This window comes from Vanellus vanellus, assembly GCF_965231255.1.
Source record: "Vanellus vanellus genome assembly, chromosome: 2".
NCBI classification, from domain to species: domain Eukaryota; kingdom Metazoa; phylum Chordata; class Aves; order Charadriiformes; family Charadriidae; genus Vanellus; species Vanellus vanellus.
Window position 1 is genome coordinate 35,294,026 of NC_138906.1, and position 72,089 is coordinate 35,366,114.

General features: G+C 40.9%; 1 protein-coding gene across 1 annotated transcript; it reads right to left on the reverse strand.

The window, feature by feature from the left end:
• Positions 1 to 22,957: 22,957 nt before the first annotated feature.
• On the reverse strand, positions 22,958 to 40,956 carry MACC1 (MET transcriptional regulator MACC1; the record flags this gene model as incomplete). The annotated part of the gene is made up of 5 exons (XM_082499151.1): positions 22,958 to 23,173; positions 30,448 to 30,636; positions 32,954 to 34,992; positions 37,826 to 37,940; positions 40,888 to 40,956. 5 exons carry the CDS (start codon positions 40,954 to 40,956, stop codon positions 22,958 to 22,960), a joined length of 2,628 nt encoding a protein of 875 aa, XP_082355277.1.
• Positions 40,957 to 72,089: the final 31,133 nt, after the last annotated feature.

The following is a 72,089-nucleotide window of genomic DNA, read 5'->3' on the forward strand; positions in this document are numbered from 1 at the left end:
ACCTGGTTCCCATGACTCCTATTTGGGAACAATAACAATGATCAATCACTCCTGACAATGTATGGAATGTGGCCCAAAGAGGAGGCCGATACCAGAACTTCAAGATCTAGCAAGTTCTGGGCTCGCACAGCTGGTGGAAAGTACCAGAATATCCCATTGTCCAAGTTGGGTTGGAGTGGAAAAATACCTGACGAAAGTCAGTTATCTCAGACCCTATAAGTGGTGATTTTAGCGAGATCCTTTGAGCTCTTCTGGATCATAGCAGGCTGTGAGCAGCATCTCCCCTGAGTTGGGACGCCACTCAGGCAGACACCTCAAGGATTAAAAGGCCAGAGTGAGCCAACCCTCTCGAGTCTCAGTTAGCACCCGCTGAGGAATGCCGGTGCATTGCAAGTATTTACTCCAAACTTGAGAAGAGGGAAATTTTAAATATAGGGTAGTCTCTCTTTCATTCACCTATCTATCCACGTGTCTCTTAATATACACATTAGCTCTTACAAGTGTGGGTGTTCTTATATTTTACTGGATCCTAATACTTTCTGTCCATTTGTCTGTGCACACGTAAGGAGTTAAAAGGAGCACCCGTTGGCTCACTGGAGTTATCCGCTGCGAAGGGACCTTTGGTCCTACCAGTTAACAACTCAGGTGCGGGTGTGACTCCTCGAGTGGTGTGTGTTTGTATGTATGTGCTCATAAACATATGTATTGACTGGGGAGACCTTATAGTAAATTAGTGTGAATCTTGTCATTTTTGAATCTGTAATTAAGCTGCTGTTCAATTATTTAGTTTAATCATCTTGTAAATCCTTAAATTGGTTAATGATTAAGTGCTGCTAAAATTCAACCTCTTGATCTGCCTCAAATCATTCATAAATTTTGAACTGCCGCTGAATCATAACTGTGTCACATGTTTCCATCTGTGACACTAAGCAAGTGTCACCCATGTTGCTTCACCAATTCTAAAATGTATCTGAAAGTTTACCAAAGTTACTTAACAATTATGTGGATTCTTCATTCTTTCTCAGCGTGCAGCAGAAACATGAGATATTTAAGAGGATATCAGAAGCATCAAGTGTTGTTTATACTAACACTTGTCTATCGCAAGAGTTTCATAATTGTAAGACAAATCTCAGAAAAAAAAGATGAGATTATCTGGAAAAAAAACAGGTTGTAAAATACATTTGAAATGCTTTATATTTACCTGCTGTCTTCTGAGCTTTTAGATATCCAGTTCAGATATATTTTGTATCCTTTCCTTTGCAACCACTTGAACGGAAATTCCTAAAAGAAAAAGTAAACTGAGATTCTCTTTATCATAAACTTCTAGAAACTGGAGGTTTAAAGAAGATTCAGGTTGTGAGAGTTGATAACTGGGCCTTAAGCTCTCCCCAGTTAGTATGCAAAGCAATTGTTACTGCCAAGATCTGACTATAACTTTTTAGACTGGAGACTGAAGAGGTAACAGATTGTCCTGGTTTAAATGGTTATGATGCTTATTAATTAAGTAACACACTACTAATTCCTTAATTCTTTAAAAAATGCAGCTGTATTACTAGGAATATTAAGTCACAGTTGCACTGCTACGGAGAACCCTTGCAACCCTTACCCTTTGGGGCATACACTTGATGGGGAGCCCAGTCTGGGGGGTTGTCTCCAGCACTACATGGGATTTGGGTGTGCAAGTCATCTTCACCACCACCATGAGTCACCTGCTCTACCACTGTCAGAAGATACCGCCCCTTTCTATTCTCTACTCAAGTCTACAACTTACTCTTTTTTATTATCTTTTTTTCACCACCCTACCTGCTTCTATGTTTTCCCCATTGGTCCCAGTTCTGTTGCCTGCATATCTAAATACAGTGTTTCCAACACCTTTACTTGGACAAACTCAGCCCATTCTGGTATTACTGATGCAATTACCCGGGTACAAGTGGCCTTGCATCCCAAAACTACCTCCCAATTACTCAGTTCATGCTGGTTAGACTTAATTGACCTGTTCTGCTCTCTAGACGTTGTAATTCTACTTTAGCCGTGAGTCCCATATATCACTCTAATGAAGCACATACACTTAGACTTTGTATACTAGAACAACCGAATAATATATTTTTGTGCTTACAGAGTATCTTCACCATTGAATAGTCTGCATGGGCCTCCTGGTTCCCATCAGACCCCTTAGCTGATTGTGGGACCTACTGTTCCAGCAGGATTATTACATTACTTAACACACAATACAATGAGTCGCATTAGTCACCTCTTCGTTTTCCTTCAGCACAAAGAGCAGGTTTGAGAGTAAGGGTACTCAGATGGTAGTCAGTGCTGTTCTCCAGCAGATGACATGAAGATGGCATCACGCGTGTGCAATGCCTTCTTTGACTCTCTGCCCTTTGCTAACTGTTAGCCAAAAAAAAGAATGATACTGCTCAAAGTCAGTGTGGGACAAAAAAAAGAACAGTCATGTTTGCAGCATACAGTTGTGAAAATAAAGATTAATGGCCGTGGTTCCTCGCTGGCACATGTAATTCCTGCCATGCATGCATGGTGTCAGGCAAATCACATACAGTACAGGGGGATCACCTGTGTCCCTCTCCTCCTGCCTCTTCTTGGGACTGAACTCTCATGCTCCCAGTGCCTCTCTTCAGAGATGGTACCACACCTGATGGAGGAGGCAGCAAAATTCATTGCACTGGTTGGCGTGTTCAAGAGCCCCTGTTAGTCTGAGCTTACTTGCACTGTAAAGCAAAGCAAGACCTTCTGGCTTTGCATTTCCATAGTAGTCTGGGGGAAGGATGCTCCAAAGCCATGGCCTCCTTGTTGAGAATTATTAAAAAATCTTTGGGGTTTCCTAAAGAAGGAAAGAAAAGAAAAAAATCCTATGAGATTTGCTCCTCATAGACTCTTTGAAATCAGAGGGTTAATCCATAGTTTGTAGCAGCTTTATGACTACCTCAAATTCTGACTTTTGCTAAGCACTTAGGCCACCTATGTCTTATACACTGGGAATGTCTCATTCATTTGATTTTGTACTTTTCCATGCCTTAAGAAGCAGATTGTTGTTGTGGAAACATATAAGATGCTTTTCTGGTGATGATCCCAATGGGTCGGATCCAAACCGTAAGTGCTATTTCAATGCCTGTTTTGGGATTATTTGTTCAGTAACATTCAACACGTGTGTACACACATACACATATATATGCAAACATTGAATATGAGGCATTGATTAGCCCTCTAAGAATCACATTTGTCATCCAGACTTCTCAATCATAATCAAATGCCCCAATCTGTATTGCAGTAGATACATAGAAAGCTTTCAAAGTAGTTTCCTTTGAAGTATCTGATTTGAAATTATACATTTTTCACATCAAAAGCCAAAGATTCTGAAGTTAATTTAATCATGTAGAATTGTATGCAAGAAATAAGTGTTAAATATATCTAACTCATTGAAGAAGTTGCATTTATTACTTTCTAATTTATTTCCTCTGAAATAAGAAGCTGATGAGGAGAGCTGCACAAAGTGGGCACTGAGCAGTAGGACTCGGCTTTTTGTCTTTGATGGTGCCAGAAGTGTATGCTTTCATTTCGGCATGAATAGATAAAAGATATTATCCACTGTCTCAGTTTTGAGAGGTCCGATAAAACATCTGTGGCTCAGGGCACTTATGAGGATATGACTGTAGTCTGAATGTATTTCATACCACAAAAAGAAGTCAAGGCTCCTTGCACTTGGGGAATTGACTGCACAGTAACGGGCTAGGCTTTGCTTTCAGATGCAGCCAAATATCATGGCGAGTACCAAATTTGTGTTGTTACTTAACATACTAATACTGAGTCTTCAGTTCAGTAAGTCTGACAAAGTGCCATACAACTACAAATCATGTGTAGCTTGTAACCTGTACTTGCAGCTCAGCAGCCAGATAAAAACTCCGTGACAACACAATGCAAAAATCCTAAAAGAATAAGCAAGCTACTGAATGAACGATCATCGAAAAACATGACATTTGAGTCCATCAGTTCTGAAATGCATTTCAGTCACCTCTGTTGCTGTCATTTCTTCTCCCCAGAGACTACCAGCCTTATTTTTAAATCATTGTACATGTATCTGAGAAGTAGCTCTGAGGAGAAGGATCTGGGGGTCGTGGTAGACAGTAAATTATCCATGGCCCAGCAATGTGCCCTTGTTGCCAAAAAGGCCAATGGAATCCTGGGCTGCATAGGGAAGAGCGTGGCCAGTAGGTCGAGGGAGATCATTCTCCCCCTCTACTCTGCACTGGTGAGGCCACAACTGGAATATGTGTCCAGTTTGGGGCTCCCCAGTTCAAGAGGGGCAGAGAACTGCTGGAGCGAGTCCAGCAAAGAGCAACTAAGATGATTAAGGGATTGGAGCATCTCCCTTATGAGGAAAGGCTGAGAGAGCTGGGACTCTTTAGCCTGGAGAAGAGAAGGCTGAGGGGAGACCTTATTAATACATACAAGAATCTAAAGGGTGGCTTGAAGGAGGATGGAGCCAGGCTCTTTTCAATGGTTCCAAGTAACAGGACGAGGGGTAATGGGCACAAGTTAGAACATAGGAAGTTCCATTCAAATACATGGAAAAACTTCTTCACGGTGAGGGTGACAGAGCACTGGCAGAGGCTGCCCAGGGAGGTTGTGGAGTCCCCTTCTCTGGAGATTTTCAAGACCCGCCTGGCTGCAGTCCTGAGTAATGTGCTCTGGGCAATCCTGCTTTAGCAGGGGAGTTGGACTAGATGATCTCTAGAGGTCCCTTCCAACTCTGAAAACTCCATGATTCCGTATTCGGGCGCTTTGAGTCACTCTGCTAAGACAAAGTTTGGTTCAAACTTTGTGATGTTTCTCAGCTATGCTACAGCATTTTTCAAATGAGAAAGTGCAGAAAGACACTTACTTTTCTATCTATGTTTAATGACTACCAGTTAGATTTAAAAGCTATTTGACTAAAATAGCGAGAACCAATAAAGGAACAAATAATCCTTAATTTTAGTTACACTGTAGCTGCAATGACTCTTAGCTAGTATTATTTTATTGACACCTTTCACGTTATTTTATTTGATGTGACATGTTTCATTCTCTAGAGTAATGAAAAATAACCAGTTGTATATTATTGTTGATAAGAATCCTTGTAGTCACCTTATTAAACTGGACTAACAGAGAATAGATGACAGAAAATTTTCAATCATAATTCCATCATCCCTTAATTACCTTGAGCTTCAGTTTCTTTACTTTATTCCCCATAAGTAATGTGTAAAAGTTGATCTTAAAAAGTGTAGTTGTCATTACTAAAACTCTCTGTATTTCTTAAAAATAATGCACGTTCAACCAGTTAATCATTTTTTTTTTCAAATTCTGTTTGTACTGAAGTATCATTTACACTTAACCATGTAAATAAACAGGTATTTATCACCTTGGTTTGTGTAATAAATGTGTCAATATAAATGAAAGATAATATAATGAAACCCTTGTTAAAATTAAGAAAAAATTGTAAAAGTTATTAAAAAATGGTAAAATGGGAGTAAATGGATCTTTATGTGAAGAAATATGTGGTCAAACAGTAACATGACAAGGAGATCAGTATTTGACCTAAGCAGTCTAAAATAAAGAGCTTAAGAGAGTTAACAGCAGTATTCTAAAGACATTTGGCTATTTTAAAATGTTAGATAGTTTTTTACTTCTCCCCCTCTAAACAAGTTCATGATAGTTTAGTCAGGATAATCTTCTTTGCATGAAAGAAAGAAAGAAAAGTAAAACAAACTTGTCCATAAGAAAATGTATGGCCCATGGTTCTTTTGGAAAAAGTCAACGTCACCCTGAACTGAGTAGTTGTTACTGGAATTCCAAATTATTTTACCTGAATCTGGATCTCCTGTCATGATTCATCTTCTTAATTAGGCATTTCTCATCGTGTGTTTTGAAGGTGGGTGTGAAGATCTTCATACTACGAGGGACGTTTCCTGCCCTACTTTGCTTATAGAGCAAATCAGAATTCTTTTTAGAAGCAGAGGAACGATGGAGACACACTTAACATGGCAAAGCTAAAGGGCTGAGGTTGGACTGAGCTGCTACTGAGAACTTAAGAGGAGGTAGCTGGAAGGTTTAACCACCACAGGTGATGCAGGTGTAGTTTTAGGTGTCTTAAAATTTGCATAGTGGTCTCTGAGCATAAAATGCTTATATTATGAACTTGTAGCATTTTCTATCTACGTTGCTCCATTAGCACTAGTAAATGGTAAGTCAGCACTCTTAAGAGGTGGAATCTGCCTCCTTCATTTGACTTAGGTTACTGGTGGTTTTCATTAAAAGAAGGAAAAAGATATTTGCCCGAGAGAGTCAAATTCATTGCAGATATGAACAGTGAAAACTCTAGTGAGGTCATTTGGCTTAGTTACAACGTAAAATAACATAGCCTCCAGTGCTTAGAAAATTTCTGATCTGTGTCTAAACAACTTTACATACCTATTTAGAATAAAGAATATACAAACAATATGTTCTCTCTTACTTTCCATTTTAATTAGGCTGGAAAGTCTTACCAGGGCCATATGGTACGTGCACAGTTAGGAATCCCTCAGTTGACTTGAGAATGAACAACTGTTAACTTTTATGGTCTGTTATGGTGTAAAACCAAATTATGATTCAGAGTCCATAAAGGGGTAGGTGAGAGCCCTTCCTAAACCAGGATGTTAAAATGATGCCAAACTGGACATCTCTGAAAACTGTTCTGTATTTCTTAGGGGTTTTCCTCTCTGCAAAGGCTCCTGTTTGAAGGGAGAGAGAAGCATTTCTTCCTTTTATTCAGTGCCTGGCAAATACCATCACAAAGAGTGAATTAAACATCTAAAGATGGTGAGCATCCAAGGTATAATCCAGCTGTGTGCAAAAGGCTCACTCTGAGGCTCAGGTTTCAGGAGCACAACAAGTGGTGCCAATATTTTCTGCTCACACTTCCACGTTGGATTTTGGTTTATCCTTCATGAGAACCATACTGTGTACACTTCAGGCAGTTAAGTAAACACCAATGTGTTTTCATTACCTTTTAAACCATATTTTCATCTTATTTTACAATATAAAAGTAAAAGGAGTGAAAAAGATCCCAGCGCTTTAAGTTTATGATCAGTGAATGTTTTGGAAAGAAAAGAGCTCACAGTCGAGCAAACAGAGTGTTACTGAAAAATAATTAGTGTGCTTTGCCCTCAGGGACATTGCTTTTAAATCTTATCCAGTTTACCCTGCTCTTGGCATTCTACTGCTGACATCAAATGGACATTTTGCAGTTAGTTACCTCAGCTGTGTCATAGAGGTATGTGTCCCAGAAGAAGCTAACCGTAAAAAGGAGCTTAGCAAAACCAGCAAGCCATTTATAATGCGTCTCCAAATACCTGCTGGCTTTTGCAATAAAATTCCAGCAGCAATCACCACAGCTCCCAGAGCGCTGCAGAGGCTGTTTCTGGTTTGGATGGCAAAGAGGGAAGCTAGCTCTTTTTTGTCACTGATGTAAAATTGAAGTTCACTTAGAATCACAGAATCATAGAATTGTCTAGGTTTGAAGGGACCTTTCCGATCATCAAGTCTAAGCATTAACCTAACGCTGCCAAATCCACCGCTAAACTATGTCCCTAAGTGCCACATCTACATGCCTTTTAAATACCTCCCGGGATGGTGATTCCACCACTTCCCCAGGCAGCCTGTTCCAATGTTTGATAACAGTTTCGGTGAAGAAAATTTTCATAATATCAATCCTAAACCTCCCCTGGTGCAACTTGAGGCCATCTCCTCTTGTCTTATTACTCATTAATTGGGAGAAGAGACCAACTCCCACCTCGCTACAGCCTCCTTTCAGGCAGCTGTAGAGATCGATAAGGTCTCCCCTCAGCCTCCTTTTCTCCAGGCTAAACAACCCCAGTTCCCTCAGCCGCTCCTCATAAGACTGGTACTCCAGACCCCTCACCAGCTTCATTGCCCTTCTCTGGACACGCTCCAACACCTCAGTGTCTTTCTTGTAGTGAGGGGCCCAAAACTGAACACATTATTCAACGTGGCGCCTCACCAGTGCCGAGTACAGGGGGACAATCACTTCCCTAGTCCTGCTGGCCACACTATTCCTGATGCAGGCCAGGATGCTATTAACCTTCTTGGCCACCTGGGCACACTGCTGGCTCATATTCAGCTGATCGTCTACCAATATCCCCAGGTCCTTTTCTCCCAGGCAGCTTTCCAGACACTCTTCCCCACGCCTGTACCACTGCATAGTGCTGCACTTGCAACTAGACCTTTGAAATTATTTTAAAAGCAGGGTTTTTTTTATACCATTTGCATATATTTATTACCATTTAAAAAACTTTGGATCCAAGCCTCATTTAGTGTATGTTGAGATCGGTGACGCTGGGCTGATATACACAGATACTGTACGTCTGACCTATAGTTACTAGTTATGCGAGTTTGATAAGCAAACTTTTATATTTTGAACGTAGCCTCCGGTATTGAAGGAACCAGCCTCAGATTTATGGCGCTGCCCTAGGAGGACTGTAGCTCCTTCCTTAACCTTCCCAACTCAGTGTGCTCACTTCATGTCCCGTGATGCCGAGATGCCTGGTGTAGCATTGCTTCTCCTGTTTTGGCTGCGCAGCTGCTGCTTCAAACCCTGCAACGGTGGCGGGGTGCTCAGCTGTAGGCAGCCAAGCCGAAGTTTTCCAGTTGCATGCTTATGGTTACGTGCCACAATACCTATACTAGCATGTGTTGTGCCGCCCGTACAAGAAAGAGATTGTTGAGCACCCAACCCCCTTTTCTTTTCCTCTTTTCCCTTGTCATTTTTCTCCAAGAAAATGATACCGTGCTTATTTCAATTCAGAATGACCACAGACATCTCCTGGACAAGAAAGGGATTCAAGGGGGGATTTCACAAGACAGCTGAGCTGTGCTCTGACACTGAAGGCGGCCAGTTCAATTCAGTGAATCAGTAGAAAAATAATTTAGGAAAACAAGGGATTGGTTCTCTTTCAGCTTAGTAAATTTCAGATATTTGTCAGAGAATTGCAAAGGAGAGAGAAGGGCCGTACACCTGTGACTACTGACCCTTTAAGGAGCTCATTTAGCTGACTCATTTAGCCGGTCAGCTGCAAGTGTCCTCCTTGAGTTTTTGTTGTGGTTTAACTGCAGCCAGGAACTAGGACCATGCAGCCGCTCACTCACACCCCCAGTTGCGATGGGGGAAAGAATTGAGAGTAAATGTGAGAAAAAACTCATGGGTTGAGATAAAGACAGTTTAATAGGTAAAGCAAAAGCCTCACACGCAAGCAAAGCAAAACAAGAAATTCATTCACTTCTTCCCATCGGCAGGCAGGTGTTCAGCCATCTCCAGGAAAGCATTACATGTAATGGTTATTTGGGAAAACAAGCACCATCACTCTGAATGTCTCCCCCTTCCTTCTTCCTGCCACAGATTCATATGCTGAGCATGATGTCACACAGTATGGAATAGCCCTTTGGTCAGTTGGGGTCAGCTGTCCCAGCTATGTCCCCTCCCAACTTTTTATGCACCCCCAGACTGCTCGCTGGTGGGGTGGTGTGAGGAGCAGAAAAGGCTTTGGGAGCTCAGCAGCAACCAAAATCACCTGTGTGCTATCAACACCATTCTCACCCCAAATCCAAAACATAGCACTATACCAGCTGCTAGTGTGAAAGTCATCTCTATCCCAGCTGAAACCATGACAGTTTTAAAGAGTAAAGTTAAATGTATCCAAATCCTTTGAAAGGCATTGAAGAGAAGCCTGGCTATAAAAGTCAACGTGCCCCACTGATGAGGGTGTGCTTTCTGATGAGATCTGTCTAATCATCAACTCTCTAACAGTAGGAAGTTGGGGCATACATCATCTTGGTAAGATATGACAGCAGACCAGTTATATAAGGGTTATAGAAAGAGACATTTCTGATTTATTAAGTCTGTTAAGCCCCACTGGGGTTCTTTTCAAATTTGCAGCTGTCTTGTATAAATAAGTGCAAGTGTGTTGACCACTTTGGAGTTACATGAATGTGTGCTTTCATTTGAATTTTACCTTGACTTGCCTTGAATGAAGTGGAACTTCATGGTAAGTAAATAGCAGGAGGGCATTCCTTATATAACAGCGTGACAAACCTCTGTGCTGGAGCACCCTGGGTCACTCCAGAGGATCTGTAAAGTTAAAGTACCGTTTTGTATGTGTGGCCCAGTTAAAGATCTGATACCACACTTGTCTGAAAGAAGTTTCTTCTAATAGGAGGTGGTGACCATGGAAACAATTCAACTCGTGGCAAGATAGAGAGATGCGTGTTTGGACTCCAAGTCTCCTCCAGAAGTAGTTCACAGCCCTAGCAAAGCACACAGTTCTGGGAAGAGTTTGCATTTGTTATGCCCCATAATTTATACTGACATTTATGTGCGCTCTGACAAGTGAGTAGTGGGAGCAGACAAACTGATAGTGCTCGAAACAAGGTAATTGGGTCAGTCTGAGCCCTCAGCTTAGGAAAATATTGACCATCGAGTGTTCAACATCACAGGAGGAGCCAATGTAAGAAATGGCTGGGACAATGACTGGGGCTAGAACACATGAGTTTCTGTTCCTTACTTCACGTCAATCGCCTTGACTTGTCCTGTGCAGTGGCTCGTGAGTATTCATGTGTGTACAGTCCTTGTTTGAGGGAGAACTGGGTCTGTGGTACTCAAACTGTTGTTGCAGAATCAGATGATTAATGGTATTAAAATAACAGTCATGATCAAAGGGACTATGACAGTCATAAATTAGTGGATGTCTGTGACCTTTCTGCATAAACGAAAAGCATCTCTCTATCCTTTAGAGTTGAATTCTCTAGTTGCTTCAAAGAGATCTTGACAACTGCTTTTTGCTCTGACTTTATGCAACGCCTAGCATAACAGTACGGATGCTGCCTGTTTCTGGATCAGTTACTACAAATAGCACGGTAATAAAGGCCTTTAAATATATTGGCCTAAATTATCTCCTGACCTTCAGCTGCATCCTATCAGCATCAGGCTACAAATCTCCACAGTATGGCTTTTTCACTGGTTACATCAATATCCAAGATGTGCAAAGAGGCAGAAGGAGGTGCAGATGTAATAGAAGAGTAATGAAAGACAAAGACAGAGTTATAGTATTACGTGTTGCTTTTAAAGTAATCTTAATGAGTCTTGATGTCAATGTGACAGTGAAGGGTGAAACAGTAAACCAGTCTCAAAAAAAAAAAAAAAAAAGCCAAAAACCACAAACAACCCCAAAACCAACCCCCACAACAATAGAATAGAAAAAAAGAAGAGAATTTTGAAGACTGACATTTTGGATGCAATCACTTTAATGTCTGTAGGTATTTCGTAGGTACTTATACCTTTTAAACTTCCCTATAATCCTCTTCTTCATTAATTAAGGTAATTACAAATAGGAGCACAGACAAGATTATGCAAGCTAGACTGATTACTGTACTGCGCTCAGTTGATTTTCTTGAAGGGAGTATGAGCCACAGTGGAATATTTTCCAGAATTGTATAGGAACCAAACAAGGCTAGAAAAAAGAATCCATATTTTTTTATTATTGCATTCATGCATGGAAACTTTGAGGCATCTTCAACTAAATGAAACACAGAAAAAAGAAATAACTCCAGGATGATGAAAAGTCACTCTGTTTTTCGTTAGTCTGCGACTTGAGACAATAGCTGACATTAGTGTTTATTTCCTTTTAAGTCAAGTTGTTTTGCAAAATTTTGGTGGGCCATAACTAATAACATCGTACAGGAACTCTGTAACTAACCTCAGCAATTACTTCTCTGCCTGTTACACTGTACTATGCGGCTTCCTCTTAGCATTTGTGTAAGCACTTTTGTGCTCATTATAATCTTAGTCATGTGCTGCCAGTATTTCAATAAGTACCTCCCGCAAAAACGTTCCTGTGTACTGTATACCAAATGCTGCATCCTTCTGGCGCACAGAAAAGGAGGGGGAATGGGAGGAGAGGAAATTTGGATTTTTAAGTTCCTTTTCTTAAAAAGACAAAAATAATTGATGTTTTGTGGTATAAGCCATTTAGTATTGGGAAGTATAGGGAAATAGTGTGGGTTTGGGGCAGGTATTTTGTCTGCATTTGCAAGACTGCAGTCTTAAGTGTTAACACTCAGTAACATAAAACCAGCAGAATACAGACTAATGTGGCTATATAACGAAGATATTTTAATAGATACAGTGCAAAGTATTATTGTTGCACATAATGATGGGTCAGAGTATCCTTGGCTTACACACATGTTTTAATGAGTCCCTTCTGCCTTAATGAGAAAAAGAGAGAGCTAGCAGCACTATTCTAAGTTAATGGGTATCTCTGAGGACAAAAATAATTGGACTTGAGGGACAAAAATATATGCAAAGCCAGTACCTTATTTGGAGGCTTGTAGGTGGGCCCAGGTTCAAGATTTCTCATTTAGATTAACTAGCCTGGGATGCTATTATCCTATACTTGGTGATATCCATTTTGAAAGAACCAGTCTACTAGAGAGAGCTCATCCGAAATTATACAGTTACAAGAAAGCTGTTCACTTTGGGAATGACCCAATTATATAGTGAAATATGAATTAATATTTCAATTAATAAGAAGTGGTCAAAATTCTCATTGCTGCCCATTCTGGAGGCGCACCTGACATTATCTAGAAAAGACTCTTGGTTTATTTAAGTGTTGTCTTTTCTCAAGGCAGACTTGCGGATTGGGTGTTACACAGTCTTGGGTCTTACTTGCAGTTGGGTATTACACAGAGAGACCGAGGGACTCCTCTATCAATGTCTCTGTCTGCTAAAGTTATTTCCCAGCTTTTGTTTTTATTGGCCATATGTACATTGCCAAGGCTGAAATAAAAGAATTACAGCAGTCAGGATTTCTACAAAAACATCCTGTCTCAGAGGTCCACTGGTAAGTGAATCAAAACATCTCTTACATAGCTAATCTTATAGCTCAGCACACTTTATGGCCTACAGTTGCAATCCAGGCCAGCTCCTCTCTCCTAAAGGTCCATCCCACATCTGCACATAGTGGGATGGTATCACTGACCCCTCACATGATTGCACCACTGGTCAGGTGGAGCGTACTTTCTCCATGTGCAGTGAGATACGTAGATAACACATGGAAGAGGGCGCCTCCTGCCATGTTTTTGTTTAGGTGGTGGATATGTGTCTGGTTACATGACAGAAAAATTGCTCGCTGTATACAGCCTGCAAATGCTTCCTGTGAAGAACCTGTGGACCTTGCTGCAGCCAAAAGACCAGTATTTCTTCATCTACTGCTTCATGACAAGCTAGATAACTATAAAGGCAGCGCTGCCCAATGGTTAAGGCCTGAACTAGACTTTGGAGGAACCCTGGAGTGACACCCTTTGGGTGACCTTGAAAAAAAGTTTTTCTAGCTTCACTTTGCTGCTTCTGCTTTTTCTCATTTCCATTATTGGAGATCACTGCACAACAGAACTTCAGTGTCAAACAAGCCATTGATGTAGTACAAGAAAATAAAAATAATCATCATCCAAGTAATAATAAACACTCTCCTTCCTCCTGTCGCCTCTTTTACCTTGCCCTCCTCTCCAGACATACTTTAGAGTAGACAAAAATAAACTGTGGAGAGGGCTTGAAATGTGTTGATCGGCTGTTAATATCTTGTAGTGGTTTTAATTACTGCATCGTCCACGTCCTATATTTTGGTATATTTTCCTTCTCTGGTGAAGTAACGTGATTCGAATTTCAGTAGGAGTGCAATAGTCCCACATAAGCTCCATCAACAGTGTTCCTAGACTCTAACATACTGAGTTTCTTTGCCGGCAATGCTTACCTTTATGCAACCCAATCTCCAAAGCATAATCCTACTTGTAAAAAGTCTTTCGAAAGGACAAAAGCCATGTGAGGTTAAAGGCACTGTTAAAAGCCAGACTGGCCTCAACTTCTGTGCTGCTGTGAAATTTCTTGGCTTAATTCATTAAAAAAAATGTATAAAATAGCAAGAAACCAGGAACCTGTGAGAAGGTGTCTTTTGTCTAGGGTCAAAAAACCCTCCTGCGTCTTTGGCTTCTATTAACAGACAGGACTATCACGTTTCTGTGTTTTCTTTTGGTTTTTTGTGTGGATATCTTCTTCTCTCCTGCCTTCAAAGTTATGCATGGGAAGTTTTTTTGGCTAGGGCAGTCTGTGTCCAGGTTGTTTTCAGGCTCATCAGGGACTGGATCCTAGAATCTATTCCTGAGTAGGGCAACTAAGATGATTAAGGGCTTGGAGCATCTCCCTTATGAGGAAAGGCTGAGAGAGCTGGGACTCTTTAGCCTGGAGAAGAGAAGGCTGAGGGGAGACCTTGTTAATACTTACAAGTATCTAAAGGGTGGGTTGAAGGAGGATGGAGCCAGGCTCTTTTCAATGGTTCCCAGTGACAGGACAAGGGGTAACGGGCACAAGTTAGAACATAGGAAGTTCCGTTCAAATACACGGAAACACTTCTTTACAGTGAGGGTGACAGAGCACTGGAACAGGCTGCCCAGGGAGGTTGTGGAGTCCCCTTCTCTGGAGATTTTCAAGACACGCCTGGCTGCAGTCCTGAGTAATGTGCTCTGGGCAGTCCTGCTTTAGCAGGGGAGTTGGACTGGATGATCTCTAGAGGTCCCTTCCAACTCTGAAAACTCCGTGATTCCGTGACCAAAGAGCCAAACAAAGGGCTGAGCTCAGCCACTGTGGCAGTAACGGGAGAAGACCACACAACTGTCCAGGGGACTCACCAAGGGCATTGGTATGGTTTGTAAGAACCCAGCAAGGACCCATAGGGCTGTGAGGTTGTGGGCACAGAACTGTAGAGAAGCTCACAGATGTCCTGTGCAGCTTGTAGAAAGCTTGGGGAGCTGAGGCTATTTGAGGTGGTTATCCAGCTTAGGAGGAGCTTTGGGGGAAGGAGAAGGTGCAAAGGGTTGGGGACAGAGGAAGTGGGGGGTCTCAGGGAAGACCAGGACCCAGGGATGTGGGTGAGGGTGGGCAGTTGAGATGTGAGGTGGGGTGGGAGTCCATGCTGAATGACTGCCAGCCACATCAAGGAGAGGACACCTCTGGGGAGAGGGGCAAGAGGTTTTAAAGTGATGGGCAAGCCTGGGAAGGCAGGCTGGCAGCATGGGTGGCAAAGGGGTCTGTGTAAGCGAGGCGCTAATGTGAACTCTTCTAACCAGCACCTGCGGTGGGAAATGTGACCAAGACAGCCTTCACACAAGCTTGCACAGCTTGTTCTCGTTCTCCCCATGTCAGCAGCACCTTCACTTCTGCTTTATGGAGCAATATAGGCCTTTTATAGGCAAAAAAATAATGGGCAAGGGCAAGGTCCATTTAGTTTTTCTACAGTAGTTTGATACCCTGACATGCAGTGTACATTGACTGCCACTGAAGTCATCTTGCTGGCTGGGGCCCTCAAGGTAGAGAGACTTGTTTGTATGTATGAAAATGGGGCTTCTGACATAAAACCGTTAACGATGCTTGCAGGCAAATGGAGCCAATTCAGATTTCCGTTTCTGTGAGATAATCCCCTGGCACCAATGACTAAGGTCTGTAATTTATGCAGCAAAATGTCCCAACTCCCTCTTGCTTTGTGACGTCTTCTTGCTGAGGCTTCAGGCTTTGGGATATTTTTTTTTCCTAGATTTGATAATCCTACTTAACCCTACTGCAAATGGGACCCCAGGGAGAGCTTTTCAGTTACACACAATTAGTTTTATAAGCAGCATTATTAAACCATCCATTAGCTGGTTTTTTTTTGAAACTCCTTTATTAATAGCAATAGAGGCTTTTGTATGAGGAATAGAAGGTGGTATTATATGAAATGGTTTCAGACTCTAATAATAACATTTCCTACTTGTGCGTAGAATTTAGAAATGAGCTTTCTCATGTGAGATTTCATTTAAAATCTGCCACTCCTTTCCCTCCCGTCCTTTGCCACCTCCGTGTTTTTCTCTCTGTTGCATGAAGTAGGGATACGCTGGACCTTGAGAGGGAAGAAAGCTCACGGAGCAGAGCCAGCCCTGAGGAAGTCTGGCCAGGTTACCAGCAGTTTAGGATCGCGCTCCCTGATCAGCAACCCCATTGCCAGAGGCAGCCAGTCAGAGGATCATGGCTCAGTCCAACCAGCTGCTCTTGGCACTTGAGACCACAGACCAGGAGAGGGGCCAGGGTTGCTGCTCAGTAAATTGATGAGTTATCACCAGGGCTGGGGGCAGACGGGAGACAGAGTGCTAGAAAGGAGCCTACCGGGATACGTGAGGACTGTGCCAATCTCGTGTTTATAAGAGTGCTGGGAGAGTCGGGGTGAGAGGAGGCGCCCGCCTACTCCAGCCCTGCAGTCTCCAGGGGAGAGTGTGAGAAACAGAGCAAGTGCGGGATAATATTTCTCCCTGCTGCATTTTCGGTATCCAGTTCTGTGTTATACAAAGCTGGTGGCTGTACACAACCCACCACGTCCACAAGGCACTTTTTTCCATAAATGTGACTAATTGCCTTTTGCACCCATTTATGCTTGTCTTTGACAGTATCCCGTAACAACATATTCCCCAGTTCGTCACCGTGTGTAAAGGTACTTTCACTTATTTTTAAACCCATCGCCTGATAACTTCACTGTTATGAGACATACTGAGCAGTCGCTGCTTATTCACTTCCTCCCTGTCACCCCTGATTCCCTTTGTTCTCAGGTTATTGTATTTGTCAAGGCTGTATTTAGATCTTGTTCTGAATTTACCACAAGCATAATGTTTAAAGCTCTGAAGCTGTGGAGTGGAGCTGAACGCACTTCGTCTTTGTCTGCTCTCTTGGGACTATTGTGGTGCCATTCCTATTGCTGGCAGGCCAGTTCATTTACATTTTAAAACTTGGGATTTCGAATGGATATGTAAATGGCCCTTACAGTTGGTATAGTAATTCCTGCTACTTAGTTTTAAATTAAAACCCTGATCATAAATTTAGGATTGAAGATAGAGGCTGCATTCTTGGCCAATTTGTACTGACAGGATCGTAAGTAACAGTTTGATTTGAGAAAACTGAAATAAATGTTCAATTAAAACCAATCAGCAGTATTATTTCTTTGTACTCAAGGTTCAGAAACTTGTGTAAGTTTTGACTGACCTTTTCAAACAAAGATTTGCCTTTTTAAGCTTGCTTTCATGGTTCTGCAACAAAAAAAAAAAAAAAAAAAAAAAAAAAAGAGAGAAAATTTGAGAGCATATTCTTGTGAGGAGGCCTGGCTTCCCCAGCAAGCTCCACAGACAGCCCTCTTTTCAATAGCAAATTCATTCTGTTTCAGGAAGAAATAGAAGCAAATTACTTTTGCTTACGAACACGTGTTGTGGTTTAACCCCAGCCAGCAACTAAGCACCACACAGCCACTTGCTCACACCCCCCCTTCCCCTCCCCGGTGGGATGGGGGAAAGAATCGGAAGGGTAAAAGTGAGAAAACTCGTGGGTTGAGATAAGGACGGTTCAACAGGCAAAGCAAAAGCCACACACGCAAGCAAAGCAAAACAAGGAATTCATTCACTGCTTCCCATGGGCAGGCAGGTGTTCAGCCATCTCCAGGAAAGCAGGGCTCCATCATGCATAACGGTTACTCAGGAAGACAAAAAAATCACAACTCCGAACAACCGCCTGCTTCCTCCTTCTTCCCCTGACTTTTATGGCTGAACACAATGACATATGGTATGGGACAACCCTTTGGTCAGTTGGTGTCAGTTGTCCCGGCTGTGTCCCCTCCCAGCTTCTTGCGCACCCCAAGTCTGCTCGCTGGTGGGGCGGTGTGAGGAGCAGAGAAGGCCTCGATGCTGTGTAAGCACTGCTCAGCAATTATCAAAACATCCCTGTGTTATCAACACTGTTTCCAGCAGAAATCCAAAACACAGCCCCATACTAGCTACTGTGAAGAAAATTAACTCTATCCCACCCAAATCCAGCACAACACAGTAAAAGGAGCATACATTCATCTTTTTAGCACACAGAATTTTTAAATGAAGAAAAATGTGCAAAAAGGCATTGCTTATTTCCCTAGTATTAACAGAACCATTATCTTTCACCCAGTGGCCATTTTCCTCTTCTCTTCTTTGTCTTACAAAAGCAAAATAAAATCCATGAAAGATTCCAGTGAACAATATCATTTCCCTTTGTTTATTTTGTTTAAAAATATATACTGTAAGTTAAAAAAAAATAGATAATATACATATACACATTGGCAACAAATATAAAATGGCACTTTCTGTACTAAGAATAATCACAGGTTATTTGAAGAACTATATCCCATACTGTTTCTGGACATTTATTGACAGCAGAACTATCAAGAACAATGGTTATCACTCACACTGGACTAACATGTTCTTTACATATCTACAATTGTTTTAGGAGTTCTCCAGAGAATTTAATAGGCTGACTGGTGTCTCACACTAATGCCAATTGCTACTTGCTCTTCCTAGGGCGGGAAAAGAAAAATCCAACCCCCTTACTCTCCATTCTATTATCTTTTAATGGGTAATTTTCATAGCTACAACACAAACAGAACAAACCACCAAAGCTTTACATTCCTATTTGGTTCAGCTGACCATAGCTGAAAAAGGTATTGGCTGATGAAAAAGCAAGATCACTGGGTTTATCTGGGAGCATGGTATTACCATCGGCAGTTCTAAACAATAGCCTTTATTATTTAGCGTATCATTGTTGGCTTGATCACTTACTGAGTCCAGAAGTACTTTAGGAATAAGTCTTTACAGTCAACTCAACACAACAAAATAGAGTTGCTTCTTTGGAGCTGCTTAGTGTTTGCTTTTCACAGACCTTAGGTTTAAAGGAAGAATTTGTGAAAATCTGTCATTTTAAAAAAAAAAAAAAAAAAAAAAAAAAAAGACTTAAAAGATAGGAAGAAGGATGGCTGATGCCTCCTCCCCTTTTCTTTCCTAGACGATTCCACAAAGAACACCCCCTCGACCTGCAGCTTGCTCTTGGCCTCCAACCTGCTGACTTTCATGGGGAGTAGCCCTTTACTTATATTTGAAAAGAAAACTCCTTTTCCTTCCCTAAACCTCTCCTTCCCAAAAAAGACCAGGGAAACCTAAGGAACAGAATCCTTCCCCAAACCCAGCTGGAGGACTGGAACTTATGTGGGGGGATAATTTGCCTTTTCCTTCCTGCCTTAACCGTTTTTAAGTCAGAAATATGTCACCTCACTGTGCCATTAAATGGCACGGAGCTGAGATGCCTCTGCACTGTAACAACAGGAATGGCCTCCAACTTCATTGAAAAAACGGCATTTCTGATTTTCCTTGCCGCTGCCCACCGTGGAAGTTGTCTACCCCGTTCAGGTGCAGCCAGGCCTGAGGGAACCATTTTTCCAGGTATCATGGGTAGGTGGAACGATAAAGTGGTCAGTGCGCTCACAAGATTTTCATTTGCTCTTTTGCTTAAGAAATGTACCTATTCAGAGCTTAGAAGGATGGTGAAAGGGTGGTGGTTTTTCTGCCTACATATACAAAGGCAAATGGAACGGGCTGACACAGCTCTTTTCCCCAGGCTACACAAAGGAATTGGGAAACTGGAAACAGAGGGTCATTTAAGGCAAGGACCAGGGGCCGGTATTTTTCCTCATCTCCTCCCGAGGAATTGTTAGTCTCACCCCACTTCGCAGAAACCCAAGAAGGTATGTGTGCAGGCTCATGGGAAAGCTGTTCTCTCTTGACAGGGTGGGAGGAAAGGACAAAAGGTCAAGAACAGAGCGTGTTTACCGAAGCCATGTGCTCTTAGCTGTGTGCTGCTGCTGAGTGCAGCTGCTTCCACTCTCAGCTGGCATTTTGTGGTTTTGAATACTAGAGAATAAAATATGGGGTTTTAATACCTTTTTTTTTTTTCTAATATATCCAGTGTGGGCTGCTAAAGTAAACAGAATATTGCACGAGTGCACATTTCATTCATACGAGCAGAAGCTTAAAGCAAAAACAGGGAGCGCAATTAGCGACCAAAGCCCACAGTCAAAGACCCTGGAGTACGGCATAACTACGGACAGATATAAATTCCCTTTTAAAGAAATATACTTGGAGGACCAGTTGCATAATTCTGCAAGCTAAGGAGAACACTGACTCACTAAGTCAATATTTGCTAAATCTGCTGGGCCAAATTCAACTCTCATTCAAGACAGAGAGAACTTTGCTGTTGTTTCACAGCAGTGCAAAGGCCTGGCCGTGAGGAGAACAGGCAGCAGCCTCTGCTCCCTGAGCACTTCTCTTCCCATGTTCCTGATCACTGACCACCTTCCCAGGGTGGATTGTCCTTCAGCCTTGAAGGCTTTGGGCAGCTTGTCCTTCATTTTCGGTAGAATCACACAACTAGGAATGGGTGCTTTTGGTAGCTTTCCCCCCCCTCTTTTGAGTAGTAGTAATAACAGGAAAATACAGGACTGAAGCAAGAAATAACTTTCAATAGGGCATGTAGTAAGCACATGTTTACTAAAGGTAAGAAATTAAGATGCGCAAAGAAAGGATGAAAGCAGAGACCTGTCTTCCGAAGCAGGAGTCAGCTAGGTTGCTTAGCTGTTGCAGCCAGGTTAACAAAAGGGGGGAGGGGGGGGATGAAAAAATGAAAAAAAAAAAAAAAAAGAAAAAAGAAAGTGGCTTAACTGGGTTTTAAGTAAGGGAGCATGGCCTGCTGGGACACATGAAGATCGGTTCGTGAAAGAACATGGTGAAGCTGAAAGATTTGCTCTGTGATCTCCTCTGGTATTTCAGCTCTTAGGGAGCAAAGAGAGTTATTTCCCTGCAGTTTTAAACAGGGAGATGGTGCGTGTGACCTGTTGCACCACTGCAAAATCCTGTTCAAGTTTCACAGTGTCTGCCACGAGCAGGGGCTAAGGTGAAAGCAGCAGCAGTCTGGGAAACCTACAAAAAAAATTTTCCTGGGAATATGCAGTGGTACATTGAAAGTATTTTTTAGGAATTTATTAATGTCTGGGTTTAATATTTATAATTTTAATATTAGAAATTTTCATTTTACCTTTAAAGAAGCCTATTTTAAAAGTAACTAGCATGAAAGAGAAAGACAACAGATACTTTCTCCCCTTTTGGGGGCTCCATGACCTGCAAGCAGGAAGGAACAGCTGGTGTCTGCACTGAAATATAGATAACAAAAGAATGTTATTTTATATTTTCTCTGCAGCTATTTTTAAAAAGTCACAGGGCGAGATATAAAATAGGTGCTAGCACCTGAAACAACAGGGAGCTCCGATAATCTGACTCCTTTTTCTCCACTTTTCCTTGATCAGCAAAAACAATTACTGTTTTGTGGGCCGAATTCCTCCTTCTGTTGCAAATCAGGAGCAAATCCACTGAAGCCAGATAATTTGCACACGTGCTATTTCAGTCACGCCCTGATGCTAAAGGCTCTTTTGGCGAGTGAGCTTTCCTATTCCTGAAGCAAGTAGTCTTTCCTCAGCCTCCTTCCTGAGCTCTGCATGCCTTGGGAAAGTTAATGAAAGTAGAAAAGAAAGCAGGTTAGAGGAAAGGGGAGGGGAAGGAAAATGTTTAAAAGTACCATTTTGTTTTGGAATCGCAAAACCTCCCTTCTTGGTAGAGATCAACTAAGAAAACAGTGAAGCACAGGTTGTGGACTGAAATGTTACTCCTTTGTGGTACTCCTGAAATAATTTGCCTTTGTCTTGTCAACTGCAAATGATGGCAGAACACCAGTTTTCTTCTCAACTGGTGGTCACGAGCGTTTGCCAGTGTTTCTGAATGAATGTTGATCAAAGGTGCTCAAAATGGCTTTAACCTTTTAGATCTACCACTTAACTAAAAATATATTTAACATCTTATGTTAAAAAATTAAATAAATTTGGTTAGCCTGCAGCTACTATTCAGCCTGTATTTTCTGTATTTATAATAAGCTACTCAGTAATTGAAAGATTTTTATTGATAGCAGCTAAGCAGGGTTCTTTTTAGAGCATATGACTAATGATAATTCATTGCTCCATAAATAAATGAATCTAAGAAGCACCCCGCTGTTAACTTTTTTTGAGAAAATAATAGCCATCACCCGTATTCTTCATACAGTAAGGTAGAAGAAAATGATTAACGGTAGCAGGTATGAACTGTCCACAGCCCTTGTACCTACAAAGCCACTCTTCCCTATTTACCTAATTATTAACAATAGAGTAGGAATAAGCAAATGTTCAGAGGGACGGACAGTGTACACCAAGAAGGCTTCCTGACTTTCTGGTCAGCAGAATCTAGGTAAATTTGCTGGAATGTAAAAAAAAAAAAAATAAATAAAAAACAATAACCTTTGACCATTGTCTGTCTCTCTGTTCCAGTCTCCAAAAAAGACACAAGAAGCTGTTTCGAAAGGACTGAGCAGCACACACCTATTTTTCCAGGTGCAAATAACTGTTGAATTCCTGTTTTGTGAGAAGACGAGGTAAATTTTGTCCCCCGTTGAGGACAAAAGCATCCTAAAGGTTTTTTCTAGGCTACGCTGACTTAGCGTTGAGGGTTAGGGGCACCAATTAAAATAATGTATTAAATATTTAATTTTAACACCCCACTGAAAACCTAGGCCCCACAGGCTGAACTCATCCATGCATAGCTCTGTTTTGAAAACTGATCTCCACTTGAAAGTCAGTGCAATCAGAAATAGCTCCTTTTAGAAACTACACGATAGAATTCAAGTCATTTATGTTGACCTCACTAGTTTAACCCCCCCACACACACACTCTTTTCTTGTTTACTCTGTAGCCCTTAGCAAGCTCTGACGATCTGTAGCTGAGAACCACGGGGCTAGGCCGAACATCAACTCAGGTAAAACAAACTGCGTTCTGTCCTGTTCTGCAAGCATCACTGAAACACGAGTATCAGCAGTACAGTTTCCCAAGAGATTTTCCCAAAAACATATCTTGGTAGTCTACTCCTCTTCCTCCATTTTGGAGAAAGCACTTGCCCTTAACACCTCCATGCAGTTCACAAGGATCAACGTTCCAGTTAGCTCTCGCCACTGTTTTGTTACTGGGTTTTTCATTTTATCCAAGGCTGATTGCAGGTCTTGTAAGACATCCCTGTAACTGTCTCCATAATGGGCACCCCACGTGTAGAGAAAGTCATATGCAGGTTTCCACATCATCTGCAAATAAAGGAGGAAAAAAAAAAAAAAAAAAGTTTAGTTGCAGAAATTGAATTATTGAGCAAAAAAATCTAAATTTTTCCTACTAGATAGTAGAAAAGTCTTATGGGAAAAAAAAAAAAAGAAGCGTTTGATCCTTAGCCACACTGAAATGATATATCATAAAAGGCATATTGATATAAAAACTGCAGTAACCTTATGTACTTAAGTTCTCTCAAATTCTTGGAGGGGTAAGTAATGGAAAGATAAATTCTTCATTCAGATGATTATCACCAAGTCCAACTATATTGCTGTCTGAAAGTATAATTCAAAGAACAGGGGTGGAAGGAAAACACTTTCCCCATTGGCCATTTTTACAATGCATACACCCAGCAGCAGTTTCCCTATTTGGAGTTTGACTGTGCTTTTGATGGTTAATCCCTCCCTTTGTCTCATTAATCAACATCCCACTGTCCCCCTCCTTAGCCTGCAACTTTTTAACATGTTTCTTATCTTTAAAAAATGTCTTCTGGTAACAACAAGACAACAATATATCTATAGAATCTCTGTTTAAAAAAAAAAAAAAAAAAAAAGAGAGAAGAAAAAGACCCCAAACACTTCAAAAGCAGGATAGTCAAAAGTTTTTGCAGTTAATGTTTTAAAATCAGTTTAAAATCAGGACATGCAATTTAAAAAGTCTCCTTTTGAAAAGACAGGTTACAAAATGTCTCCTTTATGAAAAGACAGGTTACCAGTGCTCCTTATTTCAAACTACAGTATGTTTTTTTTAATGTCAAAGAAATATGGACCAGATCCTTAGCAGGTGTAATTTGTCATTGATCTAGTGACATTAATTAAGCTATGACAGCATGATTCAGATACCAAGCTGGACTCACATCTTTCAAAGCACTGATGTCCAGAGTAAGTTTGCTCCATTTACAAACAAAAAGATTGTTTTCCCAGATGCTGCTTTCCCAAATTTAACTTGGGTTATTCCCTTTCTAGTTTCCCACTCCTCTTTGGCACTAAAGGTTTTGCAAACAGCAACTGAGTTAGCAATTGCAGGGATGATACACAAAGAAACCCACCACTTTCCTAAAAGGTTCTGGTATTTGCTATTTTAACAGAAACACACTTGTGCATAGTAATAAAAGCATATGGACTGATGTGTGCACATTTTTATATATATACACAGAAATGATCAGGAAATCCAGATTTTTTAACATCTTTTTCTCTTTTCATGGTTCTGAAGGATAATTCAGGAGGAAATTGGTTATTTCCTCAATATAATACTATTAATTTACAAATAATATACAACATAAAGCTCTACTTCCTTGATTTAAGTTTTATCTACTTGATCCCTTGAGGAACTGAGTAAGAGGAGAATTTCTTTGCTCATAGTTCTGAGCTTTTCTCCACATTTGGCCTAAGAACTCTCAACATACCCCAAGATTGATTCTATCATAATTTCTGTAAACATCTCCCTCAACTTCTGCTGCCTTTCTCCCCCATCTGCAAATGCAAAAACCCATCAAACCCATAACCGCAGTCACGTGTCTCATGGTCTGATTAGTCTGGTTTCTGCCTTCAGTTTAAGACATAAAAAAGTGCCTATGTTTTCAGTGAAGTTTCTCATTTTAGGTCTACAGGACGGGAGGGTATCACTATTTACACAAAATGAATGGTGCCTAATTCTGGCTTTAAGCAAGTCTATCTTACATCATAACCATCAGGTTACAGAAGGAGGAAAGAAAAGTAGTTTGGGGGTAGGTGGGAAGAAGGAAAGCGATGAATTCTTTCCTTTTATTAGCCAGGCTATGTTGAAAAAGAAGTTTTTAAGGTAAATACTGTAAATACTAGATATTACAACATATTTAATGAACTAGAGCAGCTCACCACTATTGTACTTGTGCTGAGACCAGAAAGTGTCTGTATTCCTATTTTTAGCTTGATAACCAAAGTAGCCAAAAAGAGAAGCTGAGATTTCCTCATACTCTGTTGCTAGCTGTGCCTTTTCCTTGTCTCATGCTTCCTTTCCTTATATTCCTGTTAGACCAGGGTATTTGAAGAATTGGGGTACAGCCTTCTGTCTTCACTAGAATGTGAAGAGACAGTGAGTACGAAAAGATACTGTGCTTTGACTTATGCTGAAGGTCGGTGTGACACTGCAATCAGAGAACTGTCTGAAACATCCCTAAATCACAAACGCTGCTTTCCTCTACTCTGTCACAATTGATTTTTTTCATTGGACAAAATAAAAGAAAAAAAAAAAAAAGGAGGGGCTTCGGGGGAGGATCAAATGCTTTATAAACTGATCATCAATGATGCATGATTAACTCAGCAATAATCTACACCCTCACCACATTGAACTAACACTGCCAACCAGGCTTCTAAGGCAGGTCCTTCTCCTTTAATGCAATAGGTGAACTGAATTACATTTGACATTCCTGAATTATATCAAAGCAGATTTTCAGGCAAAAATATTAAATCACTGCAGCATGCTGGGCCAGTCTCATCTCAGCAGCATACATGAGTTTTCCCTCTGCTCCCACTGCATCTGCTGAGTAGGTAATAATGATACCTGCATCATCTGTAAAGTGATTTAGAATTTACTGATGAAAAGCACTTCAAAAAAATCTAGGCACCGATTGTACGTACCTAAAGTTGCCTCTGTGATCATCTAGGAGAAGATTTGTCCCACTAAGAAAAATACTAAGTTTAAAAGTAGAAACATTTTTCAGCCAATCGATGCTCTTGGTGGTAGAACAGTCCTTAATGGGTAATGAATTGGTTAATGTTTTCAGATAATCCTCAATAACTAGTCAAAACCTATTACTCCCCGGTCTTTGTTTGGCTTTCTATTTTCACACCAACAACTACTATCAATGAGAAAGCTTTTCCATTAGAAAACTTCAGGCTAGGATAAGATGGTTTTAATCAGGGTTCTGTTATGCCTGCTAAGTAAGTGTGAGGATCAGCAATCATTCTGAAATTAGTCAGACTAATGCTAACCTTGTAACAACACTGGGGGCAGCTCCACACAGGTATGAATTTACACTGCGTTAGCTACGTTCGTTTTGCATACGTACACAACATACACACACAAAACTTTATAAACAGAGTATTGCTTTCTCTGTTTAAAGGTTCAAATTCACCAGAGCACTGAGAAGTTCAGAGGTCAGATGAAAGCACTTAAATTCGGTAGAAAGTACTGAGGTTAGGTTCACAGGACAGTGAGGATGCTCAGTGTCCACATGAGATACCAGTGCTAGAAAACTGATGTGCTTTGAACTCGCACGTGTGTGGACAAACACTGGTACAAAGCTCACAGGAAACCAATAAATTTCTCACGGGCCCATCCGAAGTCTTGAGAAACGACATAAAAATAAAGCAAAATTCTGATCTTTGATCGCTTGTTGAATGTTCTCTTAAAAGACAGAACATACACTCTATTATTGGCTTTTTTTATGATGAATTTGACTGTACTGTCTTCTGGCAGCAGACACTGTCACTGAAAGGCAGAGAATCTCGTAGGTGGTTTATCATAAAAAGAATGTAAAAAAACTCTTGAAAATAAAAGAATACAGTGTATGAGGCAGAATATGGGCTTCATGGAAATAGGCACCCATTTAAAACAAAGTAAATATATGTATTTTATATATATATAAAAATAACTAGATATGGTGCTGGAAAAAAAAGTTTTAAGATTGTTTTACTTCTGCTGTTAGCAAAGCAGAAAACATTTCCAAATAACACGGAGACCAGTAGAGTTGCACATTGTTCAGGTCTATCATTCCTTCTGTAGAAAGCTGGGGTTTTGTCAGACAAACACAGAAAGCTTAGTAAGTAAAACAAAGTCTAGGAACTTAGACAAGGCACTGCATAAAAAAAAAAAAAAATTAAAAAAGGAAAATATGATGGAAATGACAAACATTCACATTCTGTTTGATTTTAGTATTTTAGAATAAGCTAGTGCAAAAAGGGCCAATAACAGGGTGATTTTTTTCACTAAAAGAAAGCAGTAGACTAGGGATTGGTAGAGTTGAGAGCTTTATGAGAAAAAAAGTTAAGGAGGAAGGTGCATCCAGCCACAAGTAACATACCCAGAACAACAACAACAACAAAATTACACGAAATAGCTCAGATAGGAAAGCAAGATCAGCGGAGGAGGTAGTGTTTACAAACAGCAATTATAGAGATAATTTTGCAGAAAAGTACAGAACCTTGTAAGTAAATGTGTGGAATTTTGGTCAAATATTGATTGAGGAGGGAGGGAGGAGCATTCAAAGGGAATAGGAGATGGTGGTTCATGATTAGAGCAGAAATCTCTTGATAGCTATCAGGAACAGGAAGAATCAGCTACAGGGAAGGAAAAAAGGAAGAAAAGTTGTCTTGAGTAGTTGTGAACCTGTGAATGGGAAATAATAATTCATTTGGTACTGAGAGGCGAGAGAGAAGTAATTCAGGCTGGGTCATATGCATTACCTACAATAATCAGGGGATGATGGTACAGGCAGAAGGAGAGTCAAGATGCTCATGGCAGAAAGGTCAGCTTGAGCATCATTCAGCAACAAAAGAGGATGTTCAGGGTAAAACCCAGTCTGGGACCTAGACGTTATTGGCACATAACTCTGTGGGAAACAGTGGATCTACTGCATGCTTCGATGTTAGAGAAATGCAGGAAGCAATTTGGCTGCCAGGGCAAAGGCGTGCCAGGAGCACAGGCTGGCCCTCAGCTGAGGCGCAGACGAGGGCCCACCCTAAATCTTGTGACATATCTGACATTGCACGGATGCCATGGGTACCTCTGAGCACCTCAAATGGCACTAGAGATATAATTAGGCAGCTAAATTGCTTCTTATATGTGTAGACAGTAAAATACATCTGAGAGGACAACTCGACTTTTATTTAGAACTCCTACTTCTGTATAAGCAGAATGCTTTACAAAGGAGGATAAGTAGCATGACCTACCTGACAAACTATGAAATTAAAACGCGGATTTGCCATGTTCATATAGTAGGGAAGAAGTGGAATCGGTGTCAGAGCTCCCAAACTCTTGTCATGCTACTTAAGCTAAATGGCGACAAATTTTACACAGGCACAGAAGAGAAAACTGTTAATGGTGGAGGTAAGCTCCCTTGCAGTGGAAAAAGCAAAAGCTGTACTAAGGGTGATTTGAAGCGGCTCTTGCAAGGACTGGATAGTCCTCCAGAAGGAAACAGGAGACCTGGTCACCCGGGATATGGGGAAGGCTGAGGCACTCAACAACTTTTTTGCCTCAGTCTTCACCAGCAAGGGATCTAACCACACGACCCAAGTTGCAGAAGTCAAAAGCAGAGACTGTGAGAATGAAGAACTGCCCACTGTAGGTGAAGATCAAGTACAAGACCATCTAAGGAACCTGAAGGTGCACAAGTCCATGGGACCTGATGAAATCCATCCACAGGTCCTGAGGGAACTGGCAGATGAAGTTCCTAAACCACTTTCCATCATATTTGAGAAGTCATGGCAGTCTGGTGAAGTTCCCACTGACTGAAAAGGGGGAAATGTAACCCCCATTTTCAAAAAGGGGAAAAAAAGAAGACCCAAGGAACTACAGGCTGGACAGTATCACCTCTGTGCCCAGCAAGATCATGGAGCAGATCCTCCTGGAAAATCAGCTAAGACACATGGAAAATAAGGAGGTGATCAGTTACAGCCAACATGGCTCTAACAAGGGCAAGTCGTGCCTGAGAAATTTGGTGGTCTTCTATGACGGGGTTACAGCACTGGTGGGTAAGGAGAGAGCAACTGGCATCATCTACCTGGACTTATGCAATGAGATCCTGGTCTCTAAATTGGAGAGACATGGATTTGATGGATGGAGCACTCGGTGAATAAGGAACCTGCTGGATGGTCGTACTCAAAGAGTTGCAGTCAACACTTTGATGTCCAAGTGGAAACCAGTGACGAGTGGCATTCCTCAGGGGTCAGTACTGAGACCAGTGCTGTTTAATATCTTTGCCAGCAACATGGACAACAGGATTGAGTGCACTCTCCGCAAGTTTGCCAATGGCACCAAGCTATGTGGCACAGTGGACATGCTGGACAGAAGGGATGCTGTCCAGAGGGACCCAGACAGGCTTGAGAAGTGGGCCTGTGCAAACCTCATGAAGTTCAACAAGACCAAGTGCAAGGTCCTGCACGTAGGTCATGGCAATCCCAACCACAAATACAGGCTGTGTGGAGAATGGAGTGAGAGCAGCCTGAAGGGAAGGACTTGGGAGTATTGGTTGTGAGAGGCTCAACATGAGCTGACAACACACGCTTGCAGCCCAGAAGGCCAACCGTATCCTGGACTGCATCAAAAGAAGTGTGGCCAGCAGGTCAAGGGAGGTGATTCTGCCCCTCTACTCTGCTCTTGTGAGACACCACCTGGAGTACTGCATCCAGCTCTGGAGTCCCCAGCATAAGAAGGACATGGACCTGCTGGAGCGTGTCCAGAGCAAGGCCACAAAGATGATCAGAGGGCTGGAGCAACTCTCCTATGAGGACAGGCTGAGAGAGTTGGGCTTCTTCAGTCTGGAGAAGAGAAGACTCCGGGGGGACCTTATAGCAGCTTTCCATTATCTGAAGGGGTCCTACAAGAAAGCTGGGGAGGGACTTTTTACCAGGGCATGTAGTGATAGGATGAGGGGAGATGACTTCAAACTGGAAGAGGGTAGATTTAGACTAGATATTAGGAAAAAAATCTTTCCTGTGAGGGCAATGAGACACTGGAACAGGTTGCCCAGGGAAGTTGTTGAGGCCCCATCCCTGGAAGTGTTCAAGACCAGACTGGATGGGGCTTTGAGCAACCTGGTCTAGAGGAAAGTGTCCCTGCCTATGGCGGGGGATTGGAACTAGATGATCTTTAGGGTTTCTTCCAACCTAAACCATTCTATGATTCCTCACTGTGTCCGAAACGACATCAGAGGAGCGAGCAAGATTAACAAGTGAACAGGACAATAAGAAGGGACTGAAAGCGGCCCTTGGGGTGGGAGTAAAGAGCTGAAGCTCAAGACAGAGACCAGGACCTGCACAGCAAATTAACTTGGCACAGTAACACGGAACGACTGTCCTCAAAGGTATATCTAGATAATTGCAAACGAAAGTTGGTAAGAATTCCTCGCATTGAAGGGCTTACAAATTAAATAAAGAGGTCAGATGCCAGGCTGCAAAAGGGAAGAAGCGCACAAAGCAAGGAAGAAGAAAGGCCCCTGGCTGTGGTTTTGCAAAGGAGCAAGTGTGCACACACCGTTACACCAGAGCCTTACCTCCAGAGCTACCGTGCCATTTTTCCCTTGGTGGGGTACTTCATAAGCCTCGATTTGCTGCTTTGTGAGTCGGGCTAGCTTCTCCGCAAGCTCCCGCCAGTATTTGCCAAGCTTGACAGCTGAAGTCAAAATGATGGTGTCCTGGGTAAGACGTGCCACTAATCCCTGGCAATCTATTTTCAAAAGCGCCTGCAACAATCATTTTCATTAGTGTTCCTTCACCAGTAATTACAAACAGAACATAATCGCTTGTTTTTAATAGCGCTATTCTGCATTTCTAAGCAGACAGGAAGGTTTTTTGTGTACTTTGTGTTCTTACAAATATGTAACTTTTCCTACAAAAGGTGTTGCCAACAGTTTCACAGGAAACCTGCCCACAAGCTTAAGAAAAAATTAAGCTGGCATTCAGCTGCTTCAGCATTCCAGTGTCACATGGATCCTGCCAAGCTTACAGATGCTAAAGGAAAAATATGCTTCTCCAACAAAAATATTTGGGACATCAAATTTAGCTTCTTAAAAATATGACATGAAACTTAAAAATGAAATTAGAACGCTATTATACTAAGGTGTGGTCCTTCTTCTACTGCTTTTCCGGAAAATCATTGATTACGTTGGCCAGCACCTTTTGATTTACTCCTCCCACAGAACTGATAATTTGCTGAGCATTAAGCAGAAATGCAAGCATAAAACTCTTCCCTCTCCCATGCCAAACGAGCTTTTAACAACAAACAAATTAAAATGGTTCCAGGAGTGAAACCCTGAAATGCAGACGTTGCATTCTCCTTTCTTCATTTGTTTGGATAAGAGCTAATGAGAAAATTAGGTGTTGTTTTTTATTCTCTTCAAATTAACAGCAAAATGTTCCACTGAAAATACTGACTTTTTCAGTGAAAGATCAAGAACAAAATCCAGAAGTTTTCCTTGGTTTTTAGATACTGATTTTTCATAAAATATCAAGCATTTCTGCAGAAATCATACACTTGTGTGATTTAATCGTAAAAAGTTTTTCCATAGAAATCCTCATTGCAAACTAGAACTTTTGGTAGGCACAGTACTGATAAAGAGACTATAGTGTATAGTACCAAATCCCTCTATATGTTGGCAAAGTGGAGGCAAAGTTGTTCAGTTTACCTTTGCTCTGATAATCAAGAACCTTGTTAAAGATAAAAATAGGAGATTAATTAGAAGAAATAACCAGTAAATGCTACCCAGAAGTGACATGGGTGATATCTAGCTTTAAGTCTAGCTTTACAAAGACAAGGACCAGCATTGGCATTTCATAGCTCAAAATCATATACATCTCAATAAAATGGGACATCTTATCCATCTAATTATGCCCCACCTTTAGTCTGTTCTGTATCAAACTCTGTTTCACTGTATTCAATTAAAAGTTTGGATCATTTTCAGCTTTAACTCACCCCTCCCCTATTTGTACAGAGACATGGCAGCCTAAATTCATACTTGCTCAGTTTTATTCCACGCAGTTTAATGCGGTCTTAAGAGTTGTAAGTGACCACTACTACCAAAACTTTCAGAATCCTCCTGAAATTGCTGTCAGCACTTCAAAGGGCATATATTCTAGTTATGAGAAGTAAACCCTTTTAAGGTTTGCGATTCAGGATAGTCAAAAGGCTTTAGAGGAAAGGCTACAATGAGAATTTTTAAAGCCCCATTTTTATAATACTTTTTTCTTTTTTTCATATGAGAAATTTAACTCTCTTCTGTCCCTAAATAGGCTGGTGGACTTTTCATTCAGACAAGGACAATATTGAGTAACTGTTAACTCCAAATTAATTTGCGCACAAATTTGTAAGTAAATTAAGATGGTTAACAATGCAACCTATTACCTGGAAGCATTTAGACTAAAACCACTTTTGATTTACGTGTAACAGCATTGAATCACAGAGAAGTTGCCCAGTGTCTACAAATGAGGACGATGAAAATATGTACTGAAATACTTGCAATATTGTCCTTAAGTCGCTACAGCACTGACTATGAAGTGGTTATGTGTGTATAGAAAATCCTGTCTTCAACATGTGGGTCAGGATTTCCTTGCTTCAAAAATATGAAGCGAACTTAGGCATGCACCTTAGGGTACATAAGATATATAAATAATGGAGTTACCACACAATAAGGTTACTAAATGCTTCACAATGGGAACGGGAATTGCTCAGGGAAGCAATTTACCATGATGACTTCCATGACAAAAGACAAAGGTATTTCAATCCTGGCCGTTTAAAAACAAAAAGTCAACTCAGTCAACCTACTAAATAACCAAGGCACGTGGAACATTTACAGAACACTGTTCTGTAAATTAATTTAAAGTATTATTCTTCATGAGAGTCTGGATGTATTGTCCATCTACAGGTGTCTACAACTTTTAGTAACAGGTTTGTAGGGATTCCCACAAGGGTGCAGGAACCATTTTTTCTTTTTCACACATGACTATTGAGTACTTGCTTGGCAATGCGTTCCCAATAACCAAGTTAGTTCGTGCAATACTTACAACAATGAGCTCATAAAGAAATAGTCTTTTTTTTTTGTTAGCATGGCAATCTTCCTTCATCCTCTTCACAACATGCGCTACTCTCTCTGATTCTTTATCAACATGTGCCTCGTTAAAGTCATCCAAAGACATGTGTGAATATCCTAGTACCTCCGCCAAAGCTCTCCAATCGTAAACACTCTCCGATACTGTAGACAAAACTACTGAGTAGATGTAAGTCAGTTTTTTGAATGGCAATGCAATTTGTTCAACAAGATTCCTGGTTGTTAGCTCACTATCAGCGGTGTCCATAGCTTGTTCTTTGGAAATCACTTTAATGTTTTTGCAATGTACAAGACCAATTTTTTTTCTGAGAACTCCTACGTACCACTCTTTTATTTTAGTTTGTCCAATGGCTTTTACTTTATCTTCACCAAGAAGTGCTATTGTGTCCCCTTTAAAATATTCGAGCAAATAGTCAATCTTATTTTGACGTAACACAGTTTTCAAAGCCACTCCGTAAGTATTAACGCTCAAAGTTTTATCTTGAAACTTTGGATATTTAACTGTTGGTATTAAAAGCAAAGGTGCAGACTTGATTTCTTTGCGCTTTTGTAAGCGCTTTGGCCGATTGATAATTCCACTTAATTTTGGAGCTGGATCAGGAGTCGTAACATGAAACTGCATTACTTGGCTACTTTCTAAGACTTTAATCTGAACAAGGAAAACAAAGAAATGCATCTCCCTACATCCAAGCATGGAAAAGAGGAATTGTTGGCGGACCATTTCACCAGTTTTCAGCTCCTCCTCTTTAATATTTTTGCTTTGGTCTTCCATCTTCACTTCAAAATCTGGATCACAGGATACCAAAGAAATGTTTAAATCTTGTGGCTTTTCAAGCAGAAATGTATGTTTTCCCCACAGCTGAAACACAACGGGAGGCATTCTTTTTCCCGCTTTTTTTATATCACAAATTGTGAGTTTTCCTGGAATGTAGTTATGACCAAAGACTGTAAAAACTGCTGTAAAAGATGGATGAATATATTTGGGACCATATATTCCAACTGAGACCGTTCTATGAACATAGTCCCAGACATTAGTTGCTGGAGGCTGGATTTTGTTTGCTTGTACAGCGATCACTGCATACATCACGTGTCTTAGGTCCGTTAGCTTCACTTGTATGGTATCTTGATAAGTGTAGCAATTCTCTAGCTTCTTAAAAGGCCCTTCTTTACTGAGACTAAAAAAACACACAATATCACTCATAACTTGGCTGAGTGGATCATTCTTCACTTTAGCCGCGACTTTCACCTCTAGAAAAATGGCTTCCCTCGTGTTGAGGTTGCTCAGCGTAAGTTCTATCAGCGGACTTACTGTGCTAGACAGCTCATTGTTAAACGAAGATGGAGGGTTAAGGATAGCCTTTAAACCAACTTCTTGGAATTCCCCAGGTAATACATGACCCACAGGGACATGAACGTTGATATCCGAGTCAGGTAGCTGTACTGAACCCCCTTCATGATTCAGTTTACAAACTACATGAATGTCTGTAGCTTGAGTTTGTGCCCATCCAGGACTATGGCTCATGGCTTCTAAATCTAGGCAAGACCTTGTGAGTTGTCGGTGACTCAACCAAGCTATCTTGTAGGCTTCACGGTCATTTTGAAGCCATCTCATGTCTGAAGCTATAGTTTTTTGAGGTGGGGTCTTGCGAGGATTAAATTTTCGGTTATCAACAATATCCAGGAAGTCAGAGACACTCTTGGATCGTCCAGATCGTCTTGATGAAGTCTTTCTTAGAAGACAATCAATATCTAGCTCATCACCCGAGGAAGCCAAAGAATCCCTGTTGCTACAAACTTTGGAGAACAAATAGGGGTTTTCTTTTAAGATCGAGAGGTATTTATTATTTTCATTTCTATTTGAAGCAGCTATGTCATGTACAAAAGGATTGGAGGCTGACAGTTCATTCCAGAAAGGATTAGTCTTGGAAACAGCATGGGCATGTTTGAATACATCAGACCAGTCAATATCCAAATCCAATTTACTTTCATTGACATCTGTTTAAAAGAAAAAAACAGAAGCATTTCCTAAAGACTTGAGACATTCCATTCATTTCCAACTGACAGTCTGCTAAACTAACAGATGACTAAATTTATCCTCCTAAAATACATATAGATCATTTATATATTTCTCCTTCAACTTTTTAAAGAGTATCAATATTGATTTCTACATAGCGTTATGAATCTTTGTTAATAGAAAGAGTGCTAACAAATTAATACTGAAGGATGTAAGGCATCTTCTGCGAGGTTTTGGCCATTATCAACTCCGACAACTATTAATTGGCATCAAGTATGGTAAGGTCCCATAAGGTTTAAACCCTTACATTTCAGAAATCTTTTGACTCTTACAAAATGCAATGGATTTCTTTCCTTTGTGGCTAACTCTCTGCAAAGATTAAACAACTACTGTTTCATTTTTCAAGCACTGTAGAGAGTACAGATAAATGCATTATTCAGGATTCCTTTTTATGCTAGTGCACAGGCATTTAATTGATAACAGCACTCTTACAATTTATGTCAGTGTGTGTGGAATTTGTTAGATAGCTTTCCTTTAAAAAAATTCATTGGTATAATTTATGAGGTGTTTTACAATTTGAAATTTGGAGAGAAATGGTTTGTGGCTATAATTTTTCTGAGATTGCACTTAAACAGACAAATAGGGGTGTAAAATTGATATTTAAATGTGCTTCCTAATAAAAATACTCATTATTAACAGTAATGTCTATTCTAAAGACAAAACATCCTTATATTTAATATTAATGACTGTTCACAGAAGCTGGTTTATAAGTTGATTAAGGCTCACACTTCCTCCAATGAATAGACTAACCACAACTTTTTCACAGAATCACGGGATGGTAGGGTTTGGAAGGGACCTTTGGAGATCATCTAGTCCAACCCTCCTGCCAAAGCAGGTTCACTTAGAGCAGGTTGGACAGGATCGCATCCAGGTGGGTTTTGAATATCTCCAGAGGAAACACCACAGCCTCTCTAGGCAGCCTGTTCCAGTGCTCTGTCACCCTCAAAGTAAAGTTTTTCCTCATGTTGAAATGGAACTTCCTGTGTTCCACTTTGTGCCTGTTGCCGGACACCACTGAAAAGAGTCTGGTGCCATCCTCTTGACACCTGCCCTTTAGATATTTATAAGCATTGATGAGATCCCCTCTCAGTCTTCTCTTCTCCAGGCTAAACAGACCCAGGTGTCTCAGCCTTTCCTCATAAGAGAGGTGTTCCAGTCCCCAGATCATCTTCGTAGCCCTCCGCTGGACTCTCTCCAGTAGTTCCTTGTTTTTTTTGAACTGGGGAGCCCAGAACTGGACACAGTGCTCCAGATGTGGCCTCACCAGGGCAAAGTAGAGGGGGAGGATAACCTCCCTTGATCTACTGGCCACACTCTTCTTGATGCACCCCAGGACACCATTGGCCCTCTTGGCCACAAGGGCACATTGCTGGCTCATTTTTGTGCTAAGGTTTTCTATTACTTCAGTTTGCTGTTATTTTTCTATATGCAGAGGTTATACCATCCTTTCTTTGTACATCCTTGTAAAGAATTCTAATTTTAGAGGGGAAAAATCAGCATTTCTATTCTTTCAGCATATCTATATCCATCATTTTTACCATTTCCATAGTACCTTCCATCTCCAAGGTTACTAATTGTTGCAAGAATGACAGTGCATTCAGCCACAAAAAGAAAAAAAAAAAAAAACAACGAAATTATAGTACTTTTCTTTTTGTTTCCTTTGTCATGAATTGTGACAAAAAGCCAAAACTGTGAAGTTTTTCCACAGTTCCAGAAAAGTCTTAATTTCGAAGAACCAAAGTGGAATTTACCTGCTTCCCGGCTGCCCATCTGCCCAGCCTCCTGCCCCTCTGGCACTCAGTCTTGGCCAGGGCCACCAGGTGGGGCTGGGCTGCTCAAGCACCAACTGAAAAGTCCTTTTGTTTCTGCCCACAGGCCAAAAGCTTTCCTTGCACTGTGATGCTGTTACAGTCAGGTCATGATTATCTATTAAAAAATATGTTAATTAATCCCAAAATAAACATTAGGGTTTGTTTCCCCATCCTAAAGGGCATGTTTCGACATGAAAAGACTGAGCAGAAAACTCTGGCAGAAACCGCGTCGTTAGGGTGGGTACTTTCTCATGCCAAGGTAATAGACCACATTACTGAGGTGCAGTAGGTTAGCGAGGAAATAATTCCTGCTCCTGAACTCTCAGAGCAAGTGCCAGGCCCACCATTACTCACATCTGCTACTGGACAAAAAGTTAAGACAGTGCCTACCTTGTGGAGAGGAATGTTTTCTTAGCTTTTGGGTTAAAATAGCAATGATGTTAAATTAACTTTGCTAAGACTCCAGTTTTTAAACTGGGCTAACTCCAAAATTACCTTGCCTTCCTGGTTCTTAAAACCCTAAATTTATGTAGTTTAGCTAAGGACTTCCTCATCTCTTCCCCATCTCAACCCTACAATGAACACAACATAAATAGCATTTATTTATGTTAGGTTAATGATTCCAGCTCTTCCTCTCAACGTGCCTGACCCACGTTTGCTATGGCAGGGGACAGAGGAATTCTCTTACATGCAGCAAATTTCTCCTAGGGGCTCTTGTGACAACCCTTTGTGTTCTGACTCCAAGGACATCTGTGATGGCCTGAGTAGTGCAAACCATATGCAATAAAAAAAGAAACAAACCAAACAATAACCAATCACCAAGTAAAAAACTGGTGTACAGGGGTTTACAGAGTAGCTATAGCTCTTGACACTATTGAGAGTTTTGCAGAAATACAGACTTTAGGCAGAGAGCCTTCCTATAGAAAATAGCAGAGAGACATACTGTAGCTGGCTGAAGGTGCTCGGTCATCCACATCAATCAAAGTCCCCTCTGACCTGCTCCGTGGAATCTCTCCACTGGTTAGGCAAGCCGTTCCACTACTGGAAGTGTTTTCCTCCTAGGAAACAGTTAAACATATAAAACACCAGAAATATACAATTTGGAAAACTGGAAACTGTTGAAGAATAATTAAGCTTTGCTCCTGTGACATGACACAAACGAAAAATAAAAAATGAAGTTCTGTTTTATGAGTAAATTTGTGGAGTCTTTCCAAGACCATCACAATCCTGAGTGAGTCTTACTATCCAATCTGCAGCAAAACCACCAGATGTTAAAGCCGCCGTACAATACGGTACCCCAGTCCATAGTGCAGTCCAATAACTCACATAATTAAGGGTGTTGCAATTGGAACCGAGCCAACTGTATGATAACTTCCGTTCAGAAGGTCTTGAATAATTTTTTTTTAAATAAATGTACTAATTCCTGTTTTCAGATAAGTTTGACTAGAAACATTAAAGGGGAAGAGCTAGATTTCTTCCTTCCTTTGCCAATTAATATAAAATATTTCCACCCTTTTTGCTTTGTAATTCTTCCTATGCTCCTCCCTGAGAAAATACCAGGGTCAGATCTTCCTTTTATTCTGCAGAAGAATGACTTAAAGTACCCTTCTGCAGGGCCCATGCCAGCACAGCAACAGCCCAAGAGAGGACATTCAGGTCTCTCCCCTTCCTTGTTCTGGCTACAAGAAGTTCTGTTTGGTTTTGATGCAGTTTGCACGTGGACTGGGCCACAGGAGAGCTGTAAACCAGATGTTGTGGTTGAAAGAGAGAGGGTCAAGAGCAAACTTATCACAAGGGCAGGGCAGGAGGGGCATCCCTCTGAAGTGGGCAACAGAAGAATGAACCTCTCAAGGTACCACTGCCCAATACTCTTTTCAGCTGCACAGAAAGAGGAGTTGCAGGTCTTCGAAGGAGTGTTGGGTATCCTACATGCTGAAGTTACTAAGTCCCAGAAACAGAAGCTGGAGGAAATAAAATATACTAGACCTTTTTGTGCAGGAAAGCTCATTTAAATTAGTGCTATAAACCAAGAGAACACTTAGTGACTTTCCCTGAATCCTCCCTGATCCTATACATAGTGGGATATAAATGCTTATGGGCAATAGAGACATTAAGGCACACAGTTAAAAAGGAGGGAGATAAAAGTTAAAAAGCTTGTAGGTTTTTTGGGTCCATCCACAGGATACAATAGTCAGCTTTGTTCAAGAGTCTGAAACATTGCAGCCTGCTGCTTCTGCAGCGGCAATTGCAGCCTAATCAGATCTCATTTTATGATCTCTAAAATGGAAAAAAAAAAAACCAAACCATGCATTGGGCCTGGTTTTACTGTGGCTGTAAATAAAAAAGGAATTTTTCAGTTACAGTTCTAGTAGGTGAGTTATGGGAAAAAGGAAGCATACCTTATATAAAAGCGTTACTGAATGGAAACTGGAAGTCAGCTCTCTTTCCATTGCACAATGCAATGGCTTAAGACATCTTTTTTTTTTTCCCCTCGCTACAAATGTAAATCGGTACTTTTTGTTCTTCCCACAAGAGCTACCTTCAGCTAATAGCAATCTGTTCAGCTGCTGATTTCCTCTCAGGCAGGATGGCTGAGGTCAGGCTGTGCCTGACGGTCACTCAGCCGCACTGCTGTCACAGGACTCTACGGACTTTCAGGTTCCTCTATTACCAGAAGTCTCAGGTGCTGGCCTTAGAAGACCTGATTTCAGGTGGAAGTGAAAGCTAGCCTCCAAGAGCAATACTTCGTGGCTTCTGCTATTGATGCCTCACCAGAATCAAACTGAAAACTAAAATACGTCTTTAATCCGATGACTGTAGTTCCAAGATCCGACAACCCACACTGACACAAAAATATCATCATTCCTCCAGATCTGCTAAGAGATAGTATCTTTTATAATGTGTACCGATTCCTTCAAAGCAAAGAAGTTTTACTTTCCTGCTGCATCTCAAAATATTGAGAAACTGAACACACTGTAGGAACATGCACAATTTTTATCTCGGGCTTCTACTTCAGGGACTGGGGAGATTTAATTACCAGTGTAAGGTGTAAGTGTAGTCTAAAATGCCAACAAGTGTACAAAAAGAAAGTCTACTTCTTACAATACCAGTGTATTTGCTGCCAGTACTAATCTCTGATGACTTATTAATCAATTGACATATTAATCTAAGAACGGTTCTTTAAGAAAGACCCACAATTATTTTGGTAGCTGGATGAAGTGGGAGGCAGTAGGGATGAGGAAAGAGCACAGGAGTGCAAATAGATACACAGGGGCTAAAATAAGAAACTCTGGGGGAAGGGGGAGGGAGAGAGAAAGAGAAAGAATAACAATCTCTTTACACAGTGGGAATATATTGACAGAGACATGACAACAAGATTGCATACAGAGGTTTTATAAACACTAAGAATTTCTGCAAATAGAAAAAGCCATTTCCTAAAAGTTCCCGCTGGGAACTCCTTAAAACCTTCACCTCTAGCCTGGCACAAAGACAGAAAAGGCGGATACTGCAAGGGAAAACCACTTTCAAAAATAAGTCGTGCCTCCTCCCCCCCTTCCCCTCCCCCCTCCCCCCCCTCCGGCCCCACTCCAAAATCATTGCTTGGTAAGAGATCATGATGAGGGACCCCTCATGATGTAGGCATGTCTTCAGGCCAGCCAAGAAGAGGATGAGAGAAGGGGGAGATATAAACATTCCTAGGCAAAAGATGACCACGTTTGGCCAGTATGTCAAGGGATGTGGGAAATGCTGGGGACAAGCTGTAAACACGCCATCGGGTACCAGGCAACATCCGTCCTGAACAGAGTTACATGATCTGACACCAGGGAAGGGTCCCATCTCTCCCTGTTCCAGCCTTAGTGCTGGGAATGCATAAATCCCCAGTGCCTTTGTACGAGACTAAGCAAATAAGAGAACTCAATGCTTTCCCTTTTCCATGGGTACGTTCTGTGATAAAAATAGCATCCCAAATGAAACCTTTGCTAAGACAACAATTTAGGAATTTACCTGGACAAATCCAGAAGAATGATCATCCACAAAAGAAGAGAGATCAGAGCATGTGGGACACAAAGCCATGTTGATCAGTGGCAAAAAGGAAAGGTATGAAACCCTTCTGCTGCAAAAAGAGGGAATTATGTATAGGAAGAATCAGAAGCAAAGCTTTTCATTTGCTGTAGCTACTGAGTAAGAGAGATGAAAACTGACGAGTGCTTAATGGCGCAAGGAATTATTTGACTGATGGTATGTCAGCTCACAGTGTGAAGTGAGCAGAGAATGAAGAAGTGAAGAGGTTGGAAAGAGATCAGCTACGGAGGTGACCAGTGAGTGAACCTGAATGACTGCTGAGAGAAGTGGCATTCTTCTCTATGAGGGCAAGAAACAGTTTACCGGGTGCACTCTGCTATTCAAGCCTGGAGTGAATTGCTAGACCTGTAAAAGCAGGGGAGTCGGGACCCGGAGTGCTGCTGGCAGGCACGCTGCAGCACTGTTGCAGAAGAAGAAAAACACATTAGAGGAAGAAGAAAGTCTCAGGTAGAAAGTTCAGTTTCACAGAAGTCAGGAGACAGATTTGCTGCAAATGGCATTTTTGCCGCATGTGAAGCCTCCAGAAATCTCTTCCAGGTCTTTTAAATTCAAGTACACTTTTTTTTTTACTTTTTTTTTTTTTCTCATCTTTTTTTCTCCTCTTTCCAGTCTCTCTACCAAAGAAAACATGTCCTGCCGTACTTAAAATAGTGGTAAGGAAGAAAATTAAAAAAGCCCAAAAGCAAACACTTCCCCACTGTCTTTGCCCTCAAAAATGAAAGAGAACACATTCCTTTGTGTTTTTAAAGTATCAACATCCCAGAGTGAAACACTAGCAATTTGCCTTTCATTCAATCTGAATCCTTCTTCAAAAGCAGGGTGTGTTAAAAGCAGAGCTCTGCTGTGGCAGTGTCTCCCCACGGACTCCTACATGCACCGTACGCAGACAGTGCTACTCAGCCATACCATTATTCACAATGATTCATGGCCTTTGTATCCAGAGGATGAAGTTTATGCATTTGCAGAGACAGGACAAGCAACACAAGCAGGAGACAGAGATGCGCCTCATTCCTCAGGCTCACTTTTAGCTGTCACAGGGAAAAATGACTTGCTAATTATAAAGCTTGGGTTGTTAGACTTACTTTACAAGCTTATTTCTGAAAAAGGAGCGAGGTATATTCACCAGAATGTTAAACGCAGTGTTCCTGATCTGACCAAATACTGAGTATGCTGAATCATTTAAACTCTATCAAATAGAGAGAAGAAAAGGAATTCTAAAGAGAAAGCAATACACAGAAAAGAGATGGTTTCAGAAGATGCTACACATCACCATCAAGTCTAAAACACTGCCTGTTCTCAGCAGCTTAGTGTGTTTCTAGCTAAACATTAGTTACAGTAATAGCTAATATTTGAACAGTTCCTCAGTACTTGCGGCCTGGAACAGCTTTACGCAGCTCAGAGTTTGGTGAGAGGCAGCTGGACCCAAGTTTACCGACCTTTGATTACAGGGCTGAACTGTGGCACTGTAGCTAATGGTAGTACAGGAGAGCAAACAAAACTTTCAGTTGAAGTGATAAAGTCTTTGACTTACTCTCTTAGCCTGCTGCATGTGAGGCAGTCAAGAAAATGCAGCTGTATCTCATTTTGAACACAGACAGAAATGGGTTTTAATGTTCAACCTCAGGAGATCTCAGCCCTTACCTTACTAACACTTGGCAGGAACCTTAATGCTTTAGTATGACCCTATTACTTGTCACTTTGCCTATAATGACAGAAAAGCATTTTCAATTGATATATCTACTGGTTTACTCTCTTGTTTAACAGTTGCCAAGTTTGGTACCTGCTTTTTCAATGTTCTGAAAATCTATCACCATGTGGGAACTGCAGAGCCATTTACACGCCTTCCTGGACCCGGGGTTTGAGCTTTCTGCAGCCCCCAAACATGTCTGCACTACTGCTTGTAACTGAAGTAATCGCTGCTCATAATACTTCATCTGAGCCAGCGTTAAAGGGTAGAGCTAGTAGTCTCAGCGCAACAAAAACAGGCCGTGAAGTGGGTCATCCTCTCAGTAGATTTCCACAAGTTCACGAGTGGGTTTTTACAACCTCTCCTCAGCTCTGCATGACCCAGAACTGACTGCTTTACAGCCCGGTTGGGGAACACTGTGCAAGCAAAAATGACGATACCATAGACACTCCCTCTACGAGGCAAGTATCCTTCCTTCCATTTCACACACTTACGCTTCTAAAATTTCTTGTTGTGAGCATAAGGGCGAGAGCACTTATTTTCAATTATAAACTTTATATTTGGGAATATTGCTTTCCAGAAGCCTCAAGAATGTGAAGTTAAGTTTTGATGTTGTCTTTTGGGTTTCAGCTACCACTCTGAAATACTCCATGGTTTCTCTTGGGCCTCAGAAAAAAAGAAACAGGTTTCCTTCTACTTACCTGACTAAGTAACTTTTTAAAGAACAGGAAATGGAAAGTAAAGATGTCACTAACAAATGAGTTAAAGGATCCAACTTTGTATTATTAAATTGTAGTGTTTCTTCTTTTTTTGCAGATCAGAGAAAACTTTGCAAGTTTATTAGCTTAATTCTTCTATGAACTCATTTCCTTACCACTTCTCAAAAACCTCTAAAAAAAATAATAGTTAAAAATTACACTGGATTCTCACTTATTGTATGTAACCATACATACTTTGGAAGCACACCTAGTTTCTTGACTTTTGGAGGTCCTCTCGCTCCTTCACAGATATTACATTACTACAAGTTATTACTGACTCATGCCAACAGTTACTCCTTCAAAACAGGTGTTGAAAGCACTCTGTAAGGAGCACCTTTTATTTAGCAGTTTCATTAAACAGTACAAGTTTCCTTTTCTAGGTGCTGCAAGTGTTTCAATGCCACCATAAACATACAGCATTGCAGAGCAAAGGCAAAGCCTCTATGTGTCATGTTCTGCATGTAAACTAGAGCCCTGCTGCCCATCCTTGGGTACTTTTAATGTTTGCTAGGATGAAACAAAAACCTCAACTGTCAACATTTTTGAACAACTTCGAGGAGTAGGAGCGACTGGGAATCTCAAAATCTCTGCTAGCTATTTATATCCTTGCAAACTATTGCTGTGAACATGGGTTTGTAAGCACAGGATATCTCTGAAGTACTCGATACATTATTTTGTTAGCCTGATTTATTCTTCTCTTTCTATTAAATTAGACTTTTACTCACATCCAAGCTGCATGCAGAAGTTATACTGGGTCTTCAACCAAGCAGCCTACCTGTCAGTGGGGAGTGGAGATGAAACCCGCACACTAGCTTGCCTTAGAGAGCGCTCCCAACTCTGCGTAGTATTTATTATGCTGTTCCCCAGAAAAGGCTCATGTCTCTGCCTCTTAATGCCAAAAGTCAGCTTTGCAGAGGGACAGATATGAGCTGTGGTCTTTGAGGGCAGGAAGCAGTGGTGGGGGACAGAAGTAGCAGTAGCATTAACAGTAGTGAATGATTTACAACTCGGAGCTAACTTCAAGGATAATAAAGGAAATTTCTTTTTTTAAGAACAGAAAAGCCTTTGTGTGCCTCAGAGTCAGAGGGGCATGACCGAAATAAAAAAAAAAAAATGGCTTCCTCTGTCCCAAAGACTTGATTTTGGCAACATCTTACTGTTTAACACTCTTCCAGTTATATATAGAAAGTAACACATATACTATCCACCCAGAAAGCAGGTAAAGGGTAACAGTTTCCAGACAATCAAACCCAGGTCAAGTAGCAAAGTAGTTCTTCATTACGAACTGACAATTAGGCACTTATGAGTTACATGTTTCATAGAAATAATGACTTTTAAATTTAAGGGCTGAGAACAGGAAGGGGAAAATTCCTCTTGACTTTCAACATTTAAATGTCTCATCTGGTCCAGTGATGCGATAACAGAAATCCTACAAGAGCTGTGCTCTCTTCACAGCATCAGGGCAAAGCAGAACACACCAAGGAACACACTTGCAGAGAAAGGCCAGTGTTTTAGTTGCTCGTGGCTCTTCGAGTTCTTAAAATTATAATTGTAATTAACACTAACAACAGATTTTAAGCACCTGCATCATCTGGGTATGTTGCAAACATGCAGGGTGGGTTTTTTTGCCATTCCATGCCAAAAATAATATAACTAAGCAATGTGGCTGACACTGTGCCAGGATCCACTCTTGAACATCCAACTGTAGAACTGAATTGCCTGTCGAACCTGATATCCAGACACATACAAGGTGCCTTTACTCTTCTGGTGTTCTGTTTTCAGCAAACTGAGGTGAGCACATAGAGAAAGATACTGGGGACACTGCAGCATGCTGTGCTTTTGATGAGACAGAGGACTAGAAAGGTCTCTTTCCATAAGCATGACTTTTGCTCCAGGGGAAAGGAAAAACGCGTCAGAAAGCCTGCGCTGCCAGGTGGACCTTTTTATATGGAACCACTTTGGTTTGGTGTTGGTTAACTTGGGGTGGGGGGGATGGGGGGGGGGGGGGGGGGAGACAAAAAAAAAAAAAAAAAACCACACAAACCACCCCCACCCTCACCAAAAAATAAACTAAGAAGGCAAAAAACACAGAGTGCTGGTACTGCAATGTTTAAACTATGTCAGGAAAACTTTCAAAATGTATAAACTAGCCAAGAAGAAATCCCGGTTGTGTAGGCCATGAACAGGGGCAGGAGAGAAGGACAGGACAGGACTCAAGTCAGTCGCTTGTTCCATCTCTCCTGGGGAATATAAAGGGAGATCAATACTGAGAGGGCAGAAATGATGGAAGATGGGTGACACGTGACCAGCTCAACATGGAAAAAAAATGAATAAAACAGGCAGCCACCTCTGCTGGGAAAGTAAGTCCATTAAATATTGTAGAAGAAAGTAAGTCCATTTGGCAAGGACTCCTCTGGTTGTCATTAGAGGTTAGTTTAGAGACTTAACAACTATAAGTAAAATCATCCTTCACTGCATCCACAAATTGCATTTTGCTCTGCTTGACCAACCACACAACAGACACAAGGAATACGTAACAGCACAAAGAGCATGTTTGATAGATTGTGATAATATTTACAAGGAAAGACTGATAACCATTTTTTGTGTATTGATCTGTTTTGACAGAAGAACTTGTTTAATAGTCCTTGGCACTTTAGGAACATAGTGAAGAGAGCAGAGAGGGAGTCTTAATCACAGAGACACCTTCCAAGGTATACTGCCGAAAATGCACTTTGTTGCTTTTTATTGCAATTACAGTCCCCAGAGTTCGGTCGGAACTCTTTTCCAAGAGCGGGACATCATCACATTTAAAATATTTGTGCCTGTGTTGTTAATAATAGGCTGAGCTGTCTATGAAGTTACACCTGCCAATATTTCAAAGTTATTTTTGACACTGTAATTTTGAAGGGGAGAAAGGAGGGGAATTCATAAAAATGTATTTTGTCCTCTAAAAGCTGAACCCAGTACCTCTCCTTATATTGCAGAGTCTCACTTTACATAGCAATTACACATGCCCTTGACAAGCAAAAAACCCTCTTATTTCTATCAAATGGGATTTATGTTTAAACGGACAGTTTCTCTACTAATGAAGAACATTTGAATCTCTGAATTGTGCTTTTAACTACTTATTAATAGTATTGTTAACAGAATACTTTTACTGAAATAATATGACTGCCAGATCAAGTCTAAAATGGTAATGATCCAGCAACAAAAATGAAGTCAGAGGAAGATAAACTGCCATGCAATATCAGATCCCATTTAATAATCCATCTCTGATGACAGAAGACTACATATTTCAGAGGAAGAAGTAAGGAGGGCTATGTATGAAAATAGAGAAGAGCTGCTTCCAGTAGCGCTGCTAACTCTACAACTGAAATAGGAGAGATCCTATCTTAAAAAAAAAAATATATAAAATAAAATAAAATGCATTAGTCTACAGTATCACTGTGGATCTCCCTCCAAAAAGGGATGGTGAAGTTCAAGAAGATTTGAGGCAAGTTCCCAACAAATTGCATGCCCTTATGCCTCTACATTTATTTCTTAAATCTACCACTTTACAGGCTCATTGATTGATCTATTCCTACCTGTTGAGAAGAGGGTATCTATGCTTTTGTTCCTTACTGTTTGGTATGATAAGAAGAATAACATCCCCAATCTCATCCACTTTTATGCAGAAGGTTTTCTCTTCATTTCTTTTTCAGAATTGAAGTTAAGAATAGTGTGAGATAGGGACTGGAGGAAGAGGAGACCTGGAATAACTATGTTCTTTATCCACCTTCACTTTCTCCATTGCATGATGGTGTCCAAATGTCTTTCCAGCAGCCGTTCTCCCTCTGGTGATGCATACCATTAGCCTGATGCAATACGTCCATGGAAAGCTAGTTTTCCCATCCAGGAAAACCACACTATTATATTGTGATGGATAGTATTACCCACTGGAAGCATTTTAAGGATGTGTATTCTTTTGTCCTGCCTCCCGGGAGGGCTTAGCGGCAGAAACCATTCCTGAGGTTCTCACCAGCCAGTTGGCTGACCTCCAAAATCAATTAATGAACTGCTCATACAACAAATCAGAGAAGTCCCCCATGTTAGCCAAGGCATTCCTATGCTGACTTTAATCTCCCATCATCTCTATTCACCCCAAAAAGCAACAGTGCAGCTCCAGCTTGCTCTTTGTAACAGCCCTACCCCTCAGGCTGCTACAGGCACCCTACCTCCTCACTGGTTCCAGCTCTTCCGTCTCAGCCAACATCACTGACGTTTTGAGAGCAAAATTTGATGAAGAGCTGCAATTGCTCAGAAGTAGCATGAGCAGCCACTATACACAGATGGGTGCCTACCCATTCAAGAAATCTTCCCCACTCAGCTCTATTACATCTTTCCATGCCATTTGCCATGAAAAAAAGCACTTAATGTTATTTCCTCTTTGCACTGAATAGGACAGTGGTGAGAAGAGAAAGAAGGCATAAAGCTGTTGCGTCTTTCTTATTTCCTTCCCTAACACCACACAGGTGCACTGGCTATGGCACTGTGTTAGAGATGTGGGGGGAATTAGCATAGGACAGAAAATGAGGGGGTCAGTGGCTCAAGCACTACGATAAGGAAGACTTTCCACTCAAGTCACACGTCAAAAGGGAAAAACAACAAAACCAATCCCTAAATTATCATAAATTTCATCCTTTTATGTACAAAAAATAGTCAGCTTAGTTGAAGAAAAATTTTCATCTGCCCCAACACATCTGGCTGGTACTCTCAAATAAAAATAACAGCTGGAGTGATGCAGTTACAAATTGATCAGAAAGTTGGACTAAACCCAAATTCATCAAATTCCCAAACAGTGCCTCTCAGATAACCTTGCAGAAAATCTTCAGGAAAATGATTCAGAAGTGCTGTCGATTATACTCTATCAGTTCAAAATATGTGCCCAGTTTTTTTTATTTCAGTTATTCTGCCTCAGTGAGCTTTACTATTTTTCACCACAGCTGAAGTTATTGCCTCTCTAGCAGAAGTGGAGGGCTGCAGATCAGTAACTCTTAGACATAATCACAGCATTTCAATGTTATCTCCAGCTTCCCCCTTAGTCTGTCCCTGTCCCTCCATTCCCCCCAAAGAAAAAAAAAAAAAAACGTAACTCCAGTCAGTCCTACACTACTTCAAGAATTTTTATGTGCAGTAGATTCATTTTCACTCATATGACAGTCTCTGCAAGACCTGGCCACCATCCAGCCTTGTGGAGATCCCGGTGTCAATCCTTTTTTTGCCTCACCCTGCACAGACACTGCGCATGCTCACCATCCAATTTCATATAGACTGAGCAAGCTCAGTATTTTATACAATTAAGCCTCAAAAAAAGGTTGCAGTTCTTTGACCTCACTGGCTTTGTACACAGGAAAACCCTGGGCATCATTTATCATCCAAAACCACCTCTGCAGCCATACGAGGCTCCATTCACTAGAAAGAATAATCACCTGGTACGTGAAGTGAAACTGCTATATAGGCTATTGTGAAACTGTAGTTGTAAGTTACAGAAAATTGATTTGAGGCCACTACAATATATAAACATCATGCAAAACCACATTAATTTCACAACCAGTACTTTGAACGCAAATTTTCATGCACTGCTTGGAGTTGAGGTTTTTCTGACAGCCGGTCTTGCAGGAGGGGAAGCTAATCTCTCCCTGTTGGAGGGAGCTACTGACAGCATCCCATGCATTGGAAATAGCAGATTGAAAGGAACAGACAATAGTCTAAAATATAACTAAACACCCCAGGGTGCAAAGTCCCTACAGGTACCATCACGGGCCATTTCATTTGGGATCAACGACTCTATGAAGCTGGCGTTCCTCTAGCTGGCCAGTTTCAGTCTGATCAGTAATAGCAGAGTAATCTTTTCTTCAGACAGAAAGAAATGAGGTACAAGGTTACAAGAGAAATAAGCTGAAATCCAGAGAACACTTATAACAGCTTTTTAGTACTTTGACTTTCCCAGTTAGAAACCTGAAAGAACCTGCCATGTGTTAGCTCAGAGAATTCAGCTTATTCAGCAACACCTTCCAAATGTCAACCCTAAAGAAACACTTTTTCAGGTTTCATCTTCATAAATTTACTGTCCTTGCTCCATTTGTACTGAAATGTGGGAAGAAGCATTCATAGCTTTTCAAAAAGGTCACCGACTTTGACGATCAAAGAATTTCCCTACCCATCTCACGTCCTTGGCAGAAAGTCTCAAGTTTTGCACCTTTAACTAGCTCCTACCTCTCAAGATAATAAGGGTTTGAAATGTGTGTTGTGTTGTATGAAATACTGCAGAATCATATATGCAAAATTCTATTGTTTGGGGTTTTTTTTAACCAAATTTGTTATTTTATGGGTTTTCTATATAGAGACCAACATGCACACCACATTTCCGTACAGTTGAAAGACTGTTTAGATCAAGCAACTCACTCCTACCATTACACATGTATCCTTGCCATCACTGTCAGGGGTTCCTTGACTAAAGTACACAACTGTCATAATGTGTAGATATCATTTTAACATTTAACTTATAAACATCAAATCAAACACACACTGTGATGTGTGATGACAAGTTACTTTGTTCAAGACGTTCTTCTTTGGCTGTAGTGAGACAAGAGACTACTGTTATGCTCTTTGCTACAGGCACCTGTAATCCTGGCTGTGAAATTTATTGGGTAAGATTTTCAGCCTCCCTTTGATGGCAATTATTTTTCTGTGTTTCAGGTCATTGATGGTGACAAGCAGATATTTGCAGAACATAGCATTCTCCAACAAAGAGCTGTCTAGTACAAAAAAGGAAAGAAAAGCATAAGGTATGAAAATCAAAACTTAAATATGTTCTGCTTCCAAAGCTTCATCTAAACTTTATTTTGACAAGTACTCCTGGAGGTGCATGGTCCAAATGTTGTGCAGCATTAAGTTAATTTAGGTCAGCTGCTGACAGATCACAGTCCAGAGTTATATTTGTATAGGTTGTTTTGTCTGTAATAAACAGAAATGTGTACAACTTTGCTCAAAACTTGAATCATCACGTTCTAAAAAACTTCTATAAGGTAGTGCTTTTCTGTTAGCTATTGTATAACTATGTCACGTCCACCAGAAGTGAGAAGCATCAGTCAGCAGATCATCAGTAAAGACATGTAAAGATATTTGTCTAATTTGCTGCAATTTCAGAACTTCAGGAGATTCCACTCAACTTCACACCAAGCAGAAATGACCACATGCCCAGACAGTTGTGATAAATGTAGCTAAACAGTTTGTTCTATTGTGAAAGTTAGTTCATATCATTTTATTTTACTGTGCAAATTCATCTCACATTGCTGATTTCAGCAAGGTTTTACAACGGTAAGTCGACGTCTGTCATCGTCATTCAGCATGCTGAATCACTAGCGTCCACACAAGTAACTTCATTTTAAAGTTCTTTAGAGATTAGCATTGAAAAAACCTAAGCCTTAACCCGTAATCCACACGTGAACTTTCTGCCTGGAGGGAAAGAGAGTGAGCTTTCGCTCCACTTTCTCCATATTAGGAGAGATGTGATCTGCCTAAGAAATGTGTAGGTTTTTCAGCCTCCCAGATCTATGTGTCCCAAGAGGAAAGGGGCTCAAGATACACTGAGTCTGGCACTAGAGACATAGAAGCTCAAAATCTGGCAGCTCCTATAGTTGCCGGACCGTTCCAGAATCGCTAGATTTGATTCATTCACAGATTTCAATGGCAAAAGAAACAAAGCGATTACCTTTACTCTTCTTATGCAGAATCAAGGCCACAGACATTTACCTAGTTGTTACTGTGCCAAGTTGAATACTTTTTATTGAACTGAAACTGTTTAAACAAAAATATAATCCAAGTTTGAGCCCCAGAGATGATATTCTGTTGGGACCCAACCCGGGGTTTTCTTTTACTTTTTCATTTATATCCTCGTAGAACTAGCTGGAATACCATCCCTCTGCTAAGGTTTGTACAAATACATAGCAAGCATAGCCTGGTGACAAGGAACTGATTGTTTAATGCACAAGACAAGAGCAGGGATGGGGGAAAAACGAAGACAGACAAGGACTAAAACACAAAGAGACAAATAGCCACATTCCAGCGTCTTCCATCCCTACTGCAAGAACTGTGTAAACATGTGCTAATCCCATAAAAATGTTGCTCTCAACAACTTGTCCCAGACCGCACAGGAAACCAGTGACAAAGCGCGGGACGTGTGAGTGCAGGGGAAGAAAAGTGTCACCAAGACCAGGGCTTTGAAAGTAACCGCATAAATATCACAAGAGCCCTTCTCTGTCCCAAAGTGTTCACACCTTGAAAAGGCAATTAACCTGAGAGCAAGACAGGTATTCATAACACCTCCTGACAGCCTTTGGCATCGCTAGGTTTGGTCTCCCTTTCCAGCTATGAGCAGAAATCACATATCAAAACCAGGTGCAAGTAAACTCTAGCAGTTTAACAGGTATAACATACATAACGGATAACAGGTAGCAGAAAATTACTGACATATACACATACCCTCCATACTGTTTTCCCTCTCCCATGTTTTCATTTATCTGGTAAAACAACTGACCAGTAGCCAAACTTGGAAGTCTGAGATCATTTACTGCTAAATAAAATAAAATAAAATAAAATAAAATAAAATAAAATAATCACAGTGATAGTGAATGCAAATTCCATTGAGTTCAGACTTCAAGCAAATTGTTCTTCTGTTTCTGCTTCCATATACTACATGAGATGAGGAAAAGCCTCGGGAAATTCTTACTTTTCTGGGGAGCGTGTCAGTAGTGCATACAGTACCTCCTGCCTGTGTGTTTTGTGACTGGAATACAATCATTACTGGTAAAAATACACCAGGGAATTCCAAGGTGCAAAGGGCTCTCTTGCATATTTTCCAGATTAGTAGCACTTTCTTGCTCAGCCATATTAGCATCCACCCGACAGCACAAGCCAGGCAAGCAACGGTGGGTGGGATCCAGCTGGCAGAGCGTAAGTACCTGTGCTCTGGCAGACACAAAGGTAACTCTGAGAGCCATTAAAAGCGCCTCTTTCTCTCCACTGATGAGATAAAGAAATTGTTATTTATGTTAGGATGATGCATGCGTTAAGAACTTACAACTAGATTCACACACGTACCTCAGAGTCATAACGTTTATGAGTTCTCCGAAAAAAAAAAAAGCAGTTAGCTCACTGAGGAAGCCACACTGTCTTCACACACTCTTCTCAAAACTATATGGAGTTTAGCTTGGAGGCTTTTAAGCTCGGCTCAGTCAGTGTAATCCATGTCCTGTGTACCATCTAACTGTAGGACTAGACAGCTTTGCTCCTTCTCAGTTTGTCCAATACATGAAAAGTGAGGGAACAGGTTTGAGTCGAGCTTTCCTCTTCTCACCCCTTAAGACACATACTTTGAATACTTCAATCGGAAGCTGCTTCTGCTGAGAACTATTATATGTTTCTGTGGGAAACTAATAAGATTTTACAAATGTGTTTGTGATGTTATTCATTTTACTCGATGGCTGTATACAGTTTATCCGAAGCAAGTAAACAGTCTCAGTCCAGAGCTGAAGAACTAGCGTCCACACTAAAGAACAGACCAAATTTCAAATAGGAAGAAGAAAGAAAGAAAATAAAATACAGTAAAAAAAAAAAAAAATCACTAAGCAGAAGAACAACCTGGCGTTACTCATGTTTGTAGCACTGTAATTTCACACGGAGCAACAGGTGACAATTTGTGCTGCAGAAATTAGGGCAGTTCTATGAATAAATTGAGAATTCTTGTCTCCCTGCTGCGTCACACCCCTCCCACCTTTAGAGAGATCCTGTTAAATTAAGGCTAGTGGATCAGAGGGAGTGAACTCATGAAAAGGTTATCATCACATCATAGGCTTTTCTTCAGGGCTCAGAGTTGGTATTGCATGAGATCATGTATGAATAAAAACAAACTACCTAAAAGTCTTGCCAGCTGCCTCTCCCCTCCCCCCAGTTATTTCAGACAAAGTCATTGCCTTTTAATTACACAGTTAAGTACACGTAGAAATACAGCTTATTCTCCATGTAAATACATATCCAAAGTTCGGTCCCAATTAGATCACAGGACAAAAATGAAGCTGTAGGATTTTCCACTGATGGGTCACAAGCCTTGAGTCTACTGGTGAAACTTTGGGTTTGTTTTTTTTTTTTTTTTTTACAGACACAGGCTCAGGCGGGAACTCGAACAAGTCCGTGTCAAGTTGTTGCATGAATGTTTTGCTGTACAGCCTCTTGCACCCAGCAGGAAAGGAGCCATTTGCTTTGGCACAACTGCAAGATGACTGGCACAATGGACAAGCAAGGCTGTCAGCAGTTTGCATTAGTAAGTAAAGACGCAACCTGAATTAATACCATTATATCTAACTAGAGGTCAGTGCCGATTAAAGTATGAGCCAATACATTTTAGAATCAATTTAAATACTTGTGAACTCCCATTTAATGCAGGGAAGTATTATATGCCTCCATGGAGAGAGAGACAGAGATTAAAGAATTAATTCAGTGCAGGCTTGGGATAGAACTAGGGTCAAATCTCCCAACTTTTTAAGGTATTAGACAAGAGACAAGATCATCTGGCCTTGCGCTTGAGGCTGAGCCTGCTCTCGGGGATGCCATCTGACTGGCTGGCTGGCTGGCTGCTCCAGAAAGCAGCAGTCCTACATCTCCTTTGCATCAGCACTGGTGCTTATCTGGTCTCACAGGGAGCTGGCCCAGGCGCGATGAGTCAGCGTTCACCTGTGCCGGCCTGTGGGAATTAATGGCAAGGTACGAGAAATGGGACTGCCCCATTCAGCAGCAGGTAGCCATTACAGCAGCTTAAAATGTAGTGCAAGAACTTACCCAAAGTAAAATGGCAGCTCCCTATCTCACAGGGATGTCGGAAAGAGGAACACAAAGGTTAAGAACTTCGAGTCTGCAGTGAAGGCAGACTTCCTCTAGTAATTCAAAAAGATCCTTTCCCCATTGAGAAAACTGAAGAAAATGACAGAGAGATTCAACTATTTACATGTTGGATTCAAACAATTGTCATCCAGAGTCTTTTGTAAATACATATACCAAGCAGAAGATCTGGAAGAATCTCTTCTGGGCTGCCAGAGATACCCACACAGCAAGGGGGAGGCAGCATTTGGGGGTACATAACGCAACTTTCAACCAAATAGTCAGCCAGCTTCTTCCTGAGGAGGCTGGCTTAGGAGGTGAAGCTCAGCTATGCAAGGAAAGGACTCCTACTCTTACAGAAATTAAGCTGTATATGCCTCCTGTAACAGGAGGGTGTCTGGATACATTCAAACCTAAAAGCTTTTCCTCTCCACCACGAGGACACCAAAACAGAGCCCAAAACGTCACTGGCTGAAAGGTATAAAACTTCATTTCAGTTTTCTGAAGTTTTCAGTGGTTCAAAGCCCTGATTCAACTCCACCGCCACTCCTCGGTAGGGAAGTGCTCCAGTGCCTCTGCTTATTGCACTATACAATAGGTGCTTTGAGTAAATTGTGAAGGGTGGGACGGGAAGGTCAGCAGAAAGTGATACGACAGTGTTTGCTCATAAACTGAAATTACAGAGATAACTAACACTAGAGCAGACTATGAAGAACTACTTGAAAGCCTAACGAATTGAACAGCATAAGATTAAGTTTGCTGTAGATAAGAACACGAAGAGGCGCTTTCGGAGGAGCAATTTAAAATTACTCATACATGTTGATTTCTAAACTAGTTGTAGATTCTTAGAAAAAGTTTAAGCATGATCCTCAGCAGTTTAATAAGGATGGTTGGTCAATGTGCAGAAATGTTAATAAGGTACTGGTCTGTACTGAGAAGCTGATGAAAATATGGTAAAATATTACAAAGCAAATACATAGATATATTTTCCATGAGTATATGACCTCACCTTTATGTTGGAATTCAGTTTCTGAAGAAAAAAAAACCAAACAAAAAACCAAGAAAAAAAAAACCACATCTACTCCTGAAAATACAGAGTTGAAAGAAATTTGCTGAAAAGAACTCAAGAAAGAGGGTAAGAGATGAGAGGAGAAGGCTTCCATAGAACAAATAGTTAAAAATATAGGTCAAATTAGACTAAACTTTTTGTGGTAACAGCAGAGTATGGGAACATCAGGAAAAGGATGCTGGTGAAATAGCTCCTTTTCTCCTCTCCGATCATGTTGTATTTCCCATTGTGGTATCTGTGGGGTAACTTAGGATCCTGTGCCTCATTTTGTAGGAGAAGGGATGGAAGAGCCTGTAGTTCCAGACAGAGCTATGCTTATTCTTTTACAAATCTTTTTGCAAGTACACACAATAGTTTGGAATGCAGAATTTTTCTGTACTGCAGCTGCCACTACCATAGAGCTCAGGTCTTCAGACAGGACATCCTTTAGACACTATCAGATTAGGTTGACTAACTGGCTGGTCTGTTCAAAAAGCCAATCTTTTGGCTTTAACAGAAACGTGGTTTATTTTGCTGCACTGTATGCGCTTTTGGTGTTTCTTCCACCTATTTTGTATTCATATTTCAAGGGTGGACTTCCCTGCAGGGACTTATGCCAAAGTTTACAGTAGCATAAACATGTAGTTTCTCAAGAAGCTTGAGTTTATCTGTTGTAGAAAATAGACAGAAAAGGCATCCAACTGCAGAGGTAGTGAATTTCAAAGTTTTTTCTTCCCTAGGATACCCTTCTCTCAGAGACAGTCCACCAAACACAAATATTGCTGGGCCACAGGCCAAAATTCACTGTGATAAGGAGATAAAAGTCAGCTGAATAACTTAAAGAAGAGTGCAATTGAACCCAATTAGGCATTCTCATAATGAGGGGAGAAAGGGGGGCGGGAAGAGAGACAGCACAACATTTTAAACCAAACATTTAAACGCTCAATAACCTTCTATTGCAACATATAATTAGCCTGCTGAACACATTCCCACAGGATATTGTTGTAATATACAGTTTAGCGAATACGACTGTAGGTATTCCTCGTTTTTAATGTACCCAAGGTAAACACTATTGTATGGCTTCTAGCATGACAATGCTTGTGTTGTAAATGCCATTGTATATCTCCCACCCAACACAGACACTGTGTGACTGGTTTCAGTGTGTAAGTTGTGCATCGGAGCATTTCACGTTAACCGCTGTCAAACACATGGTTTTGGGCTAAGGAAAGCGTTGCCAGTGTGGCAACTTGCAGCTCCCCAAGATCTACAGAGTACGAATGATCCCCTCCCTCTCTCCCTCCCTCTGTCACTTACTTGGGAGGGTGCCTATTGCCATTTCATAGCAAAGCCAGTCAAAAGTTATTCCCAAGCTGTTCAGATTTTGAACCTGTCTCCTTAAAAAAAGAAATCTGTATCAATGAAGAGGTGTTATTAGCCGAGTGGTAATAACAGGTGGGAACAGAACAAGAACTGTTTCTTTCTTGTCTTTCATTTAAATGCTTCTATTTTTAAACAGACCAGCCAGCTTTGCTCGCCATTTTTTAGCCATAAAGGGAGTTGGTTCAAGGTCTATCAGCATGATAGGTCTTGCCTCCGCTGAGGACTTGCCTCCATTTATCCTGGAGATACTACATTTTGAGTATTCATTGAACAGAGAACAAATATTTTAAAGTTCAGAAATACACATGCTCTTTAAACTCTATTTTTCTGATTTCTAATAGCTGCCTTGTGTAGGAGCGGGGTTATTATCCAGCGTTCAGCACCCTATTTCGTGCTCCTGATCCCCAACGCACAAAGCCAGGGGCCACTCCAACTGCTGCATACAGGAAGAAGAGTATTTCAATTCATATAGTACCTTGATAAAATCAAACCAACCAACCAACAAAAAAAAAAACCCAAACCCCACACATGCACGCACACACAACTACAGCAGCTTATTTCACAACAGAAAAAAAGACAGAGAAGGCCAGATTAATATTGGTCGATTTAAAACTGTAAGAAGTTCACCACTATTAACGCTCTCAGGAAAGGCAATTGCCAGCGCTTAGCAAGCACTGTGCCTTTCTCCACACATCCCAAACCACCCTAGGGAACAATATCATGCAATTCAAAACGTACACGGGTTCTGCACCTTCTCCAGAGGCGCCTGGCACTAGTTATGGCCAAAAGGAGGGTATTGGACTGCAACAGTAGTACTCGGTAAAAAACTACTCCAACATTTCAGTCCTTCCAAAGTATTTTAAACAAAACCAGCAAAAGATACTTGAAAGACAAAAAAAAAAAGCAAACTCACCATTCTGGAAACTAAGAGTTTTCTCCTAGATCCAAATTACGTTGTTGCTCAAGACATCAGCACTGTTGGAGGAGGACTTATTCTTGCCCCAGCTTTGAAAAACTCCGGCGTGCTCAGGGTTCAGGTAGGTGCTGGGAGCACACCTGGTGAGCCTCCCTCTTAGGGGAGCTGAGCAATGCCCGCTGGAATGTGCAGTCTAGCAGGTACCGAGCACCACGTGTTCAAACAGACAGGAGGGAGCGATGGAACTACATTACCCATAATTGCCTTCAGCTGGTTTATGATTACACCTGAAACCAGGAGAAGTGGTGTGGGAGTTTCACCTGAGGGAGGAGAGAGAGGCACGCACAGGAAACAAGGAGGAAGCGTGTGCTCCTTGTGTGCTGCTGGAAGAGAGTTAGGCTTTTCTACTTTCATACGCCATGTTGCAAATATATCGAACTTGCTGAGAGGGGGGCAAAGGATGGCCTTCTGATAAGGGTCAAGGTTAGAAATAATTAGACTTACAGGCAATGAATACAGCGACCAAAATCACATGGACCTGTATGACCGGTTTGGGCATCTCAGTGCATGTCAGAGAATCAGACAACTGGGTATGAGGAAGCAAGTGAAGGAGGGGTGGCAACAGCCTGAGAAGACATCTACAGAGGAGGGAAAGCAGAGACATTCGGGGGGGGGGGGGGGGGGGGGGGGGGAGGGTTGCATTTTGGCTCCATGACGTGGTAATAGCAAGTTTTCCCAGATGTTATATTGCAGGTGTTTTTCTCGGTGACTTCAGCATTTTGTAGGATAAAGATGATAAAGATTAGAGGGACAAAGATTATAGCCACAGAGAGATAAGATAAATGAACTTTGTGCCAGGAATGTCACAGGGAGTTGGAGAAGAGATGATTTGCCTGTCCTGTTGTTATCTGCTACCTGTGTTTTTGTAGCACTTAGGACTCACAACTGAAACTTCCCTTTGATGAAAAGAGGCTTCACAGGCTTTTTAAGTCTGCCTCCAAAAAGCTGAAATATAAATCAAACAGGGTAAAAAAAAAAAAAAAAAACAGAGAAAGGCAGAACCCGGCTTGTTTTGAGGGGAGATAGCATCAATATTGGTGGGAAATTTCCACCGAATAAGCTACTTGCCAAAAGAAGTGGTTTTGTTTGACCAGGGCTGGTACCAAAGTGGGGTGAAACTCAGCAGATAGATAGTTTCATCTGGAAAAAAATGAAGTTGAAATGGTCACCAAAGCCATTTCAACATTTCAGTGGTCAATCAATCCATTGCAGCACAATTCAGTTCCTTCAGAGAACTCAACACTTTCCCACCCCACCCCCATAATCCAGAAAACAGCCTTTCCCACCTGTCCTTATGGGATTTTGGGGTGGGAATCTCTTCTACTTTGTCTAATAAAGTAGGGCATTGATGATGACAAAGATGAAAACAGAGATGCCCCATCTCCAAATGCTTTAACCAACTAGATGCATTGTTGAGAAAGCTCTGTCCTTCTGTCAGAAGCAGGAGTTATTCATTTTGTACTAAAACTACATGTTACAGAAAAATTAAGTATTTTCACTTCCTCTCTAAAGGTATAGTTTAGAAATTCAAGATCTGGAAATAGAATATGTAGGGCAGATAAAGCCCTGTCAGACACCAGGAAGAGAAGGGAAACCTTTCCAGAGACACTTGGCTTACTCAGAGCTATTAAGAAAGCAAATATTTAATTTTTGTTATATATTTCATATTCTGTTTTTTTTCAGGTAGTTACTGTCTATCATGTATCTCTAATACTAATGACAATGACAGCCCAAACCAGATGAAACTCACTGTTATACTAATACAATTTAATAATAAATTAAGACCTTGGTATCTTAAACTCTAAATTTCAACCCCTTTTCTGTCATCTCATTTAGATAAGATGCTTTTCCCCAGACTTCATTTCTCTGAATGGACCATTAGCTCGTAACAGAAATGTTGATTCCCAGTAGAAGCACACTTCAGAGACAAATGTTTTTGACAATCCATTCTTTTGATTCCAAGAATAATTTAAAAAATATTAGTGGTATTTTACCTTCAACAGAAAGACTCTGGAGCACCTCTCCTATGAGGACAGGCTGAGAGAGTTGAGTTTGTTTGGCCTGGAGAAAAGACGGCTCCGGGGAGACTTTATAGCGTCCTTCCAGTACTTAAACGGGGCCTACAGGAAATGTGGAGACAAACTTTTTAGAAAGGCCTGTTGCAATAGGACAAGGGTTAATGGCTTTAAACTAAAAGAGGGTAGATTTAGACTAGATATAAGGAAGACATTTTTTACAATGAGGGTTGTGAAACACTGGCACAGGTTGCCCAGAGAGGTGGTAGATGCCCCATCCCTGGAAACATTCAAGGCCAAGTTGGACAGGGCTCTGAGCAATCTGATCTAGTTGAACATGTCCCTGCTCATTGCAGGGGAGGTTGGAGCAGATGACCTTTAGAGGTCCTTTCCAACTGAAACTATTCTGTGATTCTATGCTTCTACGATTAGGCTGGTGATTTTTAACATCCCTTTTTATAGGGATGAATCAAAACTCAATCAATCTAATATGCTTCTCCACTGTTTCTCAGCTAGAAAATCACTACAGAGGATATTTGCACCCATAGGTTGGTGGGACCCTGCAGATGAGACCCTGCTGGCCTACATAAAGCATCTACAGGATTTAAGTTCACCTCCAGGCTTCAGAAAAGGGCTTGAGTATTAACATAGTCTATCTGGGGTTTCTGTATAAGGGTGACCAATTATTAATTCCCACATTTTTATTTAACTCTGCAACTTCTGTCTTGTTGCATAATGGAGCTTACCGTTAAGGTAATCTCAAGCAGGTGTTTAAAAGACAGCACTGCATACCTTGCTGCCTCCCCAAAACCAGATCTGACCAGCCAGCTTCCTTTTCCAGACTCTGCTGAAACCCATACTCTGCAACAACTTTTCTTTGAACGTCATTTGATGAGACGCTGTGGTTTTCTGCAGTTTGACTCATTTTCAAGGCAAAATCTTCCAGAAAGCAGATTTAGACTGTTAGGTCTTAGGAATGCTAAGTATTATGTGGACAGTTAATAAGCAACTTCATGTGTTTAATTAACTGCACTGTTTGCATACAGGGGAAATCCATATGCTGTACACGCAGACAAAAGCAATAGCAGATGCTCGCAGGATCATTTGGCAATACATTTTTCACATTTTTTGTTTGCTAAGCTCAATCCATTTCTCAGATATGTTTCTGTCATTGAAATCGGTGGAATTTGGGAAGTGATATTTGGGGACAGAAGTGGGACCTACGAAGTTAATTTCGAGATGGAAAATTTGGAAGCTGATAACGCACATGTGCAGGAAGCCCTGGGTGAAAGCTGGACATGATGGGTGGGTCCATGTGAGCGCAGTGACTAGTGTAGCGAGAGCAGGAGAGCTGGGCTGCAGCAGCTGGGGCTGCCAGCTCCGGGGCACAAGCAACATCACGGGATGCTTACCTCAATTTGGAAGTGGTTGAACGCTGCCAAGCCACATCCTTTGGCTTTTGCAACCTTACTGGTAGTGGTGGCAGGATCCTGGAAAGCTTGGGAGCGTAAACAGTCACAGTCTGGCTTGACATAACATAACATATATGGGAAGTGGCAGCCCAGTCTTCGCTTTTCATTTGATTACAGTATGTGCTTTCCACTTCACTGATTTTTTTCTGTTTGTTTGCTTGTTTAAATAACTGCATATTTTGATGGCTAAACCTAGCAATGACTGCAGAGTCAAAGGGCTCGCTTCAGTTCTATCTGTAAACATATTTTATCTGCCTGCAACAGATTGAGTCGCTGGGGCAGCAAGTAGCGTATATTTTTGGACCTGATCTCAGTTTTGCTGTAGTTCTCAGCAGACAAATGATAAACACCAAGGCCGCAGTGTACATTACATATTGTTCTCATCCCATTAGTTTCAGTCATTCCTAAAGCTCATGAAAAAACAAATATGAACCCCCTGCCCGTCAAACCATTAGAAGAGGGGCACCATAAACCCGAGGCTAGGTGACAGTTACCTGTACAATGATTCCCAGTGAAAATTAGCTGTGGCTACTACACCATGATTTATGCATGCATGTGTGAGAGGAAACCAAGGTACAATGTCATGCCATTCAGGATATAAAGAAGCCACTCAGACGCGGTCAAATATATATAACTATTTTTTTCTCCCCCCCCTTCCCCACCAGTGGAAGAAAAGCTTCCATGGCAGACAATATTCTGGCCAAAGATATATACAGACGAGGTAGCAGTTTAGGTATACCTCCCAATGAAATAACATTTAATAACTGAGAGGTGTGGGGGTGAAAATTGGTTTTCTGCCAGGTCTGTGCTAGAAAATGTTTAATAGTATAGTTATGCTGGCAAAAGTGGTTTTGGCTATTTTTACTGACTCCAGAACCCTGAGTATAATCTATACCAGCAAAAGCACTTCTTCTGCCAGTTCTGCATCCACATTAGGGCTGTTGCCAGTATCAAACATCGCCAAAAATCACATTCCTAAGGGACGTTACTTATACTAACAAAAGTTTCTAATACAAAGCAGGCTTTACAAACACTAATGAATACTCCACCCAGGCAGGCAAAACCACCTTTCCTGATAAATACTGAACCAAAGCAGTCAGAAAGTTTTACTTGCTTTCTGAAGGGCAGGATACAGTTTTGGGCAATGTTAAACATCAGAAAAACAGCTCTCAAAGCATGTTGTTCCTCAGTGGGCCACTTTTTAGACTTGGTTTGAAAAAAAGTCTGTGGCATCGCATTTTAATGAACATATAGAACTTGTGGCAGCAGTACCACAGTATGGGAAACTACAGCCAAAGCCTGCAGCAAAAATATGTACTGAAAATGCTGAAGGCAGTAGACCAAACTGAAACTACACTGTGGAGCATGGAAGTTAGTAAGGAAAATGTTATATCCAGCAGGAGAGGCTATATCTGTATTTACTACATCTGCTTGCGCTCTGAATAAATATAAATAAGTGGAATCAGTTCTCCATGGTGAGCTGGACTAAGAACTGAAATTCGTTTTTTAAAAAAAAGGGGGGAAAAATAACACCCAGAAAGTCCTAGTGAAAGCATAGTTGTTCTGATTTGCATATAAGAACAACTCATGGAAAATTATTGATTTCCTCTAGTATTTATCTTAGTGAAGAAATGAATATACCATGCCCTTATGCTCATTGAACACTAAATTATTTTTAAAGGAGATTAATCTTTTTTTCTAATGAAAATAAAAATTTAAAGAGGATCATCCAAACGAAACATTAATATACAAATGTACCTGGCAAATTGTTGAAGAATATCAGGGCAGGAACTTTCCTGAGTGATCAGCATATGGTTGCCAAAAGGGACTTGGAGGAAGAACTCTGAAAACAGTAGAGAAAAATCTCTTTCTGTCTTGAAATAGCAAGTGGGTTGGAACTTGCGCCCTAGGGAAGGACCCACAAGATGTTTTTTGTACCATGAAAATATTTGCATTTCCTCTCTGTAACTAAAGCTGTTTAGCTTGGTTAGTTGCTAGATTACTTTATGCAAAGTGCGTTCATTGAACAAACAATTTCTTTTTGTGTTTACACCGTTTTCACTCTGTTGCTAGTAAACCTCTCTCTCCCCCAGCAGAATCTGCTGTGCTCTGCAGGGAAGGTTCGCTTACTCCATTCCCACAGAGAAAAGGCACCAGGTGGCCTCGAAAGAAGGAAAACGGATTTGGCTTTAGCATGCAAGCATGCAAGCCCACCTCGGTTAATAAGAGACAGGCAAAGACTCCCGCAGTGGTTTGCAGAGACCCATCCTGGAGAACTGCTTGCAGTGATGCCTCCAGATCCGAGGCAGAAGCAGCAGTAGACGACGGGGCCACATACCGCTTACTCCTGTAGCATTAGACTGGGCTAATAGAATGACATCTTTCAGGTTAGGAAAACCTTATTTTTGCCCCAGTTCTTCACTAAATCATGCAGACTCCTTAAGGTGGATCGCTTCACTTCTATTGCATGGCACTAAGGAAAACGTTCCACGTGACAATAAAAAAAAAATCTGCAGGTGGGAGTGACCGGGCAAAAGAACAGGGCCCAAGCCAAAATGTTTGTGTCTTAAAGAGTAATGAGCAGCGAGGAAAGAAAAATACTGTTCCATCTCAGATTTTCTTATGTTGTGTTTTTAGAAATGATTAGCACGTTGTACTCAGCCGCACTTGGGTAGAAAATAACTGATTACGAGACATGAAGCAAATAAGATTTTTTTATTGTTGTTTTTAGCCAGATTTCCTCAGGAAACAAGGTCTATACAATCATGCTGTGTTTGTCTATGACTCCGACTGATCCTACTCACCACTAGTTTGTGAATCTATTAGACAGTTCAGCTCGATGCAGAGACAGAAATCTCAGATTTGGTAGAATGCTGCAAGTTTTATGAAAAGTCTCATCCAAGTAAAAGAGAAAGCCAAGAATCTCTGTGGAGGAAAGGTTCCTGAATTATTAGACCTCAGAGAATCACACAGAAAACAACAAATGAAAGAGGGACTGCTATGAAAGCACAAAATCCAGATGTTTCCTTTTTTAACAGTTAAAAATCCAATTAAATACGCAGATTCATGAGAAATTCAGCTCCAGAAGCTCCTCTTGCTCATAGGAATACTTTTTTACTTTTCTTTTTTCTTTTGGTTAGTTGATGTCCTTACAGGAAAAAAAAAAAAAAAAAAAAAAAGGAGGTATTTATGTGCATTTATACAACACAGACATGAAGAATCAGAATCTGCTCTCATTGTAGATCCCAAGCAGCTCTGCTGAATTAAGTAGTAGGTGGCTAGCTTTGACCATATAGGTTGTCAACGTGGACCAGTTTTTCAGCAACGAGTATGTTAAGAACTTGAAAATCTGGCCACGGGTGCCTCACTGGGAGTCAGGAGATACCAGATGCTTTTGAAAGTCAAGCCTTTGCTTAGGTGCCTATATGGAAAGCAGGTGCTTCTGAAAATCAGATTTGAGCTACCAGGGTAAGACCTGAAAAATGTATTCTAGCTCCATTAAAAACTTAAAACTGATTTGCTCCATGTTAGATAGGGGTTGAACACTGACATAAACAACAGGAGTTTCGTGTCCTTTATGCCATTTAAAGCTGAAAATAAGTATTTACTAGCTGTGGTTTCTTCCTTTTACTTCAGATTGATAAAAAAGCAATTCTGGAAAGGCTCAAACAGGTTAATTTTTTTGTGTTTTACCTTCTTAGCAACTTGAATAATTATTTGCTAAATATCTATCAATTACAGCATAATTATAAATTTTACCTATAAACCAACTATTCATCCCTTTACCACAGATTGTATCTCCACTAATATAGGAGCTAATAAGCCCTGAAAACGAAGGGCCACAAATTTAGTGTTTTCTTCATTGTAAAGGAAGGATTGGTGGTTTGGTTTTTTTCCTCCAGTTGAGAACTTTTCCTCAGTTTAGTAGAAAACATTTCTTCTATTTTAAGTTTAATAATGCTTTAGCCTGTATTTAATGATAAACCCAAATGCAACTTATTTGCTGAACTGTGGCCTAAAAAGTAGCTAAATAACAAGCCTGCAGCGAAGCTGTGAATGGACCTAAAGGCTGACTTCTAGTCCCTTCTCGCAATCCCCTGGCATCCTTAATCACAGCATGTTGTTGCTCCCTGTGACGTGTCCTTGAAATGTGGTCTATTACAATAAGTCATGTGACTGCATATTTCTGCAATAACTGAAGAAATAGTCTAAGTCTACTACATTTTTGACCTATCATACATGGTACTTCCTGTCTAATGCCTTAAGTACTCATTAGTCATATTTACTGCGTGGTGTATCAGATAAAGTGTAAAGATTTCCTTTCAAATGTTGCGTACAGCTAGAAGTCAGTCAGGGGTTGGATAATGTCTGTAGCTTGAAAAACATTTTATCTGTAAAACTATCGTAGAATTGTATAAGACACCTGGATTGATCAGGTTTTATACATGAATTACACAAAATTTTTGTAGATTAAAAATGTACAGGTTTTGATTGCATTTTTCATTTATTTTCCTTCACTAATTTGATCATATTTACTTTTATAGCAACTCTAATCAGTTAAGTTCTACTATGCCTTTGTCATAGATTTGACATACAGAACCGTGGATCTGAGCCCTCACTTTCTGTGTACTCATTACCTGGAAAAAGGCATTCTCTTTCTCACCGTCAGGCACAGCAAGCAAGCGAAAAATAACAATGCAAAGAAAAAAACCCACAGCACAGATAAAGAAACTATTCAGCTGTGTAACCGCTCAGGCGTTCAATTAGGTGTCTGAGTCAGCAAAACATCAGTTAATCTTCTTGTTGTTGATGTAATTCAGATGCATATTTAACTGTGTATTTTGGTGTTTTGCTCTTAAGGAAGAGTATTATTGTACTTCCATTGCATATGTATATGTTTTTTTCTGAGCTGGAATCTAAGCTCTGGAGTATGTATCTCTCAGCCCGACAAGCAACTGACACTAACCAGACACTGTCACCATCCTGATAATACCGTCTCACCTTTTAATAACTGAAATGTAGTTTTCCGAAAGCTCTACAAACACCCACCTGATCTGCAAAACACTGTTTCAGGAACTGAAATCTTTGTCCTACAGCAAGAAATTCCTGGTGCACTATGAGCACGTCACACTTCCTCTGCACGCAGACGGACCCCACTCCTCTCAGAAAAGGCCCGGCATCATCCTCCTTGCCAGGGAAAAACAGGACCTGGCTTTAATTCCCAAGTGACCTCACATGGCTAAGCTGAAGCAAACGTAATGGCCCTGAGACCTTTCTAGAAGGTCTTTAACATTGCCTACCGAAAGGGAAGATCATTTCTGGCTGCCTTAGGAGCAATGGGCCTGCAACCCAAGAGCATTTCAGCCGAAAAGCCACTCCCAGACCTGGCCAGCTCCGGGAAGAGCTGCTGTCACCTCTGGGCCCATGGTACTTAAAAGAGATCCTCTTATTCGGTAATACCGCCAATTGCCTCTGATTACCATAATGACTGTAATTAATGCCTACGCTACCGGCACGGTGTGTGCTTGTACAGCAGCCCTCCACCCACTGCCGGCACCGCCGGCCATTCCCCGCAGCGTACAAAGCAGCGGCAGCTGAGCACTCCCTGCATGTCCCGACACTTTTGCATTGAGGCTGCTAACATAGGAATAATAGTAATGCAAGAAGACAATATTCTGACCTCATCTTCTCTTAATATCATGTTTCTCTTTGTTTTAAGTTTTCTCTTTTCGGGCTTTCAAAGGTTCTGACTGAAAATGATTTGCCAGCTGAGAGCAAACCGGCAAGGTGTAATAAGTAGTATGATTTAAGTACAGCATACGCTGAGAATGCAGTTATAAAAAAGAAATAATGCCAGATCTTCAGCTGCTCTTAATCAGAAAAACTCTGCTGAATTGAAGGGTGTAATTCCAGTTTACATCTTCTGAGGATCTCATTCCTGCGTTTACCACCAAAGCTGTTAAATGCGGAACGTCACTCCAGCACGCTAGGTCCCTGTTAACTGAAAGCTGTGGGAATAGAAGCATACTTGGTTTCGAGGCCTTTATGCGACCTGTTCTGGAAGGCAGGTTCCTGCAATGCGCTGAGTATTTTCACTGCTGTCTGGCTCAAGGGAGTGCTCACTCAGAAATCTTGCAGGGTTTGTTCCTGTTGTCTCCATCTTGAATGCAATGATTTATCTTTGTTGACACCTACAGGAGCAGGATAAGATCAAATAACGAACTGCTTTAAACTTCTTTAAATGACATGGGTGGTTTCAGGAAATATTTTCCAGCAAAATAATACAACTGGCGCTTCACCTGGCATCTTCCAGTGTCGTACACAATTCTCTTTGGCTTTTAAAACAAACGCAGTGAGGAAGCTGCGATTATTCAGGGGTGATGAAATTGCAGTTCTGCACCAAAGCTGATTGTGGTGTTAACATCTGCGGCTTCGCTGACTTCAGACAACTTTGAGTTTAGACCAGCAGTGACACTGCCCTGTAGGTGGAAGTTCAAGTAGGAACTGCAGATAAAAAGGGCTGTAATGCCATCTCGAAATGCAAGGAAAAAAAAAAAAAACAGCTGCATTTCAGTAAACACACACACACACAAAATTAATTGGTTTATGAAGTAAGATGGTTTTGAATAACAGTTGGAATCGCAGAGGATACATGAGGATTCCCTTTGCATGCATTTCTTGCTGAAGGCCAAGTTCAAAAACATATATAAATTGGAGAGTGATGGTGGTACGCTTCAGTAAAACTATAGTAACGCAAATGCAAAAACACATAAGAAGTGCTCATAAATACTTGCCCATATAAAAACCTACATTTTTGCTTTCATATTATTAACTACTCTTTTCACTGGCTTAGTTTACTGGCATTTCGGACTTCGTTACTACATAAAGAAATACTTTTTGGAATCAGGGCTCATTATCTCACTTTATTAATAGTGGACAAATTTAGTCATAGTAAAATACTATTCATTAAAACATTAATCTTTTAAATATGAGGGAAAAGAACAACTTACGAATCTGAAAAAAGTCCAGAGAGTGATCTTCCCAATGAGCATCTTGAAATGAATTCTTCAGCAACATCTGCAAGCTGTAAGTCATCATTTTTTTCCCCTCATAAACATGTAAAATCATATACAAGTTCAGTCATGACTGTTAAATTGTGGATCAAAGCCACAGTTGGTTATAATGAAGAGAGTACTTAAGTACGCCCACAAAGAGCATTCATTATGAGTGCCACCAGGCCTGTTGTTGCTGCCTTCACTGCTTTTGAAAACAGACAGTATTGATGTTTGGTTGAACAAATATACATATTTCTGATCTGACTTTAACGATCCTGTCAGCTGACACTGTATCACAACAGATATGACCTTTCAGGTCTCACACAGTGAGAGGGAGGCTCATCCATGTGGCTGCCATCTCCTGCTCCTCTGTAGCTTGGGCCACATCTCCTGTACTGGCCATGCAACGCCTTCACTCTGGTTCCTTTACTGCTGCTTATTTGATGACCAAAGTATTTGAATGCACCTGGAGCATTCGTTACAGAGTAGGGGAGTGTGCTGAGTGACTGCTAAAGATGATCAGAAGATAAGTGGTAGCTAATAGTTGCCCCATGTAGAAGGACTTCTTCCAGGACCCATTTCTTTGGTTAAAACAGTGCCATGCCAGCCCCTTCAACTCAGGTCTCAACCTCACATCACCCTTTCCATCATCCAGAATCTTCCTCTTGCATTGAAGCAGATGAATCTTGAAAGGAAACATACTAATACAGTTGGAAAATCAGTCAATCATTGTTGCAATTAAAGCCATTCATCCAAAGCACGTCTGCATGCATGTTTCTATTAAGGTTGACATCATTATGAATCTCCAGATCTTATATAATTGGTGCCTCTTCTGTTCAAAGTTTGATTGAGTGCTGGACATTGGGAAATGTATTTATGAGCCAATGAAAAAGTCATAAAATACTTTGATGAATTTGAGTGTCTAGTTTTATTTGTCAGCCACGCTTTCTTTGGAACTTTCCTCTTCCTTGGAATCTGAGGTACCTCCAAGAATTTCTAGCGTCACATCTCTTTGGTGGATTTGTCCTAGAATATAACCCTTGGCAAATCATTCCTGCCAAAATGTCTGTGGCAGTTCAGAAATTACACCCTTCACAGATTTTTATCCTTGCTTCTCTGCCAAGGATTCTGTAGCTAGAGCTCTTCTAGCATAACATATCAGGTGAGCGCTCCTCATTGCGTACATAATCTGAAACTGTACCGTGAAAAACCTCCTACTGCAGCCCAGTTCTGCCATTTGAATTACAAAGTGCTAATCTTTGCTTGATAACTTATTTCTAGATTTCAGCAATGTGAGTGGACAAAAATAAGATTTGTTTTCTTTTGCTGCAACTTGTGTCAGAAAAAAAGGTCTACCCTCTTTGGAATTTTTCCATATAACTAGTATGAAAGAGGGTGATTTTTAAAACTCACTCTTCTTTGCAATCAGTCCAAGCAATGGTTTTAAATTCTTTCTTTGCATGTGTCCCAGTTTTCCTATTGCAACATGTTCTAGTCGGTTCAGAAATTAAAACCAGTGCTCCTCCACACGTATGCTACCCTCTTGGTCAAATCCCTTATGATGTCATCATGACTCTTCTTTATTTGGCCGGAAAAACAACATTTCATTTGTGTCATTTAAATTAAATTTGATACTTTGGTAAACAACTGCAGCGATATCACATACAATAGTAGTATTTTTACAGTCTGAGGCCATGCCAAATTCCAAGCATGGGCATCGCAATGAGCAAACAGGGCCCCTGCCAACTCCATTTTGCCACATATGGTATTAAGTTTTTCATAGTAGTGGAATCATTGCAGAAGTTTCCATGACAGTAGTTGAGTCTCAGAACTGAATAAAATACTGTAGCTTTACCATTACAACTACTTCTCCACATTGAGTAATCTGGTGGACTCTAAATGAACCTTCTGTCTTTATCCATGTATGCTTGAATAAAGTCAGTTGCTTTCTCTTGCAAGTTTGCTGTTTCATCAACCATAATTGGATACTGTTTACAAGAAAACATTGCGAAAATAGCCCTCACAGACTTAACATCCATGATTTTCTGTTATCTCATTTTGAGTAACTGGAATTGTGGATTTGTTTTGACCCTTTTCCAGTTGTTATAAAGTACCAGGATCACATCTGCTTGCAAAAAGCGGTTGAATCAAGTTGCACGCTCAGCTTCTGAGAGGCCGGCACATCTTCAGCTTATTCAGTACAGTGATCTTGTGGTGCAAATCTTTGTCTTGCAAGATGATGAATACAACTTAGAATTTTGTTATCTTTTGCCTTTTTCCTTATTTTTCCTGTGAATACTGAAAACTTACCAAGTCACTTGCATTCTTTGTGGTTGCCTGAAGAATAAGAGACTCGAACTGCTTTTCTGATGAGGTGACCCAGGCTACATAAATCACAGAATCACAGAATCACAGAATGGTCAGGGTTGGAAGGCACCTCTGGAGATCATCTAGTCCAACCCCCTCCGGCCAGAGCAGGGTCACCTACAGCAGGTTGCACAGGACGGCATCCAGGCGGGTTTTGAATGTCTCCAGAGAAGGAGACTCCACAACCTCTCCAGGCAGCCTGTTCCAGTGCTCTGCCACTCTCAAAGTAAAGAAGTTCCTCCTCATGTTAAGATGGAACTTCCTGTGTTCAAGTTTGTGCCCATTACCTCTTGTCCTCTCACTGGGCACCACTGAAAAAAGGCTGTTGCCATCCCTCTGGCACTCTCCCTTTAAATATTTGTAAGCATTAATAAGATCCCCCCTCAATCTTTTCTCTAGACTAAAAAGACCCAAGTCCCTCAGCCTTTCCTCATAAGAGAGATGTTCTAATTCCCTAATCATCTTTGTAGCCCTTTGCTGGACCCTCTCCAGCAGATCCCTGTCTTTCTTGAACTGGGAAGCCCAGAACTGGACAGAGTACTCCAGACGCGGCCTCAGCAGGGCAGAGTGGAGGGGAAGGATGACCTCCCTCGACCTGCTGGCCACACTCTTCTTGATGCACTCCAGGATGCCATTCGCCTTCTTGGCCACCAGGGCACATTGCTGGCTCATGGTCATCCTGTTGTCCACCAAATGCTTCTTCTGAGTAGTTTATCAGAAGTTATTCACAATTAAAAGCTGCAGGGCCACAGAAATGGAGTGCATTATCAGAGACCTCAAAATAGAAACCCTGAAAATCTTCAAATTACAGTGAGCAGAGGAAGGGTTCCATTTCCCAGAGCTGCCCAGAGGAAAGGCTTCAGTGGCTTCTGATGAAATGTTTCAACTGTTTTCCCGGGATCAAGCACTGTTTGTTCTTGTTTCAGGCGCTGATAAGTATAGGCCATTACTACACCAAGAAAAAAAGTTCACTTTTTGTTAGAAATAAAATTCCATTTTTTAATTAAAGGTTTTAAAACATATTTCATTTTAAATATATTTCATTTTATCTTCAGAAAAATATTGCACCGTCTCATTATTTACTTTGATCACTACTTATTACATTTCCTTAAATATACAGGACTCCTGACAAATGAAACTGTTTAGTCAAATTTGAGTGTACTTGTTAACTGTTCTTTATAAAGTAATCTGAAATACAGCAGAATGATGAAGGCAAAGTTAGAAAGTTAGGTTCGTACTAGTCCACAGAAGAATTACCTTTTCCTGGTTCTGAGATAACTAGTTGTAACCAGTTTGTTAAAATAGAATTTTAGAGAAAGAAATAAAAAATAAAATAAATATTAATAATATTTCCTGTAAACATTTTTTTTTTCTGAAAAGGTCTGGGAACTTCATAAAAAATACTTTTATTTGAAAATATTTCCAATAGCAAGAAGTAATTAAGCTGAGGTT